Source organism: Malus sylvestris, chromosome 5 (genome assembly GCF_916048215.2).
Source record: "Malus sylvestris chromosome 5, drMalSylv7.2, whole genome shotgun sequence".
Taxonomy (NCBI): domain Eukaryota; kingdom Viridiplantae; phylum Streptophyta; class Magnoliopsida; order Rosales; family Rosaceae; genus Malus; species Malus sylvestris.
Genome location: NC_062264.1, coordinates 14,952,141 through 15,024,229, shown reverse-complemented (window position 1 = coordinate 15,024,229; position 72,089 = coordinate 14,952,141). Strand labels below are relative to the sequence as shown.

Genomic DNA, 72,089 nt, shown 5'->3' with positions numbered 1-72,089 from the left:
GTATCAATGAGCTTTGAGTGGTTCAAGTTATTGGAAGTCTGCTTGATGGATCCTCCTCAACGAAATGGTGGTTGATGATATCAAGACAAGTCCATGATGTTTTTGTATATAGAGACTCATATTTGTAAACCTCTTGATGTGGTTGTGCACAGATTGGAAAAGTCAACCTTTACTTTTTAATTTTGATTCTTGATGATTTGAGGAGCGGTCTAATTTGATGGGAGATGCACTCCTTAAGGGATGTATGTTTTCTTAACATTTTGAATAAAACTACTACCATTTCGCTTTAAAAAAACATTCAAAAAAATTAAAGCATACTCATTAATTAGTTCAAAACAAAATAATACATCTGAAGAAAATTACCAACAAACCTTTAAAATTCCATTCCACTTAAACTAATTTCTCTAAAACTGTAGACCCTTACCACACTTATTGCAAAAGCCAATTCCAGCCCACACAAAAAAGTGGTTGGGAGTACGACCTGACCCTGCCATCAAGTGATCTACCGCCAACCATGCTTAAATAGCAGCCAAGCCACTTAAGGGATCTGGTCTTCCGCAGCTGACAGATCTATAACTCGACTCTTCTTTATGCAACTTGGCTTTGGGCACACTTCCGGCGTTTTGAACAGACCCTTGAAGTAATGCACATTATTAATGACGGCTATAAGCCTGGTCTCACAATATTTCCTTTATCCTTACCCTTCACTTAACCTATGGTACTACTACTCTCGATTTCAAATGTGTATTCCGTCGTTTATCTAACTCATCTAACTAATGGTAATGCTTGACTCCTACTCTCAAATTTGGCCATATCATTTTCTTTTCCTTTCTTCCTATTTTTTTCTTTGTGATTTTACCCATTTTATCTGCTTCACCGTAGTCACGGGTAGAATGAAGTTTCTCATAGCCTCTCCTATGGCCTTTTTTTGAAAAATAAAAAATATTTTTGTCAAAATTTTAAGTTTATTTTCTTTCATCTAAATATAAGATTGGCGAGACAAAATTGATGACATAGAGTGTGCCATTCAACTTTCTCCGTTAGATTTACAAGAAAAGGGCCAAAACGTTGAAATCGGTAAGGCTGATTAAACTTAATGATCAAATAAAAGCATGTGAACAAGGATTCTAATTAGTTAATCTCTATTTTAATTACTTTATGAAATTAACTATTGTGAACTTGTTACGTTCAAACTAGAGAATCAATATGAACGCAACGGAGACGATGAACAATATCGTAAGCAACTTGTTAAGGCCATTGAAGAAAGCCTCGAGTATTCACACAGCAGGTTCCCCTCAGCTTTTTTTGGGTGATATATCTGTAACAAGTGAAGGGATAAACATGAAGTTTTTTAATTCTCGTCATACAGGTCTTATTCATAAGACTGATCATCATTTTCTTCTTGCTTGAGGAGTCCTGCTCAACAAAATCAAATAGATTGTGATAAAACTGTAAGTGCAATTACCCCTTACCACTTAACCCTCTAAACCAATTAATTCATTCAGTTAAACCAAGCAAACCACACAAATTAATCAATTAAATCAAACAAATAAAGGAAATTAATTTAGGATTAGCAGGTGACTTGCCTGGTGGAGGATAATGCTGTCAACATGGATTAATTTTTGGACTCGTTTGGAAGTGCTTTTAAAATGACCGAAACGCTTATAAGAAATTTTTTTTGAGTTTCAAAAGCACTTAAAATGTTTCTTGTAAGAATGACCAGTTATGTGCTTCTTCCAAGAAGCACTTTAAGAGGTTCTGTAGGATTTACTTGCATTTTTACTAAATATTAGTTCCACAAACGTTTTCACTAAAAAAACACTTTTAATCAATTGAAAACTACTTCAAAACGAGCTCTTTATATAAGCATCAAATCCAAAAGCCTAGTAGGATTGCAAATAGGTAGCCGTTAATTAATGTCGATTGGTTTCCAGGATGTGAACCTAATGGTGTGGTTCCTCCTGTTCTGGCTGAGGTGCAGAGTTCTTCTGCCCAATCACTTGGAAAAAATATTGGGACAGCGGCTGAAGGTTCGATTGGGGATGATTCAGTTGACTAACCTGTGGAAGTTCAGAAACCCTAAAAAGAAATGTTGGCATAATGTCATAATCGAAACTATTGGAGATGTATGCAAACATATAGGCATGAAATTATTGATGTATAAAACCCAATTATATAAATTCATGATTTTCCCACATCTCTCCATTCTTTCTTTCACATGTATTTTTCCAATATTCTTTTAACTAAACAGAAATGAAAATAAAAGTTGGGACTCCGGCCCTATGGCCAAAAGGAAACAGTTTTCTAATTGAATTCGGTTTCCAAAATATTTGTGTGTGCTGTTGCATCTATTAGTAAATATTTGTCGGGTGACTCGCGATATGGAAGTCGTCTATCACGAGATGAGCCAGAACATTTACTATCACGTTGATCCCCTTGACACACAAGTACTAGACCCCCTCGGCCATCATGAGAAATATTCTCCTTGCGTTCCACTGGAAATGTGCTTCGAAGTCTCCAGAACTACAGCTTCTTCAACCGCGCGATCTCTCGGAAGACGGACCCTGGTGCACCAATCAGAAGTTCAAGGGAGAAGTTACAAAGGCAAGATAATTGATGCGTGCTGGTTAGAAACCCGAAACGAATATGTCACACCCCATCTTTCTCAGGTGTTGTACTTTCTTAAAATCCACGAGGACAAGCACAGTGCTATGGTGGAGACGATTATAGACAGGGGTATCCTAATTAGAAACTTGGATTCCAAGAAAGGTTCTAAAGTCCTGAGCATGACGGTTGATATGAAAAGATACCATAACTGGATTCGCTGTGAAGATTGTTCGAAAGAAAAACAACTCAAGAGGGATGCGTTGATCAAGAAGACGCTGAAGAGGGTTAGAGTGGTGGCTTATGCCGATGATGTTAATGAGGAAGAGAGAGGTCGAGGGAGAAAAAGACGATGCATAGTGCGTGAAAGTGAGGTTTGCTCTATTTGTCTCGAAGAGTTAGTTGTTGGATTAGAGGATGTGAGGTCCATGCCTTGCACGCATGTGTTTCATGAAAACTACATATGGAGATGGTTCGAACGGAGTCACCTTGATTGCCCTATTTGCCCCTTCGAGATTTTTATTGAACCTGGATCACATGGCGAAGGCGACATCAGGGTTTAAGCTATTCTAGTTCACTGTTTTAATTGATACTTCGTTTTGTTGTATTTTTGTAGAAAATATATCACTGGTTGCTTTCTTCTAATACACAAGGATGAATTTTCTGGACATGGGTAGTTATGCAAAGTATTCATTAAGGGACAAACACTTTGACAAAAACTTTGACACTCATATTACATAACATCCTAAGGTCCTCCTTAAGAGTGATGTAGGGGCGTGTTTGATTGGCTTTTCTAAGTTTCATTGGACTGGCTACGATACTTAGACTGTGTTTGGTGCAAGCAGGGATTGTGTTTAATGAGACTAAGCTGGACTCACTGGGATTAAACGCTTTGCTAAGGGGCCTTAGCGAGACCCCCCGAAAATGAGAGGATTGCTAATCCCGTCTCCTACACTTGCTTTGCTTCATCTTGGGCTCATCCAGGACTCCAGTATGCTTTGCATCATTCTCGTAGTAGTCCAACGATTGATGAGAGACCTGCATCGTCGTCGAAACCCAAATCCCCAAAAGACGAGATATTTGAAAGAATGCTATCAGAGGAGCGCTGCTGCAAGCACAACGACGGCCAAAAGTGTCCCCAATCCCCGCTTCAACGACAACGCTGCAAGTACAAAACACCACTTCAACGTGGTCAAACCCAAATCGAAGGGATCTAGGCCAACCAAGCTTGCCCATTCGGGATTCCACGCCAACCGAACAAAAACTTGAAAAACCAAGCTCAATTCTTCGTTTTGCAGAAAAATTTTTTGGCAATTAATCAGAAAAAAAAAAGGGAAGGGAAGGAGAGTGTGGGACGGAGAGAACGAGGGAGATAAAAGGGAGAAAAGGATGGACTGATGAAGGCTTCCAGAGAGAGAGAGAGTTTTTTTTAGAATAAAAAATGGTAGAATGAATTAATATAATATTATTAGATATGAATTAAAAAAATATAATATTGTTATTTGGTATTATCCTTCTTTTTAGTCCGACATTGCACCAAACGCTTCACTAAGTCAGTTTAGCTTAGTGTATTCTAAACCAGTTTAGCTTAGTCCCTAAAGCTAGTCCAGTTCGAGATAGTCCGGTGCAACAAACACACCCGAGAAGTTTATTAATTATCAAATGACATTGTTAAATTAAATTGAACTTAAGAATTAGCAAAAATAAAAGAAGAAAAGTGTTATCGGGCTGTTGGAAGCAGGACGAGAGACTTCCATAGAATAATTAGTGGACATTCAACCTTGAGAGTCTCCATAATTCTCATCAGTGGTTAAAAAAAAAAAGGTAATGCTAAGGAGACTAAATTTTTTAAACCAAATTTGTTTGACTGTAAGAATGAATGATTCAAGAGACTAATACTGGTTTAGGGTTTAGTTTGAGAGAGGCGGAGAGGTTGAGGGATGCCGAGGGAGTAGATCATGAACAATCTTAATGTTCATGGCTTGTTTCAATATGCTTTGACGACCATGCCCACTCCTCATGGTATGAAAAGTATGACAATGGTGATGAATGGTCTAGCTATGGCAATGGACAAATATTACATAAAGCCAACATATGAGATGCCAACTTATGGCTATCCAAGGGGAGGGCACTCAAGTCACACGAAATATGACAGTTGCCCTACTCATGGCTACAGTCAAAGTTATTAACTAGATAATAATAATCTTAGAGATTGGCCTACTTATGGCTATGATGAAAGTTATTGTTCTTTTGATAACAACCTCATTCATGAAAACTATGATAAGCCAACAGATGGTTTTGAGTACCAAAATACTTTCAAAGAGTACATAGAGCCAACCTATAAGATGCCAAATTATGGTCATCGAAATGGAGTGCTAAACAATGAGACTAGGGCTAAACTAGAGGAGTTCTCTAAACTTCATGTCAAACGCATGAACATTGGTGAAAAAGATGGCCAAGATTTGGGAAAAGGTGAATGTAAACTACAAAGCTTTTGATGAAACTATGAAAATGTGTAAAGATCAAATGCATCAAATTCCTCTTTTCAAAACAAACTCATCCTACCACAACCAATGAGGAACAAATGCTACATATTGATGAAGGTCTAAATGTGGCTCCAATCAATGAAAATTGCGTGATAGTGGATACGTTTGTAGGAGACCAAGCTGATTTGTCTAAATTGATAACGACAAAGATGGAGCTTATGGGCATCATAGGGCAACAACCACACTCACCTAGCGGTCACGCGGGGGGGGGGTGCCTTGAACTTGCACGTTGAAAGAAAAAGAAGAAGGCTTGGGGTAAAACATGAATGGCCTTTTTCAGGGTACCAAACTACATTAACTGACCACTTTAGTTTTTGAATTTGATTGTTCTAAACTCCATTTAAAGTGAGAAAAATTTGAGTGTTAAGCTTTACTCATTTTTTGTAGAAAATGTAAGAGAGAAAAAAATTCTGGGTTTTCTTAGTCTTGCCGGATGCTTCAGCATTTACTTACATTCATCTTTATAGAAAAGAGAAAAGACCTTTGCTTTTGGAATGCCCAGACTAATTAGAATTCTCATTTGCTTTCTTTTCTTTCCCTTTGCAAAAGGAGAGATGTAAAAAAAGTTGCATAAGTCGAGTGCATACACCTGCCCCAATCACAGAATTCATACTATCTGAGACATACGAAAGTTGTTGAACTATAAGCTATGTTGCTGCAAGATCAAAGAAGAATTGGAGTGTTCGGGAATTAGCTTTTGGGTCTAATTTTGAAATGTTCTTAAGTTTTTATGTGTGTTCTTATTTGTAATGGATGACCATGACTATAACTTCTAGAGTGTATATCGTGCCACCTGTCAAATGTGTTTGATGTCTAGTACATGATCACAAGATCACGTTGAAAGTGTGAAGGATTGTAACAACTATATCTTTCTCATGCATGCAGTGTGAGGTGTAACCAAATCGAACTGAACCTAAGAGTGCACGTACTCCACATTTCTTCCTTCATTGTTCTCTGCAAATCCATCTATCTGAGCTTATCAAATCTCACCAAGATTCAAATACAACACATCTAAACACTAACTTGGACTTAGAGCTTGATTCGAATTGAATCAAGGGGCGTGAATCTGTGGTTTATTCTCTGAATTTCTTCAACAAAGAACTCAGATGAATCAAAGATCAAGATGGCTGGATTTGGATATGAGCTTCGAGCTCCAGTCTGGGCATCAACTATGAATTCTGGTGCATTAGAATGAAAACTATTTTCAGATCCCACAAGTTGTGGAAGTTTGTGGAGGAAGTCTATGAACTTCTTTCAGATGAAAAACAACAAGTTATTGCTCAAAATTTCATTGTTTGAAATGCTAGAGCTCCGAGTTTGATTCAATGATCTGTAAGTGAAAAGATTTTTCCAAAAAATTGCAAACCAACTGATAACTAAGGTTGTTTGGGATGTATTGAAGCATGAGTACAGGAGCAATTCTCAAGTTATGTCTATGAAACTTTAAGTTATTCGTCGTGAATTTGAATATGCTAGAATGAGAAATGCTAAAGCATTGTTTGATTATTTGACTAGGTTGTTTGGATTGATTAACTGAATGAAAAAGTATGGTGAAGAACTTCCAAATAAGAGGGAGAAACTGTTGGTTAGCCTTACTTCAACTTATGATAATATAATATATGTTATTAAGGGTACAATGAAAATCAATGAGATTGATCCAATTGAGGTTGTAGAAACTCTCGCAAAGCCTGTTAAGACATACTGAAGATGGAGATGTAAATGAGAAGGCATTTAGTAGCCTTAGTATTTAATCAAAGGGTAGCTCGCAGGTTAGTGGTTACAAATGCAAGAAGCCTTGGAAGAATAAAGAGAAGAAGTCATTTGTGAGATCAAATAAGAAGCCAAATGTAGCTATAAAAAACACTGGCAATAAAGAAGGTTGCAGAACTTGTGGAAATCTTCAATTTGGTAATACTGGTTCAAGCCAAAATGCCACAAGTGTGACAAATTTGGTTAAATTGCCAAAGATTGCAAGAGTAAAATGGTGGTTCAAGACCATTATGCCAAGGAAGTTGGGGAAGATGTTGCAATGTTCTTTGTTTGCAATTCTACAACAGTTGTAAAAGTGAACATGTTTGGTACGTACATTGATAGTAGGTGTAATCACATGACTTCACATGAGCCAATATTGATCAACGTAGATAGAAATGTATATCCAATGATCAAAATGGGAAATGGACATATAATACAAGCTAACTTTGGTGATTGAAACCAAAATTGGCACTGGACATATCAAGGAAGTCATGCTAGTTTCAAGCTTGGATGAGAACCTGTTGAGTGTTGGTCAAATGCTGCAACGTGGGTATTTTTTCCATTTGAAGATGATAAGGTTGGGGTATTTGAAGAAAGAAAACTTGAAAGTCATTTTGTTATAGTTCAAATGATAGGAAACATATGCTTCTTTCTTATCCAGGAAGATATGTATCCATCAACATTAAAGGCAACAATTGAAGAAGATGCTTGGGAATGACATAAAAGATTTTGTCATTTGAATTTTGAAAGTTCGCAATTGTTGGCTGATTAGGAAATGGTGCATGGTCTGCCTAAACTTAAGAAATCAAATGTAGCCCATGAAGGATGCGTACCAAGAAACAACATAAAGAAGCATTTAGTAGACAAGTGACTTGGAGAGCAAGTGAAACACTAGAGTTAATACACTTAGATATGTGTGGCCTTATGCAGGTCACTACATTTGGTGGAAACATATATTTCTTGATAGTCCTTGCTGACTGCACAAGAATATGTTGGTTATATTTCTTGACGCACAAGTTAAAAGTGTTTTGCGTGTTCAAGAGATCCAAAGCTATGGTTGAGCTGTAAAGTAGTTATCAAATCAAGAAACTGAGAAGTGACATAGGTGGAAAATATACTTATCTAGAGTTTCAAAGCTTCTGTGAAGATTTGGGCCTTGAAAGACACTCACAGTGGCCTATTCTTCTCAAGAAAATAGTGTTGCAGAGAGGAAGAATAGGACCATTGTTGAAATGGCCAAAAGCTTATTACATGACAAGAAGCTGCCTTATATGTTTTTTAGAGAAGTAGTTAAAATTGCAATATATCTTCTCAACAAATGTCCAACAAAAGCACTACAAGACAAGACACCATTTAAAGCATTCAGTGGGAGGAAGCCAGGAATAAAACATCTTAGTGTGTTTGATTATGTTTGTTACAATCGTATTCCTGGATACTTGAGAAAGAAATTGGATGAAGTTTCTATGAAATGAATCTTTGTAGGATATGGAAAGGCTAAGAAAGTGTATATGATTTATAATTTGGCTACCAAGAAGATCTTCCTCTTTAGGAGTGTCATATTTGATGAAGATGGCATTTGGAGCCAGAAAATTGAGAATGATGCCTCACAATCATTTCCATGAACTTGAAATTGAATGAGAAGAATGAAGTAACTGAAATGATCCAAGAGACTGAGAATGGGGAATTTTAGCTACAAGGGAATAATGTTTAGCCATAAGTGTATGTTCTTAGACTAAATTTGGAGAAACAAGCAATCTAAGTAGCACTCTTGTGAAAGTGATATCACTCACCGATGTCTATGCTAGATGTAATGTTAGTATTATTGAACCTGAGGAGTATGAGGAGGTAGAAATTGATAATGCTTGGAAGAAGGCAATGAATACAAAAGTTGAGTGATAGAAAAGAACAACACATGATAGTTGGTTGATGAGTCAACATACAAGCCCATTCTTAGGGTCAAGTGAGTGTACAAAACCAAGTTAAACTTGGATCACATATAGCAGCACCCTGGTCAAGACAAATGGGCTCATCAATAATTCTCACCAAAAATCAAATACAAACACATTTAAACACTAATAGGAATGCCCAACAGGCATTTGTCAAGACTTTTTGATCATGGGAATGAACTGAAGGTTCAAGAGATAGAAGTGATGGCCTTACCTGGTGAAATGAAGGTTGTAGCTTACTTATGCAAAAGTTAGAGAATGTCCATATTGTGTTTTCAACATTGAAAGCTTTGCATTCTCATTCCATTAAGCTAGCAACTACATCAAGGCTCCATTGCCCATGACAAGATCAAAACATCTAGGGAAATCACCAACAATTTTTCCCAATACCCACATAGCCTACTCCCTTACATGATTACTTGGAGAAGCAAAAAGCTTTACAAAGATTAGGGTTGTCCCATGCTTAATCGCCACCTTGGTGTTCTCCAAGGTTCCTGATGTTATGTTTGTAAAAGCCAAGGAAACTAGAACTGAAGTTGTGAAAAATCCTCTATCATGAAGAGTGAACAAAACAAGGAACCATTCCAGATTGGCTAACTTTCTCAATCAGATGACTTCGTTCAACCAAAATCAATTTTCGGAATTGCATAGTGGACTACAGCAACAAATTGTTTGTTAGTGATTAAGCATTTTTACAGATCACCAGCAATCTGTAATTCCTTTGTTGTTCTTCATTTTCAGTTTCAGTCTTAGAGGTTTAGTTCTAGTGCATGTAAGACGAGGATTATAACATCTTAAGGGTGTGTACTGAGCTAGCTATGCATAGTTAAATGAGTGTGTGTTGTGCATGTAAGCTAGCTTAGAATGCTTGACTCATGTGGAGCATATGTAGCTCCAATGTTCACTTTGATTTCTTTGTTCTCGAATCTTCATTCACACTATGTACGATTGAAAGAAATAATGGATTCAAGTCTTATTCTTCCTCTAATTCTTGGAGTTTTTTATTCTTGCTAAAATAATTAATCAAAATCACCAATCAGACAACAATATTTTTACATCGGACCAAACTCCAGAAAACATGGTAGGTAGGCTCTTAAGCTTCTTTTCGAGATCTGAGGGTTGGAGAGATAGCCTGCGTATTGCTAGGCTTGAAGACCTTCACAATGCTTCTTTAGCAAGCTCTCTTGGCACTTGCTCATCCAAATTACAGCCATGTTGTCCTCAATGTTGAAGATCAACACTAGCCCAAAGAATAAAAGCCCTGCCCACGAAAATTAATTAACACTTGAGCGAGGAAAAGTCTAGAAGAATGATGAGGTTTCCACCAACATGCAAGATTAGTGCGGTTAGTTCTAGCAAAGGAAGTTTGCGGAATTAGCTAGATATTTCTAGTATGGTGTCTCCATGCTTCTCCAAGGTACCATCCATGCCTATAAAAGGAGAAGGCATCCACCCCATTTGAAAAACCAAGAATTGAGAAGCAAGAACTGTTTGTACCATACTTGACCAATCCCAAAACTACTGAGCACCGGTCAACGTTATACCGTCAAGGACCCAGAAGAGTTTCCCTCTAACCAGGAGGTCAATCACAACGCGACACGTGTCGACATCAGAAGCCAATCATAGCGCGACAAGTGTCAACATCAAAAGCCAATCACAACATGACACGTGTCAATGTCAGAATGAAACTAGAAACTCTCTTCTATAAATAGAGATCATTATTTCACAATATTTCCGAATGTCATTTGTACTAAATCATTCACTAGTACTCACTAAAAGAGAGCTTGAACCTATGTACTTGTGTAAACCCTTCACAATTAATGAGAACTCATCTACTCCATGCACGTAACCAATCTGGGTGAACCACGTACATCTTGTGTTTGCTTCCCTGTCTCTATCCATTTGCATACTTATCCACACTAATGACTGGAGCAATCTAGCGAAGGTCATAAACTTAACACTTTCTGTTGTACCAAAGTCCTCACTGATTTTGTGCATCAACATTTGGAAGTGAGGTCCAATCTAAGTGTAAGAGTGAGATATAAGGTCTTTGTGAGAAGTATGAGTGTTCTAGAGTTTATCTCTGGAAAGTAAGAGGGTGTCATAGCTTCTAAAATTGTGTCTTTGAGAATTTGTGTGTTGTAATATTTATGTGTAATACAAGTAATTTGTTTACTTGTTTGTCTCTCCAACACTTATATTAGAGTTGCCTACTCTAATTTTCTTGATAATTAGTACCATAGCGGTATGATCAGGGACCAGCTCTAGTGAAGCTTTCGGGAATCGTTTAGAGTTCAGTACTTCACAAGATTGTTGGCTGATCTTGCTCTATGTATCAAAATTCTTCTAGCACAATGGGTGATTTTTAAGTAGTTAAAGGAATTAAGAAGATTAACAACAAAAATTACAACATATTAACAACATGCATGGAGTCTTACCAGCAAGGTCAAGATCTTCAGGAGGTCATTGGCGGTAATGAAGTTATGCAGCCGAAAAAAGGCGCCATTGGCACTTTGCGTAACTAGAAGATTAAAGCAGGAAAAAAAGTGTTTGCCCTAAAGACCACAATTGAAGAAGAATTGTTAGAGCACATAACAAAAGCCAAAACACCAAAAGAAGCATAGGACACCTTCGCCACACTCTTTTTAGGAAGATACAAGGCTACAACTTCTCAGGAACGAACTATTTTCAATGGCACAACAGGACATGACGATTGCTCAGTAATTCCACAAGCTAAAGTCCGTGAAATTTATGAATTAAACCCTACTGTTGCTATCGTAGAATCCAAAATAAAAAGAATAATTATCTATGATTTGAGACTCAAATACCGAAGCCTTGTTGCTGCTATACAAGGATGGTCAACTCAAACATCACTTGTTGAGTTTTGAGACTTTGCTTGCCAATCAAGAAGCTTTGGCTAAGCAAATGGTGACAAGTCGGCAGGTCATAAAAAAGAGGTGAGTTCTCGGTCAAATGGAGCTCCAAAGTATCATGGCAATCATAGTGAATCTAAGAATAATAAAAGGTTTAAGGGCAAATGCTACAACTGTGGAAAGAAGGGCCACATGGCAACGCCTCTTGAATATGTCCATCAATATGATTCATCGTGTTGGTATTGATATCATTATGAATAAGTAGGCCTGCTATGCACAAAATAATAAAAATACTAATAATCATAATAGCTATTATTTAAAAAATAATTATTGGGATTTGGGGAAGAAGATGAGGAAGAAAGGAAATTAGGAGAGAAGGGTGCAGATCTGGGATTTAACTTGGAATCGCATGAACCCTTGCGCGACGAAGCCCTTCATCTCCCTATGTTCCTTCTTCACCGCTCATTATTTTCTGGGACTTTACGCAACAAAGTCTAAAGGACATTTGTCGCACTCTTCTTCATAAGCGACAAAGCATTTCGTCGCACAATAACCTTGTTTGACGCACAAAAATTGGTGCCAAATTCTCATTTTACCATGCATTTTTTTTTCTTTAGATTTTATGCGACAAATATAGTACGTTGTCAAGCATATACTATTTGCACGACAAAACACTTCGTCCTGCAAAGTTTTTTTTAATTTTTTTTGTCATGAACATTTGGTGCGACAAACTACTTATTTGGTCATGCAAAGAGGTATTGGGCGACAAAATTTCCTTTATCTCCTAAAGCTTTGTTGCCCAAGTAGTTTTCTACTAGTGTACACTTTTACCTGTTTTATTGATACTATAAAGAAGTGCAATATGACTTTTTAAAACGAGTAAAATCACTTTTTTTTCAGAGTGAAAAATAAGAAACTAGGGCACAAAGGGTAGGGTTCATTCTCTCACTAGCAAGGTTCTAAAACACGTTAGGTGCTAGTTAAGCGACAAGTTGGGGCCTAGTGCCTATGTTGTCATGCAGCACCTAGGTGGACTAGGCGAATTTAAGTAAATTTATTATATATTGTATAAATAAGTGTCTATTTGTACTTTAAAGAATACAATACATAAATTATAAAATAAAATGACATATAGACTATAAAATTTAGAACATATTGAAAACACGGGAGCAAGCACATAATTAGTGTTCATCCAAGTTGTTTATACCATATTTAGGGCCTTTGTATTTAGATCTCGTACAAATACTCAGGGGACTTAAATGTAATTATGTAAGAAAGGAAAGGGCAAATATGTAATAAGTGAGGAGTCCTTATTCTATAAAAGGACCCCTCACCCTCACAATTAGGGGAGGCTAATCATTAGGCCATATCCTCAGCCTCTCAGAGCTCTCATCCTCATAGAGAAGTTCTCTCTCTCTCCCTCTTCAACTCTTAAAGAGAAATACAATCAGTGTGGACGTAGCCCAAACCTTGGGGTGAACCACGATACATCTTGTGTCATTTACATTTCTTGCAGATTCACAGTCGGATTTACGTTGTTCTAAGACCTCCGGTTTTGTGCATCAACATTTGGCGCTGTCTGTGGGAATCGAAACGAAAAACTATGTCGGTTCTCTTTCAATTTTTCACCTTCACCACGAATCTGCAAAATCATAAAACAAAAAAAGAAAAAAAAAAACTCAGAAACCCAGTAACCTTTCTCTTTCTCTCTCCACGCTCACCAATCTACTCCAAATTCTAAATTCTAGAGCCATAATTGTCTCATAAATGGAGGTCTCCTTACAAAGCAACCTCTGGGATAGTGTGGTGGAACTGACCAAAAGGGCACATCAAAAGAGAGAGAGAGGAATTAGGTTTTGTTATGTGAAGTCCATCCGCCATTGATGATCTCCTTGCTCGCACATGTAAAATTACGTTTCCCTCGCGCTTCAGCTCGCACTCTTCATCCTCAAACGTAGCCGTCGTCGATCTTCAGCTTCAACTGCTAGTCACTTTCGGCCGTCGCGTCACCGACAGCAATTAGCCAAACTTATCTCCGGGTAATATGGCACACAGTTTGCTTAAGAATGTGGAGGCAGATGGTTGGGAACGATTAGATTTTCCCATCATCTGCGAGTCATGCTTGGGAGACAATCCCTACGTTCGGATGACACGAGCTGATTATGATAAGGAGTGCAAGATTTGCACACGTCCGTTCAAAATTTTCAGGTGGAGGCCTGGTCGTGATGCGCGATTTAAGAAATCGGAGATTTGCCAGACGTGCAGTAAGTTGAAAAACGTTTGTCAAGTTTGCCTCTTGGATCTCGAATATGGCTTACCAGTTCAAGTTTGAGATACTTCTCTGGCCATCAGTTCTGACTGCAAGTTATCTCCGGTTCCAAGACCCCTCCGGTTCAGCCCCGGACCCATGACTCTCGTCTCCAACTTCTTTTCCGACGGCGCCGACGACTGCAAGTCCTTCTCCTCGCTGCTCGCCAGAGCCATGACGTCTCCATCACCCACCACCTGTGAAGGCTCAGACAATCGACGAGCTCCACTCGCTGCAGAAGAAGAAGTCGGCACCCACCACCTCTAACAATGGCACTTATGGTGCTGCCTTTGCCATCACCATCTCTGAGGAGGAGCGACACAAGTAGCAGCTCCAGTCCATCAGTGCTTCTTTGGCATCGCTGACGAGAGAGACGGGGCCAAAGGTGGTTTGAGGAGACTCGACTAAACAGTCTGATACCCCCAAGGTTTCGTTGCACATGTCGCACCACCACCACTGCTCACCCATGCTGTAAACCTGCAAAGAAGAAAAGCAAAAGATAAGCCTATTATTATGATTTCTTTTGTTTACTAGGTGAAGAGACAGCGGTGGAAAAGAGAAAAAGAGAAAGCAAAAGCAAAAAGCAAAAGCAAAAAGAGAAAAGTAAAAGCAAGGAATAAACACCCCACCTGAATTATGTGATTTACTTTTCTTGTTTTTGAATGATGTAATTTATTTTTCTTATCTTTCAGAGACATTTGTATAAACCCCATCAGAGGGTAATAAAAAAAACGGCAAAGCCCAAAATAAATGGGCTGGAATGTTATGTGGAGAGCGAAGGCCCATAAGCCCAAAATGGCACCAACCAGGTGATCAAAAGACACCCAGTACTCCACAATTATTCGGCAACCTGCTGTTATTACCACCAACCAGGTGATCAAAAGTATACCTAGTACTCCAAAATTATTCGGCAACCTGCCGCTATTACCACCAACCAGGTGATGAAATGTACAACCCGTACTCTAATATTATTTGACAACTAGCCATTCATGCCACCAACCAGGTGATGAAATGTACAACCCATACTCTCCTTCATGCCACCAATCAGGTAATCAAAAGTACGCCCAATACTCCAAATTATACATGAGCATTACTCATGTCATTCATACATAAACATTCATGAGCATCACTCATGACAATCATAAACATTCATGACCATCATTCATGAGCATCACTCATGTTAACATTCATGAGCATCACTCATGACAACATCCATGAGCATCACTCATGTCATTCAACATAAACATTCATGAGTATCACTCATGTCAATTAGCTTCAAAAGCTTCATTTACAGAGCTCTAGCTTCAAAAGCTTCATTTACAGAGCTCTAGCTTCAAAAGCTTCATTTACAGAGCTCTAGCTTCAAAAGCTTCATTTACAAAAGCTCCAGCTTCGAAAGCTTCATTTACAGAGCTCTAGCTTCAAAGCTTCACTTGCAAAGCTTCACTTGCAAAGCTTCACCTACAAAGCTTCAGTGCAGGGTATACAAATACCACATTCGAACAACCGCCACTTCAGCCTATACATGGATTCAATTTGAAGTCTGCAGCTAACAAACTCTATTGACCGAAGACTTGAGGGACTACATTATGTACCATATATGTATTGAGAAGCGAGCCCTTATTCTATAAAAGGGACTCATTCACCATCATTAGAGAGCATCAACTCTAGCCCATCATTCATGTATTGAGGAGTGAGTGATGCGAGAATTACTTGACACACAAATTAAACCCTCTTTTTGACAATTGTAGTAAAGTATGTAAGTAGGGTATCGTTCTAGGCCGGGGATTAGGAGGGATTGCTAATCTATTCTAAATTAATTTAAAAATATTAAACAAGACTCAAGGACACAAAACTAGGCTAAAAACTCTAATAACTCGAAACACACTTAGAATGACTCAACATAATGAAAACAATCAATTTAGACACTAGGAACTGAAATGGACGGAAATTGAATTAAAAGACTAACAACAATGAAAACTAACTAAATAATATAATTTAATAATGGGGGGGGGTTTGGTTTTGACGAGAAGTAAATTAAACTTAAATAAATTACAGAATTGACAAAAGCATGAATTAAGGTGAAAGGATAGGTGACGGACTAGCTAGAGGGTTCTTCTCCACACATGACACATATGCAACCTAAATTGATTTTCAGTTGTTCTTTCAATAAATTGTGAATGACAATGTTCCAAGTTAATTAGGTCCGCTTAAATTAACTCTTAGATTTCCCTAGATTCATTGGATTGAATGGAATACGCATTACAACCAAATTATTCCTCATCAAAGTCCCTAACTATGGAATACGCATGATAGAGACATTCAACAAAGATCATTAAGTTCAACGGAAATCATAAACATTGACTAGGCATTCATAACTATGGAATACGCATGTTAATCCAGCCTAGAATTCACTTAACACGATTGTGGATAACAACCTTCACTACTTGTGAATATAAGTTCATAACGATTAGGTGAAATTCACTTATATTCTAGCATCAAATTCATGCATGTAAATTAAGTATGCATTCTTAATCGACATACAAAAATAAGTTATCAATCAAGCAGTTAAGCAAATTAAATCACAACTCAGAAATCACAACCGAAGGTAATCAATTTATATTACAAATATATTCATGGCTTTGAATTAACCTCTAGCCAAAATAAATTTAGTTACACATTATTATCAAATTAAACCAAAAGTAAAACGTGGGGTTGAGAAGATAAAACCAAGAAAAGAAGATCTGCCGTGTGTCCGTGCCTCTGTGATATGCTGATTCCCTCTTCCTGCGCACTGCCTTCTGTCCTTCACGTTGCCAAAGGCAGCGTTTTTTCTTTCCCTGGCAGCTTTGCTGCTTCTCTTTCTGCGCTCTCGTCTCACCCAGTCCGAGTCCTCCTCGGTTTTCTGCTGCCGCAAGGCAGCTGTCTGCTTCTCTTAGTCTCTCCTTGCTTCTGACAGTCTCTCTCCTTTCTCCGCACAGTTTTCTGTGCAGCTTCTCTCACTAGCTGCCAGGCAGCTGTCCTTCTTCTCTTTCTGCTTCTCCCCGCAAGTCTATTGCTTCTGCTCTGCGCACTGCTGCCCCGTGCGTCCCCTCTCTGCCGTGCATTTTCTTCTCCCTTCACAACATGAATCAAGATGATGTTTCAAACATCATCATGACTTATCATTATTATTTTTTTTTAATTTAATTTAAAAGCTGATCTACACAGACAGTTTTGACGAATTTATTACATAAAATTTCACTTGTTCTATTTTTATTTTCTTTGCATAACAAATCCTATAAACACAAAAATAACGTAAATAGCTCAAAAATATAAGGAACTAACTAAGAAAAGACGAGTGAATTCGAAGTAAAAATATATATAAATATGATCCGATCAAATACCCCCACACTTAACTTTTGCTAGTCCTCGAGCAAAACAAAGAAAACAAGAACAAGAAGTAACAAGAAAAACATTAGCTTCCCCCTATGTGACCCTCATAGAATTTCATTCGAGAACACAAATCAACAAGAACCATAGCTGGCACCAAACAAGCTAATCCAAGTTCATCTTCCTTATTCAAATATTAGCAGTAATCTTTGAATCATCCTTGAAGTGTAGTGTGTGAGATAACTATGCTAATGCAATTTCAAAAATTTTATATTTTTAAAATCATCATATGCAAACTAGCAACCTTCTCACGGGATATACACTCAATCACACATGTGTTTAGTTTAAATGTGTTTCGCTCAAAGAATCAAATGTGAAAGTTCTACCATAAGCTTGCATAAAGATCACTTCTCCACAGTCATAATTGCAAAACTTAAATCAAGAGGACTTTTATTGGATGTAATGAGGTTTAGGGATAGGGTTATTGAAACGAAAGAATAGGAAAACACAAGTTCCAAGCTACATTGCAAGCAATTCTTTTGTTTAGATTTATAAGAACTCAATCTTTCCAGCGATTCTTCTAGCACCTCCAACCACACCCTTAAACTGAAACTTTAAAAACTTTTTATTTCATTTGTATACAATCTTTCTTTTTCTTTTTCTTTTTTTTTTTTTTTTTTTAAATACAAACATGAAATAGCCCCACACTTATTCTTTTGCCAAACACCTTCAAAGTACTTCACAAACATTTCTCATAAGACAATCTCACATTGCTCACTAGCTTGCTTGGAAAGGGTAAGGAAAAAATGTTTCAGGTATAAGGGTAGACATATCTGGTGATAAGAAATAAAAGGCTCAACATACACGGCTCAAATTGGCAATCTAATGATATCATTTTTATTTGGGAAACATGGTTATTTGGGCCATAGTGGTAAACCTAATGCCTCTATCATTTCCAAATTCATGCAATCAATGACAAACATTTCGAAAGATCGTTACGCAAGTTCTAGAGATGTATCTCACATAAGTTCATCACACATGAAAAAAATAGGAGTGTATGAAAAATGCACACACTTTCAATAGGCTCAAAAACTCACATAGGATGTATATGGTCACTAAATTCACATATGAAGCTTTAAGTCATGCTTTAGTTTCACATCAACAAGGCTATGTGCATTTGGTTTTTCAAAGATGATCAAACATGTACAAAACTAAAAAGAGAATTAGGAATTTCACAAAACACATGTTAACTAAGTTCTTGATGATCATGGTTCAAATTTGATCCAATTATATCATTGGGTCGGGAAACTAACAAAAATCTAATTCAAAACAATAAGGGAAACAAGACAATATTTTTGGATTTTTAAATTTTCCGATTTTTTTTTTTTAAATTTAAAAAAAAAAAAAAAAAAAAAAAAAACAAAACTAATTAAGAAAACAAAAAGCAACAACATGGAAACAAATGAAACTCGTTCGTAGTTGAAGGTACAAAAAGTTTCAATTTGGTCATTTTTCTTTACCCCCAAATTTAAACTGGACATTGTCCCCAATGTCAGAAAACACTATAATGCAAATAAAAATAAAATAAATAAATAATAAGAAACAAAATAAAGCAATTGGACTGAAAACTTCCCTAGTTTGCAGTAAAACCAAGCGATGACCCCCCAAGCTAAAATTCTGCAATCAACTTCAAGGGTGGAAATAACCAAAAATTCCTGCAAAGAAAAGAAATAATTCAGTTAAGTAACGCAAGAAAATGTAAAAAAAAATTGCAAACGAAAAATTGAAAATCACGATAAAAGACAATGAATAGAACTAATAAGTGATCATTGGTCGTGCTTGTTGACTTTCCACAGCTTTCCTCTTGAACTGGGTGACACTTAGCTTTTTACTTGCAAGTGATGATTTGATGATATTGTACGGCGAAGCTTTGCTCTTTGGTGATGTTGTTGAAGCTTCTTGAGTTCTTCAACTCAGATTCCTTCTTTGTTCTCCAAGCAGATGTGGCATCTTCTCTAGTTCTTCATCTCAGACTCCTTCCGCTGGGATGATTGTGCAAGCTGCATTCTTCTCTGCTTGTTTCTTCTGTACAACGGGCAGGCACGAGGGAGAGGTGTTGGTCTGTTTCTTTCTTCAATCTTTCCAAGTGCCCACCTCTTGCTCTCTTTCTCCTTGTCCTTAGTTGAGGATGAATCCGCACGTTGTCTCCACATGCTTCGAGGTATCATCTTCACTTCCCTTATAAGTGAGAAACAAAGCGAAAGCATAAGATGATGAGTACTCGAGAGCAAGGGCTGGCTGGAGAAAGGACAGGGAGAAAGCATGATATGAGATACTCTTGCTTTCAACCTTCATGATATGAAATACTTTTGCTTTGGATGGGTTGTTTGCAGGGGTATCCCAGGGGATGAAAAATACAGAGTGACTTGAGAGGGTTTGTTGGAAAGCCATTTCAGAGAGGAAGAAGTGCTGAGAGGGTGTGCCTTTGCTGTGGAAGGCGAAGGTAGATACTTATAGGACTTTTCTTCACAACCGGAACTATTCCCTCACTCATTGTCGGCAGCCGGTGGATGGATGAATAGTACAAATTACGCGCTTTCTGACAAAGCTGCCCGTAATTTCCGCAAAGCTGCCAGTTGCATGTGACGAGTGACGACACGTCTGGACAATTTGATCTTTTGAAATCCGGGGTTTGGCTCATGGTTTCTGAGCAAGCCCAGCTTTTGAGAAATGCAACGCCTCTTTTGAGAAAAGAATCCAGCTTTTGAGAAAGGAGCCCCGACTCTTCGATTTGCGAGAGGACGTTTCTTCGATTTCTGAGGAGCACCTCTTTGATTTCTTCTTTTTATAGAGGCGTTAATTTTGTTCCACAACACACTTGAGCTCCCTCCTGTAAACACTCCCTTCTTGCACTTCCGAAATCTTAATCTGTCTAATCTCTTCTTTCTCAACACCTTCAGAAAATGTCTGGCCCTTCCGATCGTCGTTTTGACTTGAACATTGGTGAAGAGGCAGCTCCGCCTTCACCAGACAACATATGGCGCCCATCCTTCATATCCCCTACCGGTCCTCTTACCGTTGGGGATTCGGTGATGAAAAATGACATGACCGCTGCGGTGGTGGCCCGGAACCTTGTCACCCCCAGAGATAACAGACTGCTCGCTAGACGGTCTGATGAATTGGCGGTTAAGGAGTCTCTGGCTCTTAGCGTGCAATGTGCGGGTTTTGTGTCCAACATGGCCCAACGCCTATTTGCTCGAACCCGTCACGTTGAATCGTTGGTGGCTGAAATACAGAGTCTCAAAGAGGAGATTAGAGGACTCAAGCATGAAAATAAACAATTGCACAAGCTTGCACACAATTATGCCACAAACATGAAGAGGAAAATTGACCAGCTGCAGGAAAATGATGGTCAAATTTTACTTCATCACCGGAGGTTTGTGGGTTTGTTCCAACCGCATCTGCCTTCGTCTTCTGGGGCGGCACCGCGTAGTGAAGCTCCAACTGATCAACCTCCGATACCTCCTCCTTCCGTGGCCCCGCCGACTGCTAAAGCTCCGCCGACTACTGAAGCACCACCTGACCAATGAATGCTATTAGTTTACACATCATTGTAAAATATTTTTACTTTTATGTTTTTTTATTTTTTTATTTTTATTTTTTATTTTTTATATATTTTTTTTATTAAATATTTAAATTAATGTAAAAAGACTTTGTTTAACCTGCCCCCACACTTAAACTAAATAACACAAACTCACAGAAATCAACCAAATAACACAACTAACTAAACAAAACAAAATGAAAGCAGTAAAGATAAGGGTGTAAGTTGAATGCTTGGGTTGCCTCCTAAGAAGCGCTTGCTTTAATGTCCGCAGTCGGACGAATCTTTCCTTTAAACTCCCCTCGGCTCCAAAGCATGGAATTTATCTTTTAATGGGAGGTGATACTTGAAATGATTCGGCAATGGTTTAAATTCAAGAGTGGGTGCCTGAATCATCAAAATCAGAAACATGTTAGTATAAATTAAAATTAAAATTGGAGAAGATGGCTTACTTTCTTTTTCCGACACAAACTCAATGACAAACACCACATTGTTGAACATTTCTGGGACTTTGAACTTGGCCAGGTTTACTATGATGGTTGTGGCTTGTCCCGTGTCATCAAACTCAACTGCTTTGGGCTTGATTGTCTCATGCACAGCCTCTTGGATGTATTCTTGATATGCTTCAACCACTTCATTTTCTTGAATCCCTTTTCTTGGTGTGCAAGGTTCTTTGAACGTTTCAATACCATCGGGAACTTGTTTTGGTGCACCAAGAATTGGGATATCACTTTGCACCTTTGGAAGAGCTTCCACAATGTCTTTTTCACTCTCTTTGATATTTGGAATCAAAAACCTGCAAGGACAAAGGACATTCGGTGGAATAATGTTAGAATGAAGTGAATTTAGAACTTCCTCACCTGAGTTGGATGACATAGGGATTTGAGGAGCTTGCAGCAAGAATTCTTCTAAACTGCCCAGGTCGTCCTCCTCCTCTTCTGCTTGCAGCAGCAATTCATCCATGTTCGGGCTGTGTTTGGATGGTTCTGGGACAGCTTCATCCTTCATGTCACCTTCCAAAGTGATGGCTTCATCGATTTCACTTTCTGCCTTTGAATTTGCAATGTTTGAGTTGGAAAGTTCACTTTGATCTCGAATCTGTGCCATGAATTCCACAATCTGCCCAACTTGCATATCCAATTCGTCCATTCTTTTGACTCGGTCTTGCATCTCCTGGTTTCGATTTTCTACTCCCTGATTCAAAGAGGTGAGTAACTTATTAAGTGTATCATTATTCAAGGACGTACCTGAATTGAATTGGGCTGATTGTTGTGGTGGCTGTGACGGTTCATATGGCCACTGATAGAACTCTTCCGATGGCGAAAATTGTTCTTCTTTTTGTAAACCCTGCGCCACAGAAATTAGTCCTTCAAGAATTTCATTATAATTCATGGGCATACTTTGATTTGATTGGAATTGTTGTGGGGGATGCTGTGGTGGCTGTATAGGTGTTGAATAGAACTCGTCTTGCTGCCAATATCCACCTTGTTGAAATTGTTGAGGTTCATCCCACATATAATCTGAATTACCTCTCCAATCTGAATTGTAAGCGTTGGAAAACATGTTGCCCCTTGATTGGTTATAGCCTTGATATCCCCAAACATCTTCATTGGCAGAAAATTGAGGACTTTGATATCCTTGCCCATAGGGCACATCAAGTGTAGGGACACTTGGCATTGTGGTCCGTTCGGCATTATGAGTCAATTGAGTAGTGAGCTGTGCCAATTGAGCTTGAATGGTCGCAAGTGCCATGTCTCGCTCCATTTGTACCTAAAATCAAAGAAAGAAAAACAAATCAAATATCAAAAGTAAAATACACAAACACCAATATAAACATAAACAAAAACAAAAATAAAGGGATTAGCAAAGTTGCTAATCCCCGGCAACGGCGCCAAAATTTGATGCGAGAATTACTTGACACACAAATTAAACCCTCTTTTTGACAATTGTAGTAAAGTATGTAAGTAGGGTATCGTTCTAGGCCGGGGATTAGGAGGGATTGCTAATCTATTCTAAATTAATTTAAAAATATTAAACAAGACTCAAGGACACAAAACTAGGCTAAAAACTCTAATAACTCGAAACACACTTAGAATGACTCAACATAATGCAAACAATCAATTTAGACACTAGGAACTGAAATGGACGGAAATTGAATTAAAAGACTAACAACAATGAAAACTAACTAAATAATATAATTTAATAATGGGGGGGGGGTTTGGTTTTGACGAGAAGTAAATTAAACTTAAATAAATTACAGAATTGACAAAAGCATGAATTAAGGTGAAAGGATAGGTGACGAACTAGCTAGAGGGTTCTTCTCCACACATGACACATATGCAACCTAAATTGATTTTCAGTTGTTCTTTCAATAAATTGTGAATGACAATGTTCCAAGTTAATTAGGTCCGCTTAAATTAACTCTTAGATTTCCCTAGATTCATTGGATTGAATGGAATACGCATTACAACCAAATTATTCCTCATCAAAGTCCCTAACTATGGAATACGCATGATAGAGACATTCAACAAAGATCATTAAGTTCAACGGAAATCATAAACATTGACTAGGCATTCATAACTATGGAATACGCATGTTAATCCAGCCTAGAATTCACTTAACACGATTGTGGATAACAACCTTCACTACTTGTGAATATAAGTTCATAACGATTAGGTGAAATTCACTTATATTCTAGCATCAAATTCATGCATGTAAATTAAGTATGCATTCTTAATCGACATACAAAAATAAGTTATCAATCAAGCAGTTAAGCAAATTAAATCACAACTCAGAAATCACAATCGAAGGTAATCAATTTATATTACAAATATATTCATGGCTTTGAATTAACCTCTAGCCAAAATAAATTTAGTTACACATTATTATCAAATTAAACCAAAAGTAAAACGTGGGGTTGAGAAGATAAAACCAAGAAAAGAAGATCTGCCGTGTGTCTGTGCCTCTGTGATCTGCTGATTCCCTCTTCCTGCGCACTGCCTTCTGTCCTTCACGCTGCCAAAGGCAGCCTTTTTTCTTTCCCTGGCAGCTTTGCTGCTTCTCTTTCTGCGCTCTCGTCTCACCCAGTCCGAGTCCTCCTTGGTTTTCTGCTGCCGCAAGGCAGCTGTCTGCTTCTCTTGGTCTCTCCTTGCTTCTGACAGTCTCTCTCCTTTCTCCGCACATTTTTCTGTGCAGCTTCTCTCACTAGCTGCCAGGCAGCTGTCCTTCTTCTCTTTCTGCTTCTCTCCGCAAGTCTATTGCTTCTACTCTGCGCACTGCTGCCCCGTGCGTCCCCACTCTGCCGTGCATTTTCTTCTCCCTTCACAACATGAATCATGATGATGTTTCAAACATCATCATGACTTATCATTATTATTATTTTTTTTAATTTAATTTAAAAGCTGATCTACACAGACAGTTTTGACGAATTTATTACATAAAATTTCACTTGTTCTATTTTTATTTTCTTTGCATAACAAATCCTATAAACACAAAAATAACGTAAATAGCTCAAAAATATAAGGAACTAACTAAGAAAAGACGAGTGAATTCGAAGTAAAAATATATATAAATATGATCCGATCAGTGAGCCCTTATTCTATAAAAGGGACTCCCTCACCTTTAACGCCACAAGCCGAGCCAACCAAGCCAACATAAGCCACGAGTCGAGCAGCCTCGCAACATAGGCTACTTCTAGTTGAGCATCATTACAGATTGAGTACCGCCTCATATCGAGCATCAGTTCAAGACAACATCTAGTTACTTCGGCCCACACATGGACTGAATTTCAAGTCTCCAGCCAAGAGACTCTCTTGACTGAAGACTTGGGGGACTACTGTTTATACCATATTTAGCGCCTCCGTATTTAGATCTCGTACAAATACTCAGGGGACTTAAATGTAATTATGTAAGAAAGGAAAGGGCAAATATGTAATAAGTGAGGAGTCTTTATTCTATAAAATGACCCCTCACCCTTACAATTAGGGGAGGCCAATCCTTAGGCCATATCCTCACCCTCTCAGAGCTCTCATCCTTACAGACAAGCTCTCTCTCTCTCTCTCTTCAACTCTCAAATATGTTATAACAAAGAAGACACTTTCTGGAATTATTAATACAACATGTATATGATCTCATGAACGGAATGCCATTACTTAGAAACGAGAACCAGGGATACCATATGCTCGTACTAATTCCAAACTCCACATATTGAACATGTAACAATCAAGATAGAAGTCAAAGGGTTGTAACGGGGCTAAGGTATTGACTAACAAAGAAAGGTAAAGATAAACAAAAGTTCTTAAAGCGATAGTAAGCAAGACAAGCATGGCAAAGTAAAAACAATACATAGAAATGTTAGAAAATGCAAATCTGGTTGTAGGAGCCGGAGGGTCCAAGGTCTCTTTATTCGAACACATGGGTTGCCTTCTATGAAGCGTTTGCTTTAACGTCTTCCAGCTGGACGATACCTCCATTTAAGCTTCACTAGGGCCAATGGCATGGAGGGGTACATCTTCCACGACATGCTCCTCAAAACTTCCATGCATTGGATCTATGAACAGAATGGGATAGTGATCATTCCTAATTGTGGTGTTGAGCTTCCTAAAGTCAATGTAAACTCTCCCACCAGCTTGAATCTGATTGGGCACCTGAACGAAAGAAGGTAACAACCTATTAGTTGAAATGGGAATTGGAATTGGAATAAGTGGCTCACCAATGTAGTGCGATGAAGACTCTAAAGTAGCAGTAATGTCAACAATTTCATAAGTGCTCTCCACCAGATTGGGTATTTTGAGGGCAGTGGTGTGTCCCTTGTGATCCACTTCAATTCCCTTGTCGATGGTGGTTTGAAATACATCATTCTTGATAGGTGCTGAACGTTCATGCCCTATATTTTTATTCACATCAATGGCACAACAAGAACGAACATCATTAGAATTCTTAACAGATTCAGAAACATTAAATTTAATCACATCGCCATCAAACTCCATAGTTAACGCTCATTTGGCCACATCAATCTTGGTTTGGGTTGTTTTCATGAATGGTCGTCCAAGTAAGATTGGCAATGGTGGAGAGTGGGTTGAATCTTCCATCTCAAGCACATAAAAATCTGCCGGAAAAATCAAATGGTCTACCTGCACCAAAACATCTTCCAAAACTCCTTTCAGATATGCATTAAATCAATCAACCAATTGAATAATGACACCATCATTTTTAAGCTATCCTAGATTCATAGATGCATAAACAGAATATGGTATGACATTAATGGAAGCATCTAAATCTAGCATAGCATGTTCAAACTTGTATTACCAATAACACAAGGGATAGTGAAACTACCTGGATCTTTGCATTTAGGTGGCAGCTTTCGTTGCAAAATTGCAGAGACATTTTTATTTACATGTACCACCTCTCTCTCCGGAATCCGCTTCTTTGTTGTACAAAGCTTCTTAAAAAACTTAGCGTACTTTGGAACTTGCTTTATAGCATCAAGAAGCAGGATATTAACTTGCACTTTCCTGAAAGTCTCTAGAATGTCTTTTTCATTCTCTTCTTTCCTAGATTGCATAAACCTGCCAGGGAAAGGCACATTTGGCAGAATAGAGTTAGAAGGAATAGAATTCGAACCAAACTTACCTAAATTGGATGGCTTGGGGGTCTTAGGGGGCTGCGGCAAGGGGTGTTCTTCCTTTGCCATGACTCTGTCCAACTCATCGTCTTCTTGCAACAGCTTTTCGTCCTCTTTTTGGCTTTGTTTAGACGTTTTTAAGTTGGTTCCAATCTCCTTGCCACTTCTCAAGGTGATAGCTTTAGCCATTTCATAACCTCATTTTGGATTGACAATGATTAAACTAGGCAGTTTACCTTGTTCTCTGAATTGTCCAATGAATTCTGCCATCTGCTCTATTTGATTCTTCAATTCGCTCACCTCTTTGGCTTGATTTTGTAAACCCTGAGTCAAAAAAGTTAGTGCTTGAAGATTTTTTTCATTATCCATTGACGAACCTGAATTTGGTTGGGATTGTTGTGGGGAAGATTCTGGTGGCTGCATAGGTCTTGAATAGAACTCCTCAGGTTGCTGCCAAAATCTTTCTTGTTGAACTTGTTGAGGTTCCCTCCACATAAAATTTGAATGATCTCTTCCACCTGGGTTGTAAATGTAGGAAAACAAGTCGTTCCTTGATTGATTATAGCCTTGATAACCCCAAGCATTAACACTACCCTAACCTCCATTCTCAATTAATTGAGGATGTTGATTAGTTTGATATCCTTGCCTAAAGGACACACCAAATATAGCCACACTTTGCATTGCAGTCCTTTTGATATACTGCGACAAAAGAGAAGTAAGATTCGCCATTTGAGCTTGAAGATTTGCAATTGCTATGTCTTGCTTCTTTAGTACCTGAAATCAAAGAAATAAACCTAAATCAAATATCAAAAGAAAAATAAACAAAAAACAGAGGGATTAGCAATTTTACTAATCCCTGGCAACGGCGCCAAAAGATGTGGTAAAAACTAACACACAAATTAAACCCTCTTTTAGATAATTGTAGTATGTGTAAGTCGGGATCGTTCTAGGCTGGGGATTAGGAGGGATGATAATCTACACTAACTTGACTCAAAAACTAAAAACTAGACTCAAATACATAAAACTAAGCTAGACTGACTCAAATAACACAAAACTAGCACTAAGGGGTGTTTTGGATGAAAATTGAAGTAAATTGACACGAAATACTAAAGGGGGATTTGTTTGGACGAATTTTAAACTAAAACTAAGTAGGTTGCAGAAACAAAGTAAGGGTGATACGAAACTAAGGTAAATTAAGAGGTGAAATGCTAGTTAGAGGGTCATTCTCCACACATGACACATATGCATACAAATCGATTTCCAATTATTATTCCTATAAACCATGAATGACAATGCCCCAAATTAATCGTGAAAAGTACAAATTAACTTTCAGATTTTCCTAAATTCATTGAATTGGACTCAATGACGCAACCAAATTATTCTTATCAAGTTCCCTATATGAACTGCATGATAGAGATACATATCAAAGATCATTAAGTTATATGAAAATCATAAGCATTGACAAGGCATTTGTAACTATGAACTGCATGATACTCATGCCAGGAATTTACTTAACACAATCATGACTAGTGACTTTTACTACTTGCAAATGTAAGTTCTAAACGATTCAGTGAAATTCCTTTATATTCTAGCATCAAATCCTTGCATGCAAACTAAGTATGCATCCTTAATCAACACACAAGAACAAGTTCTCAATAAAACAGATAAATAAATTGCATTCACGATTTATGAAACAATAATTGGATGTAATCAATTTATATAAAACATATGATCATAGCTTCGAATTCACCTCTAGCTAAAACGAAATTAGTTCCACATGTTTGCAATTAAATGAAACCAATCTAATTTAAACATTAAACTAAAACTAAGGATAGAAAGAACCCAGGAACGCTCCAGCACTCCAATGGCCTTGGATGGCAGGTCACGGCACAAAGCTCTTCTTCTCCTTCCTTCCTTGCAAAGCTGCAGCACTCTTTATATTTTTTTATTCTAAATTTCTCTCTAAAGCTCTCCCCCTGAAAACTGCGGTAATAACTTGTATTTACAGGCTAGGGCAAGGCCTACTTTGTGGTGGAAAAGGATTGAGTTATTTGCAGTGTTTTAGGACTCCTTAAATCAGATTAGAAGTGGTTGAATGTGATAAGGAATCCCCCTTGAAGCTGGAGATAAGGTAAGGTAGGATTAGCATATGATAAGATAAGATAAGATAAGGTTGAGATAAAACAGGACTGGATAAGATAAGGTAAGTTTGGATAAGGATAGGATAGGATTAGATAAGGTTTGCTAAGGATAAGGTTTCCCTTTAATTTCTGATTCCTTGTCTCCCAAGCCTCACTCTTAATTCCTCCAGATTGTAGCACATTTCTAGCATTAATTAAACACCAAAAATGTCCATCCAAAGTGCTCCCCACGCATGCTATCCAATCCAAGTCCAAAACTGCTCCAAATTGCTCCATTTAGCCATTTATTGTCATCTTTGCCAATTGGACATACAAACACACAAAAATAGCTTAAATTACTATAATAAACAGAAAATAACTCACTAAATGCAAAGAAACAAGCTAACAAAGTCGCATAAATATACTCCTATCATTGAACTAATGAGAATTTTAACTATTTTGCAGCTAATAATGGTGGTGGTGGCAAGCCATGCTACTACTTCACTGCCACCTCAACTTTACCACTGGAACTCCATTTTTCCAGACACACCAGTGCCAAAAGCTCTCAGTCAACTTGTCCAACTTGGTTTGTATATCCAATCTTTGACTCATGGAGCTAATCCTATCATTTTACTTATACGAAAGAAAAAAGAACAGAAAAAAATGATTTGATTCTTGTGAAGGGTATTTTAAAGGAATGGGAATAATTGAATGAAATTGGAGTTGTATCCATAAACACTAGTCTTGAAACATGTTATGCATGTGCATAGGAGGAGGTCATTGCTGGATAGGGAAAAATTAGGGAGTGGGAGAGAAATTGGATACAAAACTGAATTGAATTAATACTCTTGGCATTGGAAGAAAATTAATCATTTAACCCTCTTTGGTTCTCTTAATATGAAGAAAGTATATATAGATATTACAATTATTTTGAAATGTATGTACTAATCAAATGAACCATCACAAACTATTAACCGTCTGCCATTTTCTTCCCTAGAGCGAAATTGCCTGCGTTAAAAAATAGAAAGTCTAGCTACCTGGCATGATCACTTGGCAATGTGTTTCCCCTGTAAGAATAATTCAATAACAGATAGCATGATATCCCGCTAGGTATAATAACAAAAAAGAATCTCATAATAATGGGATGTTTCCTTCATGAGAAAAACTAGACATATGACTATATATATATGACTATATATATATATATATATATATATATATATATATATATATATATATATATAAACAGATTACTCATAAGTAGCCACATAACTACATAAGCGGTCAACTACTCTCCTCACCTGAGTCTCTCTATCTCTCATTCATCCCCTAATCTTAGTAAAGTTGTAGTATCCAATGGGTTTTGCACCTGGAAAGAGGGAGGAGAAAGAGAATAAAATGAGGTTGATCTATGAGAAACAGTGATCGTCGTAGCCAATGGAGCCGTAATTTAAAGAAGTTGAGGTTCTACCATAAACCAATTGGTAATATGGAGAATAACTCAACCTCATAAACCCATGCAAGGACATTCTCCCATCAATATGGGATTCGTTCTCAATACATCTCCTCAAGTGCTGCCAATTTTCAAGCCTAAGTATGACAAGTCTTAAAACATTTAGTGTTGGACACTAAAACAAACACATATGTGCTCGAAATGGTAATTGATTAAACTGAACAATGATCAAAAGGGATTTCGAACATACATGTCATATGAGAGAGCTCATGAGTTGCAATATGCAAAGTAGTCATCTGACCTGAGGCATCATAGTTGTCTGATGTTAGGTCTTTGATCTTTGACTATGTCAAAGGCATTTGAGAGTGTCCACGAAATTGTTGGGGTCAAGCTACCTAGTTATGTAGGCATATGAAAGGACAACAAGGGATCTCTAACCTTCCATGGTGAAAGGAGAATACTTTGAAATATGATTCAAGAGTTTTTGGCCAAAGCATATGAATATGACTTAGGAGGAATGTTTTAAATCATATTCAATTGAATCATATAGAGAAGTATCACTTTGGATAGTAGACATGAAACAAACTATCACTTAAACAATGTGATCAAGAGTATCCCAGGATGGGTGACCCACTGGCTTCAGGTTCCATGGGAACTCTGAAGTTAAGCGAGTTCACGTGGGAGCAATCCCAAGATAGGTGACCCACTGGAAGTTCTCGTGTGAGTTTCCAGAAACAAAACCGTGAGGGCATGGTCGGGGCCTAAAGTGGACAATATCGTGTTAGGGTGAAGTCAAGCCCGAGATGTGAAAATTTTCATTTTGTTTAGTTATATATAAATCAATTTTATGAATCCAAAAACCAATTGTGTAAGTTGATTTCTTAGTTAATGTGATTGATTAAGAATTGGGTGATTATGAACCAAAGGCCTTAATAATTGAGCTATATGATTGGCCGCTTAACATTATGAATGATGGCTTAAGTAGTTTAGATTTGAATGTAATTTGATTAGTTCAAATGTGATGTAAAAGGGCATATGCCCTTCTCTTTATTTCAAGTATTCATTTTTGTTCAAATGCATGCAAATTGGAACAATTAGGTCCAACTAACACTTTAATTAGATTAACTAAAATCAACAACTACCCACCTTAGACCCAAGGTCCAACACTAGGCTCGTGTTGGATCAAATCAAACGGTTCATAATCATCCTACTACCTAAGATGACTATATAGTCCATATGAGGATGCTATGCATGCGTTAGTAGTTCCATATAGTCTCGCTCGTTTCATCAAAATATTAGGAGTATTATATACTACTAATTCATATAAACTTGGACCAATGGTTGTGATAGGCCCAAGTCCTTTTAATAAGATTAAAATGAAATTGATGTAGCCCAACACTACTCCCTCAAAACGAATATTAAGTTGGTAAGCGAGAGATGCTTTGAAGATCTTTTCTTGGGCCTTCCACCTTAGGGGGGGTTCAATTGTTTGTAACTAATACACGGGCTTCACCCTATCATGTGGAAGTTCAAAGTATATGCTTACACTCAGGAGGAGTCCATATACATACATGATGTGGTGAGGTAGGCAACGAGGATGACCAACATCTATCCTTATGAGGCTATTCTTAAACCCCTACAAGAACTAGCATGGTGGGAATGACTTAACTAAGTGCAATGGTGCCAATATTATATCATTGCGAGGCACATTCTCTAGAGGCCAAACTAGATGGGTAATTACAAGAGTTGTAATTGGCTAAAGCGTTATCCTGTCATCATTATTGTTGCTACCCAACATCATATCATTATGAGGTGGGCTTGGTAATGGTGAGTCTCCCATACCCCGCTAAGGGTTCAAAATAACTCTTTGATTCCATTTAGAGGGATGTGGATTTGCCAAAAATAGTGGGTGGTGCCATTTGACTTAAGACCCGATCAAGTAGTTTTAAAAATCAACAATCTAATACGATTTATGTTACGTTAGGTAGCAAACTGTTGGAAGTATGCCCACAAAGCCACTCATTTGATGTAATAGCTTTTGGAATACTTATTGTGTTAAACTATTATATATTTAATGAAGGGCAAAACTTATTGTTAATCACTATTTATTGTATTATGTGTTTAAGCAATAACGGAATCCAAGGGATGTATTTAATCTAAGAGAGAAGTGATCTAAGTAAGTTAGATTAACAAGACCTTTCTCATATGTTCATTCCTAAGCCATAGGATTGCCAATTGGGCATTGACAATCCGTTAAGGTTAGTATGTGTTATGTTAACTCAAGCGTGAGTATGACTAGTCTCAAGTCATTTAATGTTGGACAATAAGACAAACACATAGGTGCTCGAAGGGTAATTGACTACACTGAACAGCAATCAAAAGAGAGTTCGAACATATATGTCATGTAAGAACTCATAAGTTGCAATATGCAAAGTAGTAATTTGACCTAAGGCATCATAGATGTCTAATGGTTAGGTCATTGATCTTTGATCATGTCAAAGGCATTCCATCGAGAGTGTCCACAACATTGTTGAGGTCAAGCTATCTAGTCATGTAGGTATATGAATGCACAACAAGGGGATCTCTAACCTTCCATGGTGGAGGGAGAATACTCTGAGATATTATTCGGGAGTCCTTAGCCAAAGCATACGAATATGACTTAGGAAATTTGTTCCAAATCATATTCAATTAAATCATATAGAACAATATCACATTGGATAGTAGACATGAAACAAACTATCACTCAAACAATGTGATTAAGACTATTGTATTAGAGAATGACCGTATTGCATTGTAATTGTTACTGTATAGGTTCTCCAACCACTTCTACTTAGCTTGGGTGGCCATAACATACTGCTAGGTGTCACTCATGGTTTATGGAAGCCCTGAAGATTAGCAAACACTAATCTTCATCAAAGGGAGAATTGAAATGTAGTTTAAATTCACAATCGATCGTTAAGAGTAGCAATCACCCACTACCTCGCTAATTGGAACCTAATGGATCGTACACCGAGTAAGGATGAAAGTGAAGAAATATAAATGTGATGGATACGCAATTAAATGGTTTAATTGAGAATGGTCAAGATTAGTTAATTAGTTAATTAATTATAAGAAAGGTTCGTATTGTGCTTTCAAGTTAGTTTCGGGTCTCGGGGCCCAAAAGGGTTTTGGTCTACAAGGGCCAATGAGTTTAAGTTGTGTGACAACTAAAACTAAATAGAAATTAACCCAAATACAAAGTCAAAACTGGCCATAGGGTGAGTGGTAGCAAACTTGGGTTAATTGCAAGTTTGCCACTCACATGTGAGGTGGTATAAAGGCATCTTTATAGCCATTCTCTCACTAGGGTTTTCTTAAGGCAAAGAAGAGAAACTTTTTCTCTTTTTTCTCTATAGAGGTCGGCCTTCCTAGGGGAGTTTACTAGCATCTAACTTCCTCTAGGTAATTCATTTCATCTTCACACCATCATCCTTGGTGTGGAGACTTAGAGGTACCAAACCTTTGGTACTTTTGGAGTTCCTTTCCTCACATCCTCAATGATCAAAAGAGCATCAAAAGGGAAGAAAATCACAAGGAAGATCTAAGTAGCTAGGAGGTGACTTGAAGGCCATCCACTTGGGTGAATCCCTTGTGTAAACAAGGATGAGCTTCAAGGGTAAAGAATCTCAAAATCCTTTCTTCTCGTTAATGTTGTTAAAGAGTATTGTGTTTCACCATTCACTAGGCTTTGAAAGTCATGGGTTTTAGAATTGTTTTTTAATGCATGCCTACTTTAAAGTGTTATTAGTTTGCATATGTGTTCAAATGTTCTCACATGTTTTTAGCTAGGACAAAATTTTTCCTTCACAAACGACATGCCTAAAATTACACCTATCACAATACTTGACAAAATGAGCCTTAAAGCCAAATTTCCTTGCTTGGTATCATCACATTGAGAATGTCTCAAAGGTGAATCACATATTGTATGTGCTCAAGCAATCTCCTCCTCATGTACCTCCTATAAAACTAGCTTCAAAGGAGTGTCAAAGTTATGCCAGACACTATAAGGATGACTTACAAGTCAAATGCTTAATCCTCACTTAACTTAGTGAGGATCTTAAGAAGCTACATAAGCACATGGACACTTCTTGTGCCAAGGTTGATAGTTTGTGTAAGATGCATGACATTGAGACTAGTAATGTACGATTCTCAAATGTTTGTAGTTTATTGAATGTCAAAATGGCAAAGGGGACATCGGTCCAAAAACATGGACAAAAGATGGAAAGGATCTTCCAAGATCTTGAGAGGTTAGGAACTCCCATCGATGGGAAAATGGCCCAAAACTTTTTCCTTGCATCTCTCTCGGATGATTTCACTAAGTTTATTGTAAACTATGAAGTAAATAGATTCAACCATTCTTTTTTCTGAGATGATTGACATGTGTTGTGAGTTTGAACAAAGTTTCAAAGGTGACAATGAGAATGCAATCACAAGGAAAAGTTTGCATAAGAAGGCAAGAAAATCCAAAGGAACATGCTTTCATTGTGGAAATGATGAATGTTGGAAGAAGAAATATAGGGTGCCTATTGTGAGCCTTGTGACATGAACTTTTGAAGAGACTATTTTTGTCATAGAGAGCGCTTTTACAGTGAGCTTCAATTCCTGGATTTTTTATTTAGGCGCTAGTCAACATATCTGCAATTTGTTGCAGGGACTAACAGGGAGCAGAACATTGCACAATGGGAGAAGATTGTGCAAGTTGAGAATACACTAAAATCTCTGCAAAAGCAGTAGGCACCTATATGCTCAAACTGCCCTAGGGGAAGTCTTGGAACTTAAAAACTGTTTATATTTTCCTTCTTGTATAAAGAACTTAATATCCATCTTTATGCTTTTGAGAGATGGGCACTCAGTATTGTTTGAGAAAATGAGTTGTACTTTATGCTTGAACGGTTGTATTATCTCCCATGGTAACATGATCGAATGACTTTTTCACCTCGAGAATAGGAGTAGGATGCACTGTATTAAAAGCAGGAATACCTCAAACCCAAAAGGGCAAGAGAAGAAGTTTACCAAGAAAAGATGTGGCATTGTAAACGTGGACATGTGAACCTTGATAAAATTCGTAAGATGTCGAAAGATGAATATTTCCGCCCATTAGGTAATGGTCAAATGGGTACTTGTGAATGTTGCTTGAAAGGGAAGATGTCCAAATCTTCATTCACTAGGAAATGAGAGCTTGCCACTGAAATTCTAAGATAAATCTACATTGATGTTGTTGAGCTTTTCCTGATGACGAATGTACTTGAGTGTGATAGATATTCTTGGATTGTAATTTTGTAAATTCTAAATAGATTATTCTAACGCTGTAAATAAAGCCACGCGGGAATAACACACACATAATAAATCTGTACACTTACTTTTACCTTTTTTCTATTGCCGCACCCCTCTTTCAATTAAATAAGCTACAACAATTGCAACAATTCTTATATTTTTATTTCCGTTATTTTAAAATTATAATTTTAAATTTCTTCGTCTAATATTTCAAATACTTTTTTGTTTATGGCCAAAGTCTGTGTGGAGAGAGAGAAACATAAAGCAAAGAGGCCTCCTCCGTTGCATCATCTCTCTCTCATTCAGACTTTCCAGTTCAGCTTCTTCCCAACCCATCCTCTGCAGAAGCACACCCAAAATCCACCACTTCAACTAGATCCATCTCTCCAACTTCCCCTACCAGCTCAAACGACGTCGTCCAGCTCCACCATTCCCTTTCACGGAACCCTCGTCTTCAAAATTCAATCAATCCTTCAATCTCTCGTCTCTCGGGGCAGAAACCCAATCCCCAATTCGTCCCTACGTGAATTCCCTGCATGCGCGTACTGCCTATTCGGGTCGATTTCAAAAAAAAATTTACAGTAAGTTTTCGATTTTCTTGCTTGGGGGGCGATAAATAATCGATGGAGGATTGCTTGGGCAGCGACGAGGAGTACTATTACTCCGATCAGGATTCTCTCGACGTCATCGAGAATGAAGACTCTGATCTTCCGTGGATTCTCCCCAAGGGGCCCACTACTAAGGTTTTCCGATTGCTTTCTGGGTTTTCAGCTCTTTCTAGCAATTAATAGGAGTTTAATTTCGATTATTTATTCCTAATTTAATGGGATTTCATGGTATAACTGTAATCTGTGTGTTTATTTTTTTTTTCTTGTTTTGTTTGGGTGCATCGTGCATTAATATGTATGTTGTTTGTATCAATTTGGAAAGACTTACCTTTTTTGTTGTGGGGTGTATGGGAATTCGGGTTACTTAACGCTTTCTTAACAATTTTGGTATTCTTTTCGATATTTCATATGATTTTTGTTGTTGCGTATTTCTTTCAAATAAGTTTTAGCTCTGTTTACTTATTTGGGATTTTGATGGTTTTTGTGTACGGTTACAGGTGATCACCAAAGAATCTCTTTTGACTGCGCAGGTAGGGAAAGAATAGTCCTTACTGCTCTGCTTGAAATCCTCGCTAATTTGTCGTCACTGTCTAAGATTAATGTTTCAATTCGGCTGTGTTTTCTGCAGAAGGAGGATTTGCGCAGGGTGATGGACTTGCTATTCCTTAGGGAGCACCATGCGAGGACTTTACTTATTCATCATCGCTGGGATGTTGAGAAGCTTTTTGCGGTGTATGTAGAGAAGGGAAAATCTTGGTTGTTTGCGGAAGCAGGTGTAACTGTTGTTGATCATCAAGATCTTGACCCATCGCCCCCCAATTCTCCAGTAATGTGTGCTATTTGTATAGAAGATGTACCTAGTAATGAGACGACAAAAATGGATTGTGGACATTGCTTTTGCAACAGTTGTAAGTACTCTACACTTTTTTTGCATTTCTGAATGTTATCATGTTTATTCTTTTAGTGGATTTGTACAATTATTAGTATGCAATTCATCAAATGGCTTTTTTTATTTATTTTTATTTATTTATTCTATATCGTGTATTATACATATGTAGTAAGTAAAATGTGCATACATATAAGGTCTTTTTTGCCACGTGCCTTATTTTCTATCATGTAGCTACTGTCGTAAATTTAACATTCTGTATCTTATTTAGGCTGGACAGAGCATTTCGTTGTAAAGATAAATGAGGGTCAAAGTAAGCGCATTAGGTGCATGGCTCACAAATGCAATGCCATTTGTGATGAAGCTGTTGTCAGAAATCTAGTCAGTAAGAGGCATCCCCAGCTTGCTGAAAAATTTGACCGTTTTCTTCTTGAGTCATATATTGAGGACAATAAAAGGGTTAAGTGGTGCCCGAGCACTCCTCATTGTGGGAATGCAATACGCGTGGAGGATGATCAGTTTTGTGAGATAGAATGTTCTTGTGGTCTGCAATTTTGTTTCAGTTGTTTATTACAAGCTCATTCACCATGTTCATGTTTAATGTGGGAGCTTTGGGCCAAGAAGTGCCGTGATGAATCAGAGACAGTTAATTGGATCACAGTTCATACAAAACCTTGTCCCAAATGTCACAAACCTGTGGAGAAGAATGGTGGCTGCAACCTTGTGAGCTGTATCTGTGGACAAGCATTTTGGTGAGGGTTCTTTTTTTTCCCCTTCATCTTGCTCCCTTCGGTTGATGTATTTGTATTATCTTGTTTTCTTGTACTTTTAACGTTCTTTGTAACTTGATGCAAGCCCTTGCTAATTCTGGCTTGACAAATGTCAAAAATGAGCAAAGATTTCCATTATGGGTTTGATATCTATTGACTGCTTTTGGAGGGTTGAAACTGACTTCTACGTTCTTTACTCTTGATGCCAGTTGGCTATGTGGTGGAGCGACTGGTCGAGACCATACATGGTCAAGTATTGCAGGTCATAGCTGTGGTCGGTACAAAGAAGACAAAGAAAAAAATGCTGAGCGGGCAAAGCGGGATCTTTACCGGTATATGCACTATCATAACCGTTACAAAGCTCATACTGATTCCTTTAAGCTTGAAAGTAACTTGAAGGAGAGTATACAAAAGAAGGTGTCAATTTCAGAGGAGAAGGACTCAAATCTCAGAGATTTCAGCTGGGTAAACAATGGACTCTCCAGACTTTTCAGATCAAGGAGGGTTCTTTCATATTCGTACCCATTTGCTTTTTATATGTTTGGAGAAGAGCTGTTTAAGGATGAGATGACAGAGGAGGAAAGGGAAATAAAACAAAATTTGTTTGAGGATCAGCAGCAGCAACTTGAGGAAAATGTTGAGAAATTATCCAAGTTTTTGGAGTCACCTTTTGATCAATATAATGAGAATGAAGTTATGGATGTAAGGATGCAAGTGATCAATCTCTCAGCAATCACGGATACCCTCTGTCAGAAAATGTTAGTGTCTGAAAATATCTCGACATAACTCTCTACAACACATAGTTATGAATGTGTTTGTGCATATATGTTATGGTCATTAACACGTGTTTTTTAAACTGTATGCAGGTATGACTGTATTGAGACTGATTTATTGGGCTCTCTACAACTTGGTATCCACAACATAGCACCTTACAAGTCGAAGGGCATTGAGAAGGCATCAGAACTTCCTGTTAGTTGGGTCAATAATGCCAATAATGCCAATAATGCTGATAAAGGTCCAGCATTGCATTGTGGTACAAGTGGTAAAGTAGATTCCATGAATTCTTCTGCCTCGCTCGATGTCCTAATTAACAAAAAAGAATTAAAACTATGGTATTTGTAAAGAAAAAAACTCGGTTGTATACCATTTAATATGTTATATTCAAACATCTGAGCTGAGCTAGTAGAACCTGTCAACTTTTCATGTGTCGCTATTACGGTATACTCAGGAGCTCAATTGCATGCTGAAACTTTATTATAGTTATTATGATCATTAAACAATCTTAGATTATATATTAGGAAAACTAATGAAAAGGGCTTGAAAACTTTGAGTTTTAACGATAAGGACAAAATAAAGGGTAAAGTGAATAGTACCACAATTGACTTTTTAGTGTAAAAATGTGGTTTTTTGTTAAAGTGAACAGTTCCGGGAGCTTTTCGTTAAAGTTTCCTTATATATTTGATTATGCCTCTTCTTACTTATAATTCACAATACAACTTGAGCATGTATCTTCATCAGTCGATAATGTTTTTGGTATATCTAGCTATAGCTCAATATAATAGTCATCCCTTATTTGCAATGGTTATATGTTAGCTTTATGATCAGTTTTTTTGCTGCTTAGGTAATGTTTTAACCTGGCCAATTGATATAAAAAATTGAACGCTTTTTTTGCTTCTTCTGTGGTCAGCTTCTTTCACCTTTCTTGTAGTTGTATAGATTAGTGAAAACTTACATCTGATTGGAATCCCCTTAGAAAGATGAGAACTTGGACCTTTTTTTACAGTGGGTAGCGGTTATCACATATTTCCTGTCTTTTATCAGTAGCTCTTCCTACTAGCATCACATCATATCGTCTTGGCATTGTGATTTTGTAATTTTCAATTGGATAGACTGTACTTATAAAACCTTGGTCCGCAGCAGTCATCATTAATTTTTTCAATGAAGAAAAGCAGTGTAATATTATGTGTTCTTGGTAGTTTTTAAAGAAATTTGTTGGGGGTGCAAGCTATAGATGGTTCTTTTCTTTCGTGTTCAGTTTAAAGAAAAGTTTCATAGTATTGTCTCTTGTATAGAACATGATGGATGCAAAACAGAAAATTCAGGCTAACATGTGTAAGATTTTACTGATACACTTCTAATGTAGGAGGATCGACGGAACTGGAACAAGCTTCAGGTTTTGGAAGTTCAGATGAGAGCGGATGCTCCTCTCGGAAGCGTGCTAGGAAGGAGGGTCTTGGAGGTGGTTTTGATCTAAACTTGCCAGCAGAGGTTGACAGATCTGATTCATGAAAGCTGCATGCTTCATACAGAAAAAGGTGTACAGTCTCTAACGTAAGACCCTATTTTTCTACGATGGTATCATTATTATTAAACACTCAAGTGCTTTACGTTCTAAGCTCCCAAGTGCTCTGAGTTTTCCCCATTCTTCCTTGTGTTGCTATTTGTTTCTCGTGGAAGAGAAATTTGGAGATCCTTGTATCTAGATCCATTTCTTTTTTTTGACAATATGTATTTTGTAGATATAGTTTATGGGGCGGGGGCTATTCGGGGGAGCTAAATTTGTAAATTTTCCAACTGAAATTTGAGCTATTCTTAGTTATTATCTTGGGATAATATTAAAAAATTTTGGAGACTGGAAATACTTTAAACTCTATCATTTGTATTAGGAGGTCGTTTTCTTGTTTTTTTTCCTTCGCCTTTTTGTTGTGTGCAAATTCTGAAAAGTCACTAGAAAAGCTTTCTTTCAGGAATGATTTTTTTTTCTTTCTCTAGGGACAACTAGTGGTAAATCATAGTTATCAACCCCTTCCAGGCTAAGAGAGGCTATGGAAGATTTCACTCTGCCGTGGCCATAGCCAAGCAGACTCACTAGCTTAGACCCGGGGCCTCCCACATTCATGTAATTGAAGTGAAAACATATGCACTTTGCATTTGGTTGGTGGCAACCAACTCAAATCCAACAACCACTTTGGATTGTGTTTTGTAAGTCGGTATAATTCATAACCCGAAGTAGAAGTCGGGCAAATGCAGGTCGGAGAATTTCCTACCAGAACAAGTTAGGTATCTATATTTGTTGTATATTCATTTACCATGTCTTAATTTTATTGGTTGCAGTTCAAGTTTGTACTTGTTCAACTTCATTACAAGGGGAGGTTATTGAGCGTCGAACGTAATGTCATGTGTTGTTGGCAATTCACTCATATTGTAACACATGTATATTATTAACCTAATTCAAATTTTCTATTTTATAATACTACACCTTGGATTAATGAAATATCAGCCAGTTCCCTTTGCCCGCAGATATTATATTACGAATGTGACACTCTGTGGCCGCGTCCGTCACACCTGGTGCTAATAGAGGAATACGTAAAGATGAAAAGTAAATTACTAGACCGTGGTTCAACCCACTAATCCACGTTGGCATTCGTTTCTCTTTATTTGTTTGCATTCCTGTCTACCTGGTTTGCTTTCACCTCCAAGCAGCCCAGCCCTGTACCGAAACGCCCAAAATTACGAGGTGCAAAATCAGGTCCAAACAGTTCATTGATGGTGCAAAATCAGAGCCATCTGCTTGACCCAAATTGCATACTGAGTCGCTGACTAGTTTTAAAATAAAAAATTAAATCCAAGACGGATGTCAAACACGTCCTTGGATATGTATCCTCTGCCATCCATATGTTCGAATATCATAAATAACGCGTTTAATATTGAATTAGTGCACCCTACTTTTTGATGTAGGAGTGTGCTATCCACATACCCTTTTTTACTTCTCACACATTCTTTATTAATTTCTGTCCGTTAATCTTCTTCAATTCATTCGATCTGAAGGTTGAAAATTAAAAGGGTGTGTGAGAAGTAAAAAAAAGGTATGTGGATATCACATCCCTTGATGTAAATATACTGTTGTATTAAAAAAAAAAAAGAATATAGGTTCCAAACAAACAGGCCAGGTCTGGAATACAAAAGTTCGGGCAACCAAGCATCTCTCTCTCACTGTATCCCGCTTCTCCCTCGCTCGTCAGCATAGCAAGATCGTAAGTGCTCTCCCTCGTTCTGTTTCTCTCCTTCATGCGAGTTGCCTGTCGATTTTTTTATTTCTTGCTGATTTTTTTTTGTTTTTTTGGAGCTATCTGATTCTTGTTAAGATTGGAATGAAGAATTTAATTTTTCTGATTGTTTGGATTGTTTTGGCTTTGGTCGATGTTCCGGTTTCTGGGTTGGCTATTCGGCGGTTTTTTTTCACCATTGCGGCACATCACCTTCACTTTGTTAGTGGAGGAGGGTGGGTGGCTGTTCTCCCCAAGAGGGATTGTGGGGATTAGGGGTCTTAGGGTTTAGAGGGTTTAGGAGCCATGGAAGGCCAAGAGGCCGATTGTGATTGCAAGTAAAATACTGGGAAATGCAGATGGATAATGGTATTTCTTTTTACTTGGAGATTCAATTTTTTGGGCACATGAAAATCCCGCTTCTCTGTTGTTATACAATGAATTTGATATGGCATGAAGCAGTGAAAAGATGAATGGGCAGAAAACATATTCAAGAGAACATAAATGCAAAATTTTCCTTAGAAACTCCATAAAAGCTTCATTTTTAGTTTATTTTAAATTTGTAAGGCAAACTCTAACCAGACTTTATGGATACTAAACATAATGTTCTATGATAAGATTAGGAACGTGTTTCTGGTTGTGGCTTATTTGGACTTGTGCTCATTGTGTGTTATTTTTATGTACTGTTAAAGTAGAGACTTTCATACTCAGTAGTGAGATCGAGTTAGCTGTCTCAGCAATTTGGATTATTACGGTTACCATATTATGCTATGTACAATCAGATTATGCTTATACTCTCGGTTCAATGTTAATTACTGCAAGTTCTTTATTATAAAAATTATTTGGACACGCTTTCATTCTTCCCTAGCTCTTGATTCACTACTAACATATGAAATCAAACTATATTTGCTTCCCCCGCTTTGGTATCGAGAGTATTTTTATCTCTTGAGGTGCTTATACTGTATACAACTATCTCATTATAGCATACAATAAGTAGCTGCAGGTGGTTAGTCAAACTGTATATCATCTGTGCCTTAATATTTTATCACATTCTTAGTCCCTGGAAAGAGTTCTATAAACATTGTCCTTGTTTTGTATTCAGTAAGTTGCGCCCCACGAAAGAGAAGAGAGCTGATCCTCAGTCTGTGAGAAACAGAAGGAAACACTACCATGAATGCCCCAGACCGATATGAACGGTTTGTCGTTCCGGAGGGAACAAAAAAGTAATTCTACTTTCTGGAAAAAAATTTAGCTCCTTTTGAGTATAAATTTTGAATCCTAATTTTTTTTTCTTCCTATTTGCAGGGTGTCGTATGAGAGGGACACGAAAATCATAAATGCAGCATCATTTACAATTGAGAGAGAGGACCACACCATCGGCAACATCCTCCGCATGTATGCAGGCCTATTCCTTTATTTCAAGTTCTATTTTGTTTTTAAACATTTTGTCATTCTTAGATCAATTGTATAAGCTTAACCAAACCCTATTTAATAATTCCTTTTGAAAATTGCGACATTCAGGCAGCTACACAGGGACGAGAATGTTTTGTTTGCCGGCTACAAGCTTCCTCACCCCCTTCAGTACAAGATTATTGTCAGGGTTAGTTTTCCCAATTTAATTCTCTATGATTATTTATCCTCTGCCAAAAAAAAAAAAAAAGAGAAAGAAAAAATGCTAATCATGAAATGAGAAGTAGAAGTGCTCATATAATGTTGTGGTTGTGACCTGAACCAGTAAATGGTGTTTATGTAGATTCACACAAGCAGCCAGTCTTCACCAATGCAGGCATACAACCAGGCTATTAATGATCTTGACAAGGAACTTGACCATTTGAAGAACGGTTTTGAGGTATCGCTTTTTGATGCTTCTCCTTCTCAACGCTTGCTTTAGTAAAACTCTCACCTAGTGTTGGTCCAACTAAATAAAGGCATTGGGAATGCTTTCGAGATTTGAAATTTACCTTTACCTATAGCATTTATGAGATTTTTAACATTGTGCTACTATGGAGCCCTTTTCGTTTAATAATTGGTGTGAACTTCAGTGTCATGGTAGTTTAATTTGGACCGTATGTCAAATGAACTTACTATCATGTTTATCTAAACATAAGTCTAGAGGACAATGATTGATATCACGCAGCTGAGAGTATAAGATTATGAAATTGCTATCATGTTCGACATAAGTTCTCAAATATTTTAGAACAAACTGAGGCATAAATACGAGGGGCTTACTATGTTCTCGTTTTTCTTATGAAATATCTGAAAGCACAGTTCATGTGAAAGGATATGATTCGTTTTATAAGGCTGTTAAGTAATATCAAATGTGTCGTGAATTGCGTACCTAGGAGTACAACAATGAGTGCATTTACATTTCTAAATCCTGTATGCAGGCTGAAGTTGCAAAGCATTCAGTGGAGTACTAGTACGCATTCCAGGATCTGTAAGGAGGCTTGTTTTGACTGTTCATGCTAGATAATCATTGTACGTAACATTAACTGCTGTCTTCTTTAACTAGGGATCAAAGTACTTTGTGTGCATTTTGATGTTTGGCTGTCTCGTGAATGTTTATTGCTAGTTATGAAATGAGAACAGGATGAAGGGGCTAACAGTTTCTTGAAAATATGGTGTGCATTGCTTCTTAGCATTACTCGTAGTCAGTATTCACGAATCACGAGATACAGTAAATGTACAAAAGGCACAAACACATGCAAAACGCCTTAGGCGTGGTCGTCTGTATGTCATAAGTTTTATGAATTATGATGCACAACACGTATATGGTACGCTGTAAAGGGTCGGCATGTTTTATAACCCTTTTGCTGCTGCTCGGTTGTGAATTCGCCATTAGGGACTATTTACGCCAACGACACTCTCGGTGGTAAAAAGTTGTGGAGAAAATGAAAGTAATCAGTGTGAAATTCAGTTGTGAATTCACCATTTAGGCCTTCGTCATACCTAATCAAGATACTATAAACGTGATTTGTGATGGATAGACAATTACATTGAAGGAATCGAATCTTAAATATATCTTAATCCTAATTCATTGTTTTACCCTACTTTCCGACCTAGGCTAACCTAAGCAAGGGGAGGGCAGGGCAGGGTTGATGTGTGGACAATGTCTCGACCCAACACCAACGGAATCTTATACAAGCACGTTAATCGACACTTAGTTAATGTGCATTGAATGATTTTTTTACGTTTGGTGTATTGAGTGATGTGCACTTCTTTTTTAATGAATGGGCCTTAACACTGAGTAATATAAAAATTGAATGAAAGAGACTGAAAATATAAAATCGAATAGTTATAGAAATTAAATTTAACGGCTAAAACATTCGGAGCACTTAGTGGTACTGAAGCCGGATCCCAAGTCCCAAGTTATGTATATTATTTGTGGGCTTTAGTTGGGTGTTTATTTTTGTGCCATGCCATTGTATTTTAAAATGGAAAATATTGCCCGTAAAATGAGAGGCAGGATTAGAAGAAGAAAGGGTAGAGCCCCCTAAACCAGGTTTAGAATTGGGACGATGCCTCATTGGCTTGACCTAAAACAAAACTTCATTTGGTTTTGTTGCCGTTCCTTGTACCCGGATGAGGATCCTCTCTAGGTCCTCTTTGTGATGTTCCTCTCCGGGTTTTTATTTTTTATTTTTGTTGTTGTTGTTGTTTGTGAGAATTCTAGCGTTCCTCACATTATATCCATTTATTGTATATCGAGTGGTTAACTTTTGTTAAATACTATTTTGTTTAATTTTAAATAAAAAAATTCAAAATGATTTATAACCGTACAATGTACAATAAACGAATATGATGTGAGGATCTGGATGGGATCCAAATCCCAACCCTGTATGTATTTCTTCTAGGTTTTGGCGCCCCACACTCTCTTGGTTTTGAACTAGATTGCTAGTTGCTGCTCAAGTTATTCCTTTTATCTAATTTCATTGGAAAATATAATCTTACTAATACTATAGATTACTGCATATGCTCAGTTTTCAGGGAAGAAATATTAATATTTTAAAATACATGTCAGATTGATAACATCTTAACAAAACACCGGTGCAGATTTGGACGTAGCTAAGTTGATAAAACAAGTGTACTCTCTCTGTTTCTAAGTTCAAGTTCCCTTCCTTTTGGTTTAGATTAGATATAAAAAACAACAGAATTTTTTTATGCACTGGAGTATATATTATACACCGAAATCTTTCATTATTTCGGTAAATGTTGTACACTAGAATAATAATAAAATTCAACCTAACCATATCCATACATGACTCTGGTATTTCCGATTGAATGTAATGTATTTTATGTTCTTTCTTGAAAGGGAATTGTTATTGGCACTCCATAATTATTGTTCTACATTTCAAACTTTTTATATTTAGAAAGAAAAATACCCTTGTGAAGAGTGTAAAATGAGATTTTTGGAGTGCCAATAACACTTCCTTTCTTGAAATCCTAAGTATTAAAAGTGGAGGAACTTTGTTTATAATTTTCTGTACATTGACCTTCTTTTCTTGATCAATGTACATTGACCCTCTAACTGTTAAACAAAAAACACAATGACTTTCAATTATATTAGGCCTTTTATCCAAAGGGGATTCCCATTTTTGAGTAAAAATTTAATGATTCAAATCGTCTATTTTGTAAGTTTCGATTCATAAATCATCATTTTAAAATTTAATTTAGGGTTTTTACCACAAATAGTCCCTGACATTGATCAAACACATCATTTTGGTCCCTGACATTGAAAATCAATAGAAATTGTCCTTGACATTGATCAAACACATCACAAATGGTCCTTCCGTTAAAAACTTTTTGGGCAATTTTCAAAGCTTCATAACTCAATCGTTTCTTAACCAAATTCGACCCATGATATATCAAAATGAAGATAGGTAAGTGTAGAACAAGATTATACCTATTTGGAAGCCCAATGGTTTGCTGGAAATGGCCTGAAAATAGCCTCAAATGTGACTGGTCCGCGAAAAAACTAGAAAACTCGCCTGAAATGGGGTAAACTTTAAACATTCATAACTTCTTTAATACTCAACGAAATTGAGTGATTCAAAAATGAAAATCATACTTCTAAACGAGACAAAGAGAATGGTACCTTTATTGACTGCTAATTTACCGTGGTTTGACCGGAAAATGGCTCGAACTTGGATAACCATTTTCGAGTTAGCCAATTTCGAGTCGTTGTCCGGCCAAACTACGACGAGTTAGCCATAAAAAAAGCTACCATTCTCTTAGTCTCATCGAGAACTATGATTTTCATTTTTGAATCACTCGATTTCGTTGATTATTAAAGAAGTTATGAATGTTTAAAGTTTACCCAATTTCGGGCGAGTTTTCCAGTTTTTTCGCGGACCAGTCACATTTGAGGCTATTTTCCGGCCATCTCCGGCAACCATTGGGTTTCCAAATGGTATAATCTTGTTCTACACTTTCCTATCTTCATTTTGATATATCATGGGTCGAATATGGTTAAGAAACGATTGAGTTACGAATCTTTGAAAATTGCCCAAAAAGTTTTTAACGGAAGGACCATTTGTGATGTGTTTGATCAATGTCAGGGACCATTTCTATTGATTTTCAATGTCAGGGACCAAAATGATGTGTTTAATCAATGTCAGGGACCATTTGTGATAAAAACTCTATAATTTAATCTGAAACCATTTGCCTATTTAATTATCACAATAAAATTTCATTGTTTCTTATAGAGCAAAGTGTTCGTCAATCTCTTTTAACTCAATTCTATGTCTCTAATATTTCGAATTGACTAATATTTTGCGAGGATGGTTTATGAGGTGCAACTTGAAAAATAAACAATTCTGGTTGTTAAAGTTCGATATTGTGTGGATCCCACAACTAATCTCCATTTTTATAAAAAAAAAATGAAGATCCCTTCCCTTAAATACCTCCTATAGAATCCTATATAGATAGAGACAAATGCATCTTTCGAAATTTCACATTTTTATTGCATTAATTCTAATGGCTTTGGTTTCTATAGAAATTTTGTTATCTTCCAATTAAACAATGCGATTAAAAGCGGAACCAAAAACTTTAAATTTTAAGAGAAATGTAAGCATGTCTGTCAGTTCCTTTGGAAATGGATAATCTGGGTTGCTCGAGATTGGAAGTGTTATGTTTTTCAATTTTACACTTTGCAACCCCATCGATATATGAAATCCAAACATCATCTTTGTGAATTTGTTTGCTTCTTGAGACAATGGTTAAACTATATTTTAATATCCAGGCAATCACATACTAGAAACTTATTTAATTACATTACAAGGTTGAACTACATTCAGGTCATAATTTAGCTTTATACAACCACATTCTTAAATGTAGTAATTTAGACAATGCACTTTTTACCTAAGTAATGTTCACAGAACCACAAGTTAACACAATTATCTCCAAATAAATAAAAAACCAAGAAATAGGTGAATGGATACAATAAAAGAAGCAGTTCAACGCATGTTTTACAAGGTTGAATTGCATTCAGGTCATAATCGACCTATAGAAACGAAATTACATGTGTGTGACAATGTAGTTGAGTAATATCTATCTCTCAAAGTTTAGAAGAGTTTTATTTGCATCAAAGATTCATAATTAGTAACCACACAAGTGATCGTGAGTCATTCATTAGTGTATAAGTTTCGTTATGAGACGTACTTCATCGGTAACAGTCAACTAGTTATGTACATGTTATGAAGCATACTTACCACCAAACCAAATTCTCGAAATAAAAAATGTAGGTGAAAAGATGAAAGTGTAATTGGCATATGAATTGGTACATAAAAGTCTCGAAGATCGCTTACAACCTAAAACGAGGTAAAACGTGGAGAGACACAATGATAAAATGTGCTCAATCCTCTAAAGCCATTTCTACCAATTTACTCAATGGAGATTATTGTCTCAAAGATCGTTTTCCATACAAAATTTGTTAATCTTTGTCTTTTGTGTGCGTGTTTTTTCCTTGAGTCTCTGTAGCACTTCTTGGTTTTACTTTTAAATTTCTTTATACAACACCTTATAATTTAGGGAATAATTTTGCTCACCTATTACTATGGAGAAATTTTTCGAGGTAACGAAACCCCACATCACCATGGACAATTGATGTACTCATCTAATCGCAGGATGCCACGTGCCTCACTAATGAATTTGCTTGATTTAATTTTTTAAGAAAATCAATTAAATAAAAACTAAAACTAAATAATGGAAAAATCTCGACACTCGGAGCCTACAACTAGACCCGGCAGTTTCTGACATGACACGAAAATAACGGGTTTCGGGTCAACACGATAACTAATCGGGTCATTATCGGGTGACCCGTTAAGAACCCGTTATTAACGGGTTCTTAATGGGTATACACGTGGGTAACTTGTTTCGATCTGTTAAGAAAAAAATTATTTTGATAATTTTAAAGTTTAATTACTAAAAGATTTATTATAAAATACCATAGCCATATCAATATATACAATATATTCTATATTAAATATATAGTTTTGTATTATTATTCTATATAAGTTTTAAAAAAAAAAGTTTTAGACATTATTTATTTTTATTATGAGAGTTCCTTATTATCATTACTAGGATAAATTTTACTTAACATGTTGTTGTCCAAAATTAAAATAAACTAGTATAGTATTTGTATAGGCATGAGATGCGAAATATATAAGCACACAAATTTAACCCTCTTTTGACAATTGTAGTACAAGTATAAGTAGGGATCGTTCTGGACCGGGGATTAGGAGGGCTTGCTAATAACCTCTAAACTGACTCAAAAACATAAAACTAAACTTAAAAACACTTAATAAGACTCTCAAGACTCAAAGCAAACTTAAAATACTCAAAACAGTTTAAAACAACCAAATAAACTTAAACTAGACACTAGGAATGACTTTGGACGAAAATTGACTTTTACTTGAATCAAAACACTTAAAAACACAAACTAAAACATATTTGAAACACTTTGAAACAAGAAACTAAAAGGGGGGTTTTGATTTGGATGAAGTTGAAACAAACAAACAAGTATGAAAAATTAGACAGATTGTAAAATAAATTTGAGAAATAAGATGATGGATGGGATAGCTAGAGGCTTTTTCTCCACACATGACATGCATGCAAATAACTTGATTTCCAGTTACTACTTCATTGAATTATGAATGAGAATGCTCCAAATTAACCGTGACATCACTAATTAACTCTCAGATTTTCCTTGTTTTATTGGATTGGATGACATCATTCGACAGCCCAAAACATCCTTCTAAAGTTCCCTACCTGACATCATAATAGAGATACAATCAAAGATCATTACGTTTAATGAAAATCATAAGCATTGACAAAGCACTTGCAACTATGGCATCATGTCACTCATGCTAGGAATTGAACTTAACGCGATCGTTTATAAGCGACCTTCACTACATGTGAATATAAGTTTGTAACGATTATGTGAAACTTCCTTATATTCTAGCAACGGATTTATGCATGCCAATTAAGTGTCGACCCTTAATCAACAAATACAAATAAGTTATCAATCAAATAGTTAAGCCAATTGCATTTACGATTTAAGAGTTCATAACTGGAATTTATCAAATCATATTACACACATAATCATGGCTTTGAAATCACCCCTAGCCCAAGAGGTGTTTAACCACTCATCTTCACAACAAAACAAAGTAAAATGAATTTAAACATTGGAAACAAAAGAAAGAAAACACCTAAACGCTCCAACGATCCAAGTTGGATAGCAAGCACATCCAAGCACTTTCCTTCCCTTCTTTTGCTACGGCACAAGGTGTTGGTAAGTGTTTGAAGGTTTGTTTGTATGGAGGAATGGATGTGAAGATGAATGGATGTGTTTTGATTGATCTCCCCTTGATGAAGGGTGGATGAATGTATTTATAGACTAGGAAGAGGATGTAGTGGGTGGTGGTAATGAGTGTATGTAGTGGTAGGTGAATGTGTTGGGTGGTTGAAATGAGTGGATGTAGTGGTAGGTGAATGTGTTGGGTGATAGGAGCATATTTATGCGCCTTAGTTAGCTAGTTCTTATGCATTTTCGTTATGTTGTCTTCGTTAAAGTAGTCTTTTAAGCTACTTTCATGTGTTTTCAGGTTTAAAGGACATATTACATGAAATGGTGCGAAATGGAGCATTTTGGAGCAAAATTGAGCCGGAATGTTGTGTATGCTAATGGAGCACGAGGAATGGACAAGTTGGAAGGTCAAAGGAGCTTAAGAAATGAAGAAATAAAAGTGAAGAACAAAGAAGTCGGAATTGGCAACCAAAGTTTCTAAAGTTGGAAGTTCCTATTCTTGGAGGTTTCCATTTTCGTGAGTTTCTATTCTTGGCTTTGGGCTTTGAGATGACCTAAACCCTAATTCCTTGTGGATCCTAAGCCTATGCCGCACCCTAGGCCCTTTTCATTTAATTTCTGCCAAGTTAAAGCCTAATCTATCTCCCCTAGGGTTTGGGCTGCACCTCTCCCCTTCTAGAACACCAATTTCCTTGCCTCGCAAGGCTTTCTAGAAGCCCTAACCCTAGCCCACTCCTTGCCGCACCCTAGGCCCTTTTTCTCACCAAATTTCTGATTGTTTAACCTATGTTTCTGATGGACTTTAAGCCTTTGCCGCACCTAAACCCTAGCCCATGGTCTAATCTGATTTCTTTAGGGTTTTAGGTGCCTATATATATGTGTTTTACTCCTTGCCGCAGGGAGGATCTCTACACACAATTCAGAAATTATTCCAACCTTATTTCCCCACCTTGCCGCAGCCACCATCATCCTTAGAACCCCTAGCCGCCACTCCTCCATCCAAACCAGCCACTCCCCACTCCTTGCCGCAACCATTCTACCCTTCTAGCCACCATTCTACACCTTCATACACCATCCATACCCCTTGCCGCAACCATTCTACCCTTCCAGCCACCATTCTACACCTTCATACACCATCCATACCCCTTGCCGCACCACCATACCATCCTAACTCCCTTCTAAAACCAAAATCACATCCAAAAACACCCTAAACCCTCTCTGCCGCAGCAAGGAGAAGAAGAAAGAGGAGCTTGAAGTCAGAAATTCAAAGTGGAATTGTTGGGCGTTTTAGGTGTAATCTTTCTTATGTCTTCGATGTTTCAATTCAATAAATTTTGTGTTGTGAGTATGAGAAACTAAACCCCCTTAGTTGGGGGGTAATTCGAAACCATGTACATGCTTGCAATATGATTTGATTACATTCAGTTGTTATTTCATAAGTTGTGGATTCAATTCGTTCATCTATTTGATTGATAACTTATTTGTGTATGTTGATTGAGAGTGCACGCTTAGTTTTCATGCATGAATATGATGCTAGATTATGAGGGAGTTTCACCTAATAGTTACAATCTTATAATCACAAGTAGTGAAGGTCGCTTGAAAACGATCGCGTTGAATGAATTCTTAGCATAAGTTTCATGCAATTCATAGTAACGAATGCTTCGTCAATGCTTATGTTTTTCATAGAACGTAATGATTCTTGCTTGTATCTCTATTATGCAATTCATGTAGGGAACTCGTAGGGAATGTTTTAGGTTGTCGTATGCAATCATCCAACTTAATAACTTGTGGAAAAACTGAGGGTTAATTAGTGCAATTCACGGTTAATTTGGGGCGTTGAGTATTCATAATTCATTGGAAGAACAACTGATAATCGTTTTGTTTGCAAGTGTGACATGTGTGGAGAAGAACCTCCTAACTAGCCTTTTATCCATCCTTTCCATCCAAAAACGTTTTACAATCTGTTTAAGTTTCTGTTTTGTTTTCAATTTTCGTCCAAAACAAATCCCCCTTTATTTTGAAGTCTTAGATTAGTTAGAAAGTGTTTTGATTTGTGTTTCTAAGTGTTTTGATTCAAGTTTTCACTCAAATTCGTCCAAGTTTTTGTTAGGTTCTCAAAACTGCCCAGAAAGTGGTTTTTAGGCAGTTTTGAGTCATTAGGTTGCTGTTTTGAGTTTTAGGTTTGTTTAAGTGTTTTAAAGTTTAGTTTTGCATTCTTTGAGTCTAGCTTAGTGTTTTAAACCTTGTTTTAGAGTTTTTAAGTCAGTTTCCAAGTGTTTAGCGATCCCTCCTAATCCCCGGTCTAGAACGATCCCTACTTACATCTTTGCTACAATTTGACAAAAAGAGGGTTTAATTTGTGTGCTTATCTATTTCGCATCATTGGGTGGTTGAAAGGAGTGGATGTGTTGGGTGAAATGAGTGGATGTAGTGGTAGGTGAATGTGTTAGGTGAAATGAGTGTGCTAAAATGGTTATTTATAGGGAGAGGATGATGCACAAACTTCAAATTTCATCCATTCCTTTTGCTCCAAGCATAAGCTATCCATTCCATGCCCAAAAATGCTCCAAAATGCACTTCTTTTCCACATTAACCCTTTGGACCTACAAACACACGAAAATAGCTTAAAATACATAATTAACTAAGAAATAACAACATAAATGCATGAGAACAAGCTAACTCAGTCGCATAAATATGCTTCTATCAGTAACTTGTTTCGATCCGTTAAGAAAAAAATTATTTTGATAATTTTAAAGTTTAATTACTAAAAGATTTATTATAAAATACCATAGCCATATCAATATATACAATATATTCTATATTAAATATATAGTTTTGTATTATTATTCTATATAAGTTTAAAAAAGAAAGTTTTAGACATTATTTATTTTTATTATGAGAGTTCCTTATTATCATTACTAGGATAAATTTTACTTAACATGTTGTTGTCCCAAATTAAAATAAACTAGTATAGTATTTGTATAGGCATGAACTAAGAAAACATACATACAAGTATGAAAAATGTGAAAGAATATATAAACACTCGTGATTCATCATTATTCCTCCACGAGTAGATAATGGTTACACTTACATTATCATTTAGATTTTTAAAATCCTCCAAACCCTCATGAATAATGTTTTTTATTTGAGGGAAAAATTAATAATATTTATTGTAGAAGTGTAAAAAATGTAAAAAAAAAAAATATAAATCACTTATAGTGACAAGCGTTACAACTTTCATGAAGGGGTCAGCTTGAAATCTAACACTATAATCCATAAACCTTAAATTTATATTTAACCGTCGATTGTCATTTACACTTTATTCTTCTTATTGAATTTCATTTTTATAATTTTCTTTTTTGAAAACATGATCATCTGGCGGATGTAAGAAGATGAATGGTTCAGATCTTAGATATCACGTTTCGATATTTACAGTTAACTGAAATATGAGTCGATATCATATAGTTTGTAGAAACTTTATAAACATCAAGCAATATTTTCACTAACCGTAAAACTCTAAATATAATATAAATGATCCAAACTGTTCATCTTCCAGCATCCTCTAATACATCATGTTTTCAAAAAAGAAAATCTGAAAAAACAAAATTTGATGAGAACAATGAAGCGTAAATATAAACAACAATTAACGGTTAAATTTTGATCTATGATTTATATGATTATAGTGGCGAATTTCGAAGTTAAGCTCTTCATGAAAGTTGTAAAGCTTGTTATTACGAGCGTTTATATATTTTTTCTATATTTTTTACACTTCTACATTAATTAAAAAACTATTAAAGACTTTACTTAAATAACAGTCATGATAAATGAGAGTAAATTTGTACCATTGGATTCTATTTCACTTATATTCTTAGAACTTTTTTGGACGAAAAAACTCCTTCTCTATTCCAATATTTTCCAATTTTACCATTTGATCAATTTAGGTAAGTGAAACTATACTTAAAAAGAAAATTGTGTTTTTATGTTTTAGATGTGACAATATGATATGTATATACTTATTTAGTATTATGTTTTTCATTTGATTATGTATTGGTTTAAAATATATTTTCCTTAACGGGTAACGGGTCGGGTCATATTACCTGTTAATATTATCGGATCGGGTCATTTTACCCGTTTATTTTAACGGATGTTACACGACATGATTCGTTAAGATATCGGGTATGACACAAAAACGACACGAACACGAAAACACGACACGAATGCCAGGTCTACCTATAACCCACAACGCCCCTCCCCGACAGCCAATCCGTACTTCTCCCAAATTATATTTCATCCTTCTTTCATAGAGACGGAATAAGAAGAATAATTTTGCCTATATTCTTAAGGAAAAAAATTGAGTCATCAATTCTCTGAACCCCAACTACAATCAATAACTCTCGCCGCTATTTACTCAGGGAGTTGGCTCCTGTGCTCGTCCACTTCGCAACTTCATGCCCATCACAAAATAACCCAGCAAGGAGTAAAGATAACTTGTCAAAGAAAAACTCGAAAATCAAGCTGATGAAGATGACGACGAGGAAGATGATCTGTCATGCCCCGATCCCGAGATACGTCCGATGTCACCGCATGCATGCACATCTATCATGCCTCGCCTCTCAGACAGGAATAAAACACAATTCAAAGGTCCAATAGCGTAGTAACTTTTTGTTTACTTTATGGCTACATCTAACCTCTATGCTTGACTACTACGTACCCTAAAACGGAATCAAGCCATTCGTAGTTCATAGTTTGTTAAACTCTGACATTTTGCATGCTACTTCTTAGTAGAGAACATAAAAGTCTCGTATCACTCTATGGAACTCAAAGAGCATAAATCACTTAATTCTAAACTACACAAGAATCATATGACAACCAGAATTGTCATTTCATTAGCCTTATAGATCACCACATTATCCATCAACACACCACAATCAACATTGTATAACATTTCCATGAAACAACAACAGACAATATTAATCTTTAACTATATTAATCAATTAACCAATCAACATCGTTATAAAGCCATGATTTATAAAATTATAAATAAACTAACTGAAAATCTTGAAGTAATCACTAAGACTTCCATCCTCTTTTCTAAATTGATTCATAAAGATTCTCAATCATTTCATTCATAAACAAACTGAAAATTAGAACTAGAGCGATATAGAGGAACCATAAAGATTTCTAGAGATATAGTTCCAGAACAAGTCAATGGAACCAAATGAAAATAGGGATTCCAGACCACTCAACGGAACCCCACTCAAGAATGTATATGGTTCCCTAATGTGGATTAACCAGACATAACCATCGGTATCCATCCGATAGTGTGTTCCCTCAATGCGGATTAACCAGGTAGGACCACCTATCGGTGTAATGTGACCAAGAAGGAAGTGACCTCCTAATGTGGATTAACCAGGCGGAGTCACCCCTCGAATGTGTATTGTTCCACAATGTGGATTAACCTGGCGGAACCATAGGCATCCATCCGAGAGCGTGGTTTGATGTGAAATATTCTAACACTCAAATTAAAACCCTTGATTGTAGTATATGAAAGTAGGGATTGTTATAGGCCGGAGATTAACTAGGGATGCTAATCTACACAAATGTAACTCAAAAACACAAAACTCGACTTAGAAACACTCAACTAGACACTAAAAACTCAAAACACACTAAACAGATTCTAAACAGCACAATACTAGCAAACATACTCTAGGGAGTTATTTGGACGAAATTAAGACTAGTAAGACTCAAAACACTAAATTGGACAGATTTGAACACATTTTTAACTAATCTAACACACTTAATTAAAGGGGGAATTGATTTTGACGAAATTAATTAAACTAAACAGATTGCATAAACTAAACAGGTTAGACACGAAATTGGGTGTTTTTAAAGGTGAAAGGCTAGCTAGAGGGTCCTTCTCCACACATGAAACATATGCATACAAATTGATTTCCAGTATTGTTTCTTTAAACCACGAATGACAATGCCCCAAATTAATTGTGAATGCACTAATTAACTTTCAGATTTTCCTAGATTCATTGAATTGAATGGACAGTGCATCGAAACCAAATTATTCTTCTCAAGCTCCCTATATGAACAACATGATAGAGATACATATCAAAGATCATTAAGTTCTATGAAAATCATAAGCATTGACAAGACATTCGTAACTATGAACTGCATGATACTCTTGCCAAGAATTTACTTAACACGATTGTGACTAGCAATCTTCACTACTTATAAATATAAGTTCATAACAATTAGGTGAAATTCCCTTATATTTTAGCATCAAATCCTGCATGCAAACTAAGTATGCATCCTTAATAAACACACAAGAATAAGTTCTCAATAACGCAGATAAGTAAATCACATTCATGGTTTACGAAACAATAACTGAAGGTAATCAATTCATATAAAACATATGTCCATGGTTTCGAATTCACCTTTAACTAAAAAGGAATTAGTTCCTCATGTTGATAATAATTGAAAAGCAAAGTAAAATAAACATGGAAACGAAATGAGGGAACAAAGAACTCTGAAAGTCTCCAATGGTTGCAGGTGGCTTGCGGCACAACCCTCATCTTCTCCAATGAAAGCCATGGAAAAGTCTTCTATCCTCTAAGGCTACGGCACAAGTTATGAAATTCTGATTTTAGGCTCTTATGTGTGTGGTGTGAAAATAGAGTCAGAATTATGCATTTATAGGCTAGGGTTTGCGGCACCACTCCTTGGAGGAGAAGGTCAGGGCACGGCCCAATCCAAGAAGGAAAATGATTAGGGTTCTTGTAGATTTTAGGACTTCTAGAAGAAGAGAGGTGCGGCATCCTTTTAGGGATTCTAGAAAGAATGTGTTGTGGCAGGTTCTTAAGCTTCTAGAAGAGGGAAGAGGCGCCACCTTTCTAGGGGTTCTAGAAAGGGTGGTGCGGCATATGTGTAGGGCTTATAGAAGGACAAAGGGGAAGGGTACGACACCCTTTTAGGAGCAGATAAGACTTCTAGAAATCAGGTATTTAGGTCCCCTTGCAGCTGAATTTAAGGTAAAAAATAGGATAAGGGTAGTTTGGATAAGGTTGGTTAAGATAAGGTTCCTTCATTTTTGCACTCCTTGACTTTAGCTGATTCCTTATCTTTCAAGTCTTGAGCATATTGCTAGCCTCATTTGATCTTCAAAAACGTCCATTCCTTATGCTCCACATGCATTCAATCCATTCCAGCCCAAAATTGCTCTAAAATGCTCCAAAATGCACTTTCTTGCCAACTTTGCCAATTAGACCTACAAACACACGAAAATAGCTTAAAATACTAAAATAACTCGAAACTAACAACATAAATGCAAGAAAACAAGCTAACTAAGTCGCATAAATATGCTCCTATCAAATTCCTTCACACTTAGCTTTTGCTAGTCCTCGAGCAAAACAAAACAAACAGAACATAACCTAAACCTTCCAACATTTGCCTCAGGATTTCCAATGGAACATGACATGTTAAAAATCACTACTCACATAGATTTTAGCAATCCCTACCCTCGAGCGCATACTTAATCGCAGTCACCACTCATTAGCTCGCATTTAATCAATTAAAACAATGGTTTGAATGTAGTAATGATAGGAGCATATTTATGCGACTTACTTAGCTTGTTTTCTTGCATTTTCATAGTTAGTTTGTGTTTATTATAGTGATTTAAGTTATTTTCTGTGTTTGTAGGTCTAATTGGCAAAGTTGGCAAGAAAGTGCATTTTGAAGCATTTTAGAGCAATTTTGGGCTGGATTGGATTGCATGCATGTGGAGCACAAGGAATGGACATTTTTGAAGATCAAGTGAAGCTAGGAATGTGCTAAAGAGATGGAGAAATCAATTCAAGACTTGGAAGATGAATAATCAGCTGCAAGGGCACCTAAATCCCTTCTAGAAGGCCTATACCTTCACTTAAACACATGCTGCACCATCCTTTCTTGAAGCCCTAGAAAGGTGGCGCCTAAAACCCTTCTAGAAGATTAGAAATCAGCCAAAACATACTCTTTCTAGAAGCCCTACAAAAGTGGCACCCTAAACCCTTCTAGAAACCCTAAAATCTACACAAACCCTAGTTTTTTCCCCCCTTGGATTGAGGCCCAAGCCTTGGCCGAAAATCCCATTAGAATTTGTGAAAACCCTAGCCTACAAATAGATGTTTTCAACCATAATTTCGCACACCACCCCCATATAATTCTAAAACCCTCTCAGCCGCAGAAACACACCATTCTACACCATTCTACACATTTGCTGCACCATTGGATATAATTCGCACACCACCCCCGTAATTTCATAAATAATGAATGTAGTATTATAATAGTTTCCGAAACAGTTGTTATTGTAGTACTTTTCAGCTTTTAATTTTGTTTGTGATTTTTTATTTTAGGAATATTGCTAGTTTTTTGTTCATTTTATATGAATATGTTTTTTGAAACAGTTATTGTTTTGTTTTACAAATATTGGATTTAGTTTTGCAACATATTTCTAAATAGTTTTGGTTGTGTGTTACATTTTGTCGTTGTTTATTGTTATCTGCATATAATATTTGTGTACTGATTTGCAATTTTTTTTTTGTTCATTAGTTATGGAGAATGGTAACTAGCTCAGTTTACATATGACGACTTATCCGTTGTTAGTTCTATTTCATCAACTTCTACATTCGATCAGATTTGTATTGATATTTGTTCTAGGTTTAAGGGTTTGAGACTTGGTTGTTTTGAGTTGCTATATGCTTTAAATGAAGATCTTACTAGTGTCACATCCTGGCCTGGACCCCCATCACATCCTGGGCTCGACTTCATCGTAGCACGATATTATCTGTTTTGGGCCCCGACCACTCCTTCAGGATTTTGTTTTTGGGAACTCACACGAGAACTTCCCAGTCGGTCACCCATCATAGGATTGCTCTCGCGTGAACTCGCTTAACTTCGGAGTTCTGATGGAACCCGAAGCCAGTGAACTCCCAAAAGGCCTCGTACTAGGTAAAGATAGGAATATACATATAAGGCTTACATGATCCATTCCCCTGAGCGATGTGGGATGTTACAATCCACCCCCCTTAGGGGGTCCCGACGTCCTCGTTAGCACACATCTGACCAGGGATTGGCTTTGATACTAAATTGTCACATCTCGGCTCGAGCCCCCACCACATCCCGGGCTCGACTCCACCGTAGTACGATATTGTCTGCTTTGGGCCCCAACAGCGCCCTCACGGTTTTGTTTCTGGGAACTCACACGAGAACTTCCCAGTGGGTCACCCATCATGGGATTGCTCTCGCGCGAACTCGCTTAACTTCGAAGTTCCGATGGAACCTGAAGCCAGTGAGCTCCCAAAAGGCCTCGTGCTAGGTAGAGATGAGAATATACATATAAGGCTTAAAGGATCCACTCCTTTGGGCGATATGGGATGTTACAACTAGTCTCCTAGATTATGATGTCGATGTTATGAATATGTTGATGGTTCTTGATGTTGTTTGAAAATCCATCGTAGAAATATTGGTTATGAATAAATGTGACGGTTCTATAGTTCAGTTACCTACGGATATCGTTTCTTCTTCATGTTGTACATCAGACTCTATGATTGTTGTTAGTGAAAATGATCATTTAGGGAAGTATGGTTCTTATGGTATCCGTAATTATATTTCATGTGAATGGGATAGTTACATAGCATCTGAGGGACAAATTTTTAGGGGAAGTTATGTTGATTCTATAGATAAATTGAAGTTTTCTATTGAATGCAATTTTGATTTAAAATATTTGAAGAATGATAAGAATCGCATTAGTGTTGAGTATTCTAGGAAGGAATCTGATGTTGTCTTTGGCGTGTTTATGCGTCCAAGTGTGATATTAATGACTTTTTGTTATTCGAGAGTTGCATAATGTGCATACATACAAGGGTATGATTCCAAAGAAGAAGAAAAAGGTTGTTGGCCGTCAATTTATTACTTCTTTCATTAAGGACAAGGTTCAATTAAATTCTCTTATTAAACCGAAAGAGATTATTTTAAACTTAAAACAGCTTTATAGATTAGATATCGATTATACTATTGCATACTTTGGTAAAGAGAGGCGGTTTTTGAACTAAATGGTGATGATGTCGATGTTGGAAATGTGCCCTAAAGCCAATCATATGATGATACTTTAAAGACATTTCACATGTTAAACTAATATCGTTTAATATAAAGGGCACATATTATTGTTTAAAGTCGTCTCATATACATGTTATATGCTTAAACGATAAGTCCAAGGAATATGTAATTGGGAAAATGTGATCTAAAGAAGTTAGATTCATGAGACCATTTTCTTTCGTATACTTATCCTAAACGTTCCTAATCATAGGATTGCCAATTGGGCATTGACAATTCGTTAAGATCAGTATGTGTTATGCCTTCTCTTAGAGAGAGTGATTGGTCTCGATCATTGGTGTGACTGAGACCAAGACAAGCATGTAGGTGCTCAATATAGAATGAGTCAACTGAACGCAATCAACAAGGAGTTCTCATACTCATGTAACATGAAAACTGATAATGCAAAGTAGTCCTTTGACATGAGGCGTCATAGTTGTCTTGTGGTTAGGTCATTGATCTTTGACTATGTCAAAGTCATTCCGTCAAAGGGTGTCCACGACATAATTGGGGTTAAGCCACTTAGCCATAGAGGCAAGTGAACGCACATCAAAGGATATCTAACCTTCAAACTGTTTGAGAGAGAATACTCTATGATATGATTAAGAAACTCTGGCCAGAGTATGAATGAGATTTAGGAATTTGTTCCAAATCACTTTCAAGGTAATCATATAAATAAGATAATCACATTGGATAGTAGACATGAATAAACTATCAAATCAAACAACGTGGTCAAGAGTATTGTATTAGAGAATGACCGTATTGCATTGTAATCCCAAACTGAATAGGTTCTCTACCTCTTCTGATTAGCTTGGTTAGCTATGTCATACTGCTAGGTGTCACTCATGGTTTGTGGAAGCCCTAAAGGTGTATAATCACTAAAGGGAGAATTGAAAAGTAAGTTTCAATTCACAATCGTTTTGAAGAGTTCTAATTGCCCACTGCCTCGCTAAAAGGAACCTAATGGATCGTACACCGTGTAAGGTAGAGATTGAAGAAACAACGGAGATAAGAAAGATAATTAAATAGTTTAATTATTTGTGGCTAGGATGAATTAATATGTTAATTAATGAAACGAATAAGTTCATTTTAGACCTCAGGTTAGTTTTGGGCCTCAAGGCCCAATGGGCTTCTAATGTTAAGACCAACAACTCAAGTTGTATGACAACTTGAAAACACAAAGGGCATGAAAACCCAATGAACCCACATGGCCGGGCATAGAGAGTGTGAGGGAGAATTGGTTTTAATTTGAATTATGCCACTCATTGTAAGTGGCTATAGAAAGGAAATTATAACCCATTCCCTCATAAGAGTTTTCTAGAGAGAAAAGAGAAAAACACAGAAAGTTTTCTCTTCTCTTAGGAGGCCGGCCACCCTAGGAAGAATGGACTAGCATCCATTTCTTTCGAGGTCACTCATCTCTTCCTTAATGCTCTCCTTGGTGTGGAAACTTAAAGGTTCCTTTTCTTGGGAACTTGGAGAATCCATTCCTTCATCCATATCCAAGAAGTCATGGAGCCAAGAAGCAAAGTTCCTCCATCCACATCCATGGAGCCAAGGAGTAAGGAGACTAAGGAAAGAAGGCCCTCACATGGGTGAATATCCTTTGCTAAGCAAAGAGATAAAGTTTTGTTTTTTGAGTGCATACAAGCATGATTCCGCCTTTAATTGTTAATTGTATGCATAGATGTTGCTCAAATGAACTTGTTTTCACAAATTTTTCCTTTAGTTGATGCTTATAAGTTCTTGCCTTCGTATGTTTTGGCATTTTGAATTATTTGATTAATTAGATCTTGAGTTTTAATGAACTTTTTTTTTTCATTTTCAGCTAAGGCATCTAGTCTCCCTACTTTGATACTTTTACCAGTTGCCTATGATTCAACAATCTCCACCTAGCCTTGGCAAGCGTGGCTTGGTTAATCAGAGCAGATTGCTTGAATCTGCCCATTCAAGCAATTCCGGATCTGTGTTTGAGCTGAAAGTTGTCCTAGAAAGCAATAGATTTCTTTGTTTGTTTGTTTCTTATGATGCATGGATTAAAGATTTCATGTTTTGTCGCCCAATGTTATTCATTGATGGTACTTTTATCAAGAGCAAATACAAGGGAACAGTTCTATCTTGTTGGGCAAAAAATGGCAATGCCGGTGGTTAATACTTTCTGATTTTACATTTGATATTATTTGTTTTTGTGATTCTTTTTGTATCTTGCTATGCAAACACTTTCATAAATAGATGAAGTATATTTTAAGAAATAGTTCCATGGTATTTATACTAGTAGTTCCATCACAATTTCATAAGTAGTTGACAATTGACTTTTTTTATTTATTTTTGTTGTGCATAGATATTTGATTTTATTATTAAATAAATGAAAAAGTTGCAGATATACTTCAAACATAGTTTAAGAAATAATTTAATCTGAGTTTCAAAAGTAGTTGATATTTTGACAGTACATTTTCCTTTTTGTTGTGCATAGATTTTTGAGGTTGCTTATGTTATTGTTGATTCATAAACAATAACAAGTTGGAGATGGTTTTTGTCAATATTATCCAGTATATTGAGGCCTTAAGTCATTCCAGAATTCTGTCATGAGTCTCCACATTCATTTTGTATTGTTCATTTAAAACAAAATGTCAATACTTTATTCCAAAGACTGTTGGTGAGGGACTAAAGAAGAAATTGATGAATCTTTTGGCAAATTGTGCATATGCATCTACTCCATCTAATTTTGATGGTTATATGGCGGAATTCAAGGATACAGGCAAAGGCATGATAAGAATTTTTTGTTTGATTTGCCGAAAGAGAATTATGCTATTGCCCATTTTCTTAGTTAGAGATAGGGATCGATGAGCAATGCATTTTCAGAATCTTTTAACATCATGGTGTCGAATAGTCGTTGTATGCCTCTTATGAATCTTCTTGAAGACACTAGAGTTTGGTTGATGGTTAGTATGACTGAGAAGAGAATATTTGGTTAGACTATTCATACGATTTTGTGTCCAAAGAAAGAAAATGAGATGAAGTTGCTATTGAAGGAGGGCATGCATTGGAGGATTAGTATTTCTGATGTGGATGTTTTTGAAGTTAGGTAAATGGCATATCAAATGCCGATCCAAATATTTTCGGAACGAAAATCTCATAACCGATCCTGAACTGAAAATTTTCAGAGCTCTGGTGCTCTTCTTGGTGGCTGGGGTGGCGTGGCTGCAATTCGAAGCTCTGGTGTTGTGAGCTTTCTAATAAAGGAAGAGTCAACCTAAGCAACAAAAGCATCTTTGGGGAAGCTTGAGTTCTTACATGTTTTATCCCTTCAAATTCCAGAGATAACATAAGTTAACGCAATTAAGGATTATTTGTGGTTGGACATATGTCAAGTTTTTAGAGAGATCAAAGAGAGGCCATAACTGTTTTTAGGAACAAATGATCTTAACTTTGAACTACAACATAACATTTCACATTTTTTATGATCATTAATAATCATAACACAGCTTATTTTGTTGAACTAGTACAAAAAATCAATAGTGTTTTTGGAATTAAAGCATAATAACCAGTACTATTTTTGTGAAATGTTAAGAACTTTTTGTGTAGACATATGTCAGTATGAGGTAATTATTGCAATTTCTGTCATACTTGAATTTCTTCCTCTTGGGAATAAGAAAATGGTGAACTTAGCAAAACTCGATTATGTGACCATCGACATCTTACACAAGAGATACTTTCATGAATTCGTAATGCTCAAGAACTCATATGGAAGCATATGATATTAGAAAATATCTATAGTTAAAGGCTCATTGAATCATATTCATGGAACCAGAAGTTTCCATAGGGCAAGCTAAAGTAGAAGTTTTCTGACATGTATAAAATCAAATGGGAGAATTTTTTATTTTTTTTATACATACACTTAAGTTACAACTACAAAAACAAACAAATGGGGAAGGCTTTCACAAAGGTTGCTCATGTGAAGCCTCAATACTTGGTAGGAAGAGGCACTAGAGATTGATCATGTAACACCCTAACACTTGGCAAAATACAGAAGGGGAAGGCACCAATTGCCTTCGGAATATAGCCACGAATCGCTGGCGATCACTTTGAATCCTACTTTCAGATTCCAATAGTTGGTTGTGTTTCTTTTTATGCTCGTCGAGTAAATATTTGCAAGTTTGTGCAACTCTTGAGCCCTCTAATTTCTTGTCTAAGACTTGCCACCTCAGCCATTAATGTTTCGACTTAGCAAGTTTGAACAAGTATACGTTGGCCCATGTTGGATATAGAACCAGCACTTTGAACACTAAAAGTCAGAGTCTTGAACATCCAATTTATCAGACCTCTTTGAAAGTATTTTATTATCTCTAGGAGTGAAAAGGTTCCTAGCTATTTCTGTAGCCGTTATATCATCCCTCATCACAGAGTCTCCAACTGTAAGAGGGCAATTAGAAGATAAAAAAGATGGGCGCCATATATTATCCTGACGCGGCTTGTGTGCATTCCCCTGAGACTCAAATATAAACAAATGTTGGATGGGCAAGCCATTTTTAGAAATGTTGAAAGAAAATGGTTGGATAGAGTGAAATCTCAAAAATACAACAAAGACAATTTTCATAGGCGGGCAATCTTCAAAGCATGCATTTTGGATACAATTGATACCTCTAATAAAAGGAGAGGTAACACAGCCACTTGTTCAAAAAAATCAAGACATTGCTATCCGAATTTCAAAAGCCGAATTTTCCTAAATAAAGTTCATCAACATTTCTCAACGCAATCTCAGCTTTCCAGATATCAAGGACAACTCTATCAATATATCTCTGGCAAAGTTAAAACGCATAAAGTTCACTATTCCAATTACATCATTGTTGCTAACAAGTGTGGGTGACAAGGCACACTTCCAAAATGCCTAGCTCATCTTCCTTGCCAAGAATGCATCTGTAACCAAACCTCTCAACATATTTAGTCTTCCTTCTCTCTGAAAATACTTCTTCAACCAAGTCCCTCAAAATGCCAAACTTATTTTCTTAGCAAGAAATATTTTTGATCGAGAAGCTTTACATCAGCATCAAATCATTCTACTATCTTTCTTCAAGAGCAAAAGTATCTCATATCATTAGGGTCGAGAGCAAAAATATCTCATATCATGTTTTTTCCTTTGCCCTTACTTACCTAGTATTGCTCTCGAGTAGTCATCTTCAGCTATTGATAGGTCTCAGATTTTCTCAGGAAATACCTCAGAACATTTGATATGATGTTGGCTTTTTACACTAAAGCTGCCAAAGTATGGATGAGTTGCTGAGAAGTAATGTTTTGATGGACCATCCAAGGGCAAAGATTGCGCACCACCTCTATTGGGCAAGAGACTGAAACAGAATGATCAACGATGAGCCCATAGAAGTCCAAAGGGATAAAATTGGTGGCTAACTAAGTGAATGGAAGACGAAAAGTTTAATGATGGGAATAGTACTCATAGCCCTAACAAACACTACCAAATTATATAATTCACATAATGTACAAAAAGGTAATGAAAATTACTAATTGATTACAAGTTATAGAGATGCCGCACGGATTGAAGTCTTAGTCAAACTATCTATAGACTTGGTACTACTAAACTGTTGCACACCCGAAGCATGATAGTCGCTGCATGAATTCAAGTTCCAAAAGGGATAATCAATGAACACGACAATCTTAATATATCTCATTCCTGAAGCATGATCGATGTGTAGGTTCCAATGACTCAACTCCCCAGAAGTGGAGATTAAAAAAAAATGACTCAACTCCCTAGAAGTGGAGATTAAAAAAAAATCCAAGCTCTATAATGCTCTAGAGGAGGTTATGATCCAAATTCTCAAACAATTCATCTAATAAGAGATGACTGTCCTAGAAGAGACAATGTAAAGCCCCTGAAGAGGCAAAGATATCCAAAGTAATGAAATGCTTATAAATATGCATGCACATGAACATGAGAATTATGGGATCAATAATTGATGATAACCAATGATAATTTTGGTTTTATAGTAACTACTATATTCATCAATGAGCTGTGTTGATATTGAGCCACGTTCTTTTGTTTGTCGACAAAAAGAAAAATGATTGGCCAAAATGTAGAAAGACAATTCCATTACAATTTATTAATAACATGGAAAAATGGACCTATAGTACAAATCGCCAAATAATGTTGAACCCAGAAGGTTACATATGGGCATTTGTAATACAGTGAAATACACTCACATGATATGACACAAGGTTTCCAATTGAAACCTGAAATTGTAATACACTCCTAGAAACATGATTTCATATTGTGAAGCTTGTTCATTTCAATGGAGAATTATACATGCCCGAAGCATATCTCCACAAGTAAATCCCTGAAGTATACATGGAAGCAAGTTGCTCTGTATAAATTCCAAAGGAGAATGTGTCATGAAGCGTAGAAAATCCTTGAATGATTTAAATTGCTCGAAGAAAGCCTTGGAAAGGTAAAGCATAAATTATGTACTCAATACCAATAGATATATAAATTGCCTTAGTGAGTACTATCATTATGATATTGTTGCAACGTACTAAATCTCTTGCAAGACTTGATATTAAATTGGGACTCCTGAAGAGTCTAGAAAGATTATAAAGTGTTAAAAAAATATTGTCTCAAGCTGCAGATCGAATAATATGCCAACACAAAGCTTATCCAATATGTTTATGGTATTAAAAAACCATATGGATTGAAGATTATGAGTTGAATATTCAAATGATTAACCAATATTTAGACACTAAGAAATATCATTCATCCTCGTAAGGGAAATGATGAATTGATATTTGATCCAGAAGTACAATATCTTAATGAGATATGTGCCTTACTATGATTTGTATTTACATATGGAAATAAATTGATCCTACAACGATCAAGGAAGTAACATTCATTGCCACATCTTCATATCTCTCAGAAATACAGGAGTTTGGTTAAAACATGTGGCCATTAAAATTTGGAGCGCATGCGAACTACCTTCATAAGCAAACACTCCAACTACCATGAATGGTATCAAATTACATCAACATAGTAGTCAGTCAGATTAAAGAATTCGAAATCAGGGGGAGATGCTCATCAAGGGGAGCATCCAAAACAGATCAAAGTTTTAACGTGGCAACCGAAATTGACATATGGCCATCCAAGGGGAAGTGTTGTAATGTAATATGAGGATGACACACATTAATAGTTTGTTACTATTCATCCAAAGAAAAATAAGATGGGTTATCATTTTATATGAAGAAAGTTTGTAAAGCAAATAGTGTTGCTACAATAATTTTTTGCCTATAAAATGAGAGCATACCGAGGAAGAAAAAAAAAAAGAGAAAGAAAAGAAGAGAGAGGAGAAGAAGAGAAAGAAGAGAGATACATAATAAAATACTAATGAGCTAGGTTAGAGAGAAGAAATAAAATAGTGAGAGTTATCTTTGTGCTCCTTTTATTTGACATAATGAAAGAAAATACTACTGCTGCCCCGAGGACATAGTTACACTTGCCGAACCTCGTAAACATTATATTTTATTTACTTTATATTCTACTACACACATACCGTCGATTTTACATCAAAATGTCACTAATAATCAAACAAGAAAAAAATATGGAAAATGATTCCATCTAAATAGCATGAGAGAGAAGCAAAGTTTGTAGAACAATTCTATTTTGGCGGTATTGAGAGCAAGTCCAGCGGGGACAAAATGTCCTAGCCCTCAGTCCAAAAAACAAGCCAGGCCCTTGTCAATCAAGTCCACCCTTTAAGTTGACTGGTACCCAGCCCGAGCTAGGCTCTGGACCAGCCCAAAAGAGACTGAGCAAGAAGCCGGGCTGTTGGCCTGGCGCGTGCGCGCCACGCCTGCCCGACAGGCTTTCAGAGCCCGGGCCCGCGTGCAGGTGCTGTCAGTTCCCCCCCCCCCCCGAGTTTGCGACGTGGCTCCCTCTCTACCGTTGGATTTCTAACGGCTAGTTTTCTAGACCGTTGGATTTCCAATGGTAAAAAAATTTTAAATTTTACTTTTAAAATAGACCGTCGGATCAAAGATCAAAGGTCCACGTTTTTTTCACAAAAAGTAAATAAAAAAAAAGGGCCCAACGGTCAGAAATATGACCGTTGGCCACGTGGCAACTCCCTGACTCTTGGATTTGAATATTTTTCAAATCCAACGGTCCAGATTAATTAACTATATTAAAATTCATTAAAAATTATTAAAAAATACAGAAAAATTATTAAAAAATACAGAAAAATTATTAAAAAATACAGAAAATTTTAAAAAAATTACAGAAATTTTTGAAAAATGTTATTATTTTTTCCTATAAATACTTAACCCTCATCTTCCACCTTTACACCACATTTCAATATTTTCTACACTTTCTATACTATCTACATTTCAATATTTTCTACACTTTAAGAGAAAAAAATGTCTTCATGGAAGCTCATTGAAGATGTTACGTTGTGTGAATGTTGGGTTCACACTACTCATGACCCGATTACGGGTAATGAGATGGATAAGCGAGAAATGTGGAGTAAAATTACGAAAGCGTTTTGCGATGTACATGGAGAAAACGCCAGAACTAGTCAAGGTCTTCAAGGTCGTTGGAAAAAACTCAACGCATCATTTACTTGTTGGAAAAACGCCATCTCTCATGCTTCCGGAAGCCTCCGTAGTGGGACAAGTTTAGCGGATCAGGTAACAATATTTTTATTTATTTATATGCATTCCACCCACATCAATATTTTGATTTATTTAATTTCGTATGTAATTTTTATGTTATTTCTTATGCAATTTTTATATGCATTCCACCTGCATCAAAATTTTAATTTATTTAATTTTTATGTAATTTTTATTTAATTTCTTATGTAATTTTTTTTGTAATTTATATGCATTCCACCCGTATCAATATTTTGAATTTATTTATTTGTGTTACACCCGTATTTTTTAACACTATGTTATCCCACTTTTTTATAGACACTACAAGCTCAAGCATTCTACAATTCAAAGAACGGGAACAAATCATTCACTAGATGGGAATGTTGGCAAATGATTGGAAACCGGAAGTGACACGTGGCGTGTCGGGATTGATCGAAAATATTATCGGAAATCTATCCACAAAATAGTACGTTCAGATAATGACACGTGGCATGACGTGATTGGTTGAAAATCTTATCAAAATCTTGGCTAAATTATTGTAAAATGGCATTGACACGTGGCGTGTCGGGATTGGTTGAAAATCTTAGCGGAAATCTATTCACAAAATAGTACGTTCAGATAATGACACGTGGCGTGACGAGATTGGTTAAAATCCTATCCGAAATTAAAACTATTTTATTTTTTTATTCTTTTAGACAAAATTTAAAAATATTTTAAATGGGCTGGATGCCAGCGCATTTTGTAGAGATGTAGATCGTTTGTGCCAGCTCATTTTGTATGGCACAGAATGTTGGGCGGTGAAGCATCAACACGTACACAAAATGGGTGTAGCGGAGATAAGGATGCTTCGTGGGATGTGTGGGCACACGAGAAAGGATAAGATTGTGAATGAGGATATCCGAGGTAAAGTAGGAGTAGCCGAAATTGAAGGAAAGATGAGAGAAAATCGGTTACGGTGGTTTGGACATGTGCAAAGAAGACCTACTGACGCTCCGGTTCGAAGATGTGACTATGGAACAGAGGTTCGGGACCGAAGGGGTAGAGGAAGACCTAGGAAAACTTTGGAAGAGACCCTAAGAAAAGACTTAGAGTACTTGGATCTAACGGAGGACATGACAAAAAACCGAGCGCAATGGTGTTCTAGGATTCATATAGTCGACCCCACTTGGTGGGAAATGGCTTTGTTTTTGTTGTTGTTGGAGATCGTTTGTGCCAGCGTATTTTTTAACTTGATGCTAGCGCATTTTCTTAGGGGTGGAATTGCTTTGATAAACCTTCCTCTTCTTTCCCCAATTGAAACAAACCAACCAAACCCTTTCAATTTCAAACCCTTCCTCTATCTCTCTCTCTCTCTCTCTCTCTCTGTAGAAAGAAAGAAGAGATGGAAGAAGAGGGCATTGGGTTGGTTCTGGGAAGAGCCACAGAGCTGAGATTGAAGATCAGCAACTGCATCCACAAAGGAAATCACTCTCCACCCAAAAGAGAAAATGGAGTCCTCGTCGACGGCAAAGCAGCAGACAAAGTAGAAGAAGAAAAAGAAGAAGAGGAACTAGAAGAGGAAGAGGCACATAAGCTTTTCAACATCTGCGACGCCCTCGAATCCCTTGAGAACCAGCTTTCTTCCTTACAGGTTTTGTTTTGATAAACCCAATTTCTTTGATTTAGCTTTTCTGTAGGGAGGGAAAAAAGAGTACGAAAAACCCTAATTTTGCTGCACGAGAATGTCATTTGCAATTGAGTAGCTTAAAGTTTGAAACTTTACATTTTTCATGTGTGTGATTATTGTAGTGTGCTGTGTTTAATGCTTGAGTTTAGGGTTTATTTTCTTTCCATATAGGTTTATACATAAACTATTTCTGAATACTAAAATTGCTTTTGTTTCTGTTTGGTTAAGAAAACAATTGCATCAAAAAGAGGGATTTGTTGGGAGCTGGTGTTTCATATACAGAATGTTCGAAAGATGTGGCTCACTGGTAGGATATCAATATTCCAACAGTTCTATAGGAAATTTATTATTGCTCATACAATCATAATCACTAATGAGGTACGGAGTTGAGGATGAGGAGGGTTCCCTCATTCTGGTACCATAAGGCGTGCTTGTCGTTGGTTATGGCAGTGCTCAGCCTATTCTTAGGTGATGCAGGGCTTACTGGGGCTTAGCCATTTGTCTGTACTTGTCCACATCATTTGTTATCTTCCCCTTACCCTATTTGCGCCTTCGATTTAAATCTTTTTCCTTTTTGAAAATTCTTATCAGTGATTTAATTATGTGGTTGAGTTTGTGTACCCATCAATGAGAACTTAAGTTATATGCTAATTACATTTATTTTCATAATGATGTTTGGAAATTTAAAATTAGGAAATACCATCACCTCCTATATCAGGTTTGGACCGGATATAAAAGTTTAAAACCACTGAGTTTCGTACATGCATGGGTTTTAAGTTTGTCAAACTCGATAAGAATGAGCAAGCACTATGTAGTGAGTTATGCCTTTGTTGGAAAGTTTCCTGCACAGACATGTACTTGTAATTTACATATGGGTTTTCTTCTGCTGCATTACTTTGTCAAATGCAATTAGGTGCTTAAATTTGGAAACTTTACATTTTCATGTATATGTGTATGTATGTGCTTATTTGAGCGTCTTCGTCAAATGCGGTGGTTTATGCTTCACTTGGGTTTAA

General features: G+C 36.8%; 3 protein-coding genes and 1 pseudogene across 5 annotated transcripts in view; all 4 read left to right on the top strand.

The window, feature by feature from the left end:
• The first annotated feature begins 35,736 nt into the window (after positions 1-35,736).
• LOC126624465 (probable E3 ubiquitin-protein ligase ARI1) lies at positions 35,737-41,049 on the top strand. 3 transcript variants are annotated; one of them, XM_050293528.1, is made up of 7 exons: positions 35,737-36,254; positions 36,617-36,649; positions 36,748-37,027; positions 37,277-37,757; positions 37,985-38,533; positions 38,642-38,817; positions 39,919-40,428. In XM_050293528.1, exons 1-7 carry the CDS (start codon positions 36,135-36,137, stop codon positions 40,062-40,064), a joined length of 1,785 nt encoding a protein of 594 aa, XP_050149485.1. In that variant the 5' UTR covers positions 35,737-36,134; the 3' UTR covers positions 40,065-40,428. The 3 variants fall into 3 exon arrangements, with proteins under 3 accessions (XP_050149485.1, XP_050149484.1, XP_050149483.1); XM_050293527.1 differs by lacking the exon at positions 35,737-36,254 and adding an exon at positions 40,890-41,049 and having other exon boundaries at positions 36,597-36,649; positions 39,919-40,106; XM_050293526.1 differs by lacking the exon at positions 35,737-36,254 and adding an exon at positions 40,548-40,867 and having other exon boundaries at positions 36,597-36,649; positions 39,919-40,106.
• A 592-nt stretch (positions 41,050-41,641) lies between these two features.
• Positions 41,642-44,438, top strand: LOC126624471 (DNA-directed RNA polymerases II, IV and V subunit 11). The gene is made up of 6 exons (XM_050293534.1): positions 41,642-41,809; positions 42,924-43,044; positions 43,127-43,216; positions 43,343-43,421; positions 43,575-43,670; positions 44,209-44,438. Exons 2-6 carry the CDS (start codon positions 42,992-42,994, stop codon positions 44,239-44,241), a joined length of 351 nt encoding a protein of 116 aa, XP_050149491.1. The 5' UTR covers positions 41,642-41,809; positions 42,924-42,991; the 3' UTR covers positions 44,242-44,438.
• Positions 44,439-58,939: 14,501 nt separating this feature from the next.
• Positions 58,940-64,021, top strand: LOC126622571 (uncharacterized; annotated as a pseudogene).
• Positions 64,022-70,686: 6,665 nt separating this feature from the next.
• The window catches only part of LOC126624469 (plastid division protein PDV2-like), a 3,916-nt gene continuing 2,513 nt past the window's right edge, over positions 70,687-72,089 (top strand). The window contains exon 1 of the mRNA XM_050293531.1: positions 70,687-71,037. Coding sequence (XP_050149488.1) covers positions 70,789-71,037 — 249 coding nt within the window. The 5' untranslated portion in view covers positions 70,687-70,788. The remainder of the gene's footprint in view (positions 71,038-72,089) is intronic.

Coding starts and splice junctions, on each gene's coding strand:
- LOC126624465 (XM_050293528.1), top strand. CDS start 36,135: ATGGAGGATTGCTTGGGCAGCGACGAGGAGTACTATTACTCCGATCAG. Junction 37,028..37,276: donor ACATTGCTTTTGCAACAGTT/GTAAGTACTCTA, acceptor TATCTTATTTAG/GCTGGACAGAGCATTTCGTT. Junction 37,758..37,984: donor ATCTGTGGACAAGCATTTTG/GTGAGGGTTCTT, acceptor TCTTGATGCCAG/TTGGCTATGTGGTGGAGCGA.
- LOC126624471 (XM_050293534.1), top strand. CDS start 42,992: ATGAATGCCCCAGACCGATATGAACGGTTTGTCGTTCCGGAGGGAACA. Junction 43,217..43,342: donor ATCGGCAACATCCTCCGCAT/GTATGCAGGCCT, acceptor TGCGACATTCAG/GCAGCTACACAGGGACGAGA. Junction 43,422..43,574: donor AGTACAAGATTATTGTCAGG/GTTAGTTTTCCC, acceptor GTGTTTATGTAG/ATTCACACAAGCAGCCAGTC.